At 48.0% G+C, this 67677-nt stretch overlaps 11 protein-coding genes across 11 annotated transcripts; 6 read left to right on the top strand and 5 right to left on the bottom strand.

The window, feature by feature from the left end:
- Positions 1 to 21487: 21487 nt before the first annotated feature.
- On the bottom strand, positions 21488 to 22003 carry LOC128707072 (probable trafficking protein particle complex subunit 2). Its single transcript, XM_053802018.1, has 2 exons — positions 21914 to 22003; positions 21488 to 21820 (listed from the first exon to the last, which is right to left on the bottom strand). Exons 1-2 carry the CDS (start codon positions 22001 to 22003, stop codon positions 21488 to 21490), a joined length of 423 nt encoding a protein of 140 aa, XP_053657993.1.
- Positions 22004 to 23499: 1496 nt separating this feature from the next.
- Positions 23500 to 29039, bottom strand: LOC128719140 (girdin). The gene is made up of 8 exons (XM_053812763.1): positions 28989 to 29039; positions 27079 to 28091; positions 26716 to 27013; positions 24876 to 26636; positions 24568 to 24806; positions 24425 to 24500; positions 24065 to 24348; positions 23500 to 23998 (listed from the first exon to the last, which is right to left on the bottom strand). The coding sequence occupies exons 1-8, from the start codon at positions 29037 to 29039 to the stop codon at positions 23500 to 23502; spliced, it is 4221 nt and encodes a 1406-aa protein (XP_053668738.1).
- Positions 29040 to 29801: 762 nt separating this feature from the next.
- Positions 29802 to 30131, top strand: LOC128707559 (small integral membrane protein 8). Its single transcript, XM_053802516.1, has 2 exons — positions 29802 to 29903; positions 29976 to 30131. The coding sequence occupies exons 1-2, from the start codon at positions 29802 to 29804 to the stop codon at positions 30129 to 30131; spliced, it is 258 nt and encodes an 85-aa protein (XP_053658491.1).
- A 364-nt stretch (positions 30132 to 30495) lies between these two features.
- On the bottom strand, positions 30496 to 32776 carry LOC128706892 (eukaryotic translation initiation factor 2A). Its single transcript, XM_053801834.1, has 2 exons — positions 32746 to 32776; positions 30496 to 32357 (listed from the first exon to the last, which is right to left on the bottom strand). The coding sequence occupies exons 1-2, from the start codon at positions 32774 to 32776 to the stop codon at positions 30496 to 30498; spliced, it is 1893 nt and encodes a 630-aa protein (XP_053657809.1).
- Positions 32777 to 33838: 1062 nt separating this feature from the next.
- LOC128708880 (UPF0687 protein C20orf27 homolog) lies at positions 33839 to 34375 on the top strand. The gene has a single exon (XM_053803860.1). It carries the CDS (start codon positions 33839 to 33841, stop codon positions 34373 to 34375), a length of 537 nt encoding a protein of 178 aa, XP_053659835.1.
- A 1180-nt stretch (positions 34376 to 35555) lies between these two features.
- Positions 35556 to 45442, top strand: LOC128719143 (mediator of RNA polymerase II transcription subunit 12). Its single transcript, XM_053812765.1, has 11 exons — positions 35556 to 37400; positions 37472 to 38163; positions 38243 to 39943; positions 40125 to 40205; positions 40942 to 41026; positions 41088 to 41810; positions 41879 to 42066; positions 42132 to 42414; positions 42494 to 43925; positions 43995 to 45215; positions 45282 to 45442. The coding sequence occupies exons 1-11, from the start codon at positions 35556 to 35558 to the stop codon at positions 45440 to 45442; spliced, it is 8412 nt and encodes a 2803-aa protein (XP_053668740.1).
- A 452-nt stretch (positions 45443 to 45894) lies between these two features.
- Positions 45895 to 46623, top strand: LOC128709147 (uncharacterized). The gene is made up of 4 exons (XM_053804133.1): positions 45895 to 45960; positions 46050 to 46212; positions 46285 to 46385; positions 46507 to 46623. Exons 1-4 carry the CDS (start codon positions 45895 to 45897, stop codon positions 46621 to 46623), a joined length of 447 nt encoding a protein of 148 aa, XP_053660108.1.
- Positions 46624 to 57137: 10514 nt separating this feature from the next.
- On the top strand, positions 57138 to 58659 carry LOC128708877 (protein starmaker-like). The gene is made up of 3 exons (XM_053803857.1): positions 57138 to 57216; positions 57304 to 57543; positions 57632 to 58659. Exons 1-3 carry the CDS (start codon positions 57138 to 57140, stop codon positions 58657 to 58659), a joined length of 1347 nt encoding a protein of 448 aa, XP_053659832.1.
- A 1093-nt stretch (positions 58660 to 59752) lies between these two features.
- Positions 59753 to 61505, bottom strand: LOC128708027 (cell cycle checkpoint control protein RAD9A). The gene is made up of 3 exons (XM_053802985.1): positions 61472 to 61505; positions 61157 to 61392; positions 59753 to 61093 (listed from the first exon to the last, which is right to left on the bottom strand). Exons 1-3 carry the CDS (start codon positions 61503 to 61505, stop codon positions 59753 to 59755), a joined length of 1611 nt encoding a protein of 536 aa, XP_053658960.1.
- A 344-nt stretch (positions 61506 to 61849) lies between these two features.
- On the top strand, positions 61850 to 62694 carry LOC128719313 (3-oxoacyl-[acyl-carrier-protein] reductase FabG-like). Its single transcript, XM_053812938.1, has 2 exons — positions 61850 to 62402; positions 62477 to 62694. Exons 1-2 carry the CDS (start codon positions 61850 to 61852, stop codon positions 62692 to 62694), a joined length of 771 nt encoding a protein of 256 aa, XP_053668913.1.
- A 151-nt stretch (positions 62695 to 62845) lies between these two features.
- Positions 62846 to 63631, bottom strand: LOC128719314 (3-oxoacyl-[acyl-carrier-protein] reductase FabG-like). The gene has a single exon (XM_053812939.1). It carries the CDS (start codon positions 63605 to 63607, stop codon positions 62846 to 62848), a length of 762 nt encoding a protein of 253 aa, XP_053668914.1. The 5' UTR covers positions 63608 to 63631.
- Between the last annotated feature and the right edge of the window lie 4046 nt (positions 63632 to 67677).

The following is a 67677-nucleotide window of genomic DNA, read 5'->3' as shown; positions in this document are numbered from 1 at the left end:
TAAGAAGCTTTTAGGAGTTTACTGAATATCGAGGAGATGACGTTTCACTGAATAACTCTTCTCTACTTTATTATTCATTTGTGGAGTTTCTAAGAGTCGACTCATTATTTGAAAAACTGTTCATTAACGACTGTTTATATGAATCATTCCTTTCAAAAGGTACTTCAAGTGAATTTCGGCATTCCCGGCTCATGCGTAGGTGAGATGTTTTCCTCGGAAAGCTGTAGCGTGGAAAGCAATTATCACGTACAATAGTACGGCATCGTATATACTCAAATGACCCTACAACCTTACAACGAACTGCCATAAATCTTGTGAGAAAGCTCTTAAAACGACACAGCGACTTATGGTAGTTCCGAAACGATAAGTTCCTCTATTTTCAAAATCTAAAGCAGCGAAACATTGTATTCATTGTTTGGTTTGCGAAAGTCAAACATTGTTCGTACACCATCACCATCTTTGGTCCAGGGTTCTCTTTCGAAGAAACAATGAAGCTTTGATCCACCGAACGGGTTCCGGCTTCTTCCTCTCCGAAGGGTTTGCTTGTACATTCCGTTCCAGCCATTGCAACAGTTGATGATGGAAATGTAGTTTCCACTCGTTATTATATCGCTTTGTTTTCCTTTCCATTTCCTATTCCTCTTCTCCTACCGGCAAGTCTTCAATCCCTTTTTGGTCAACTAATAACGATCTCAAGCCTATGATTTGCGCCTGATTGCTTTACAGCACGCCCGGCTGAGGCAAGCTGTTGCTCATGGTCAGCGTCTAGCTGGTGGAGCTGACCGACCCCGGGGGCCGCCCAGGCGCCCTCTTGTGCACGGGAGAACAAAAACCGACCCAGCGCTCAGCTCGTCGCTTTGGCGAAGCGTTTCCATATGCGAAAGCGAGTGACAGTGACAGGGAAACGGGCGCCGGCAAAGTGGTCCCAGTTTGTTATGCTTTCGTAGAAAATATGCTCTAGCCTTTTAGCAATGGCAATAAACGCGACCAGCGAGACCTGAGTCCACCGTTGGGGAGGGTTATGGTTTCGGTGGTTGGGTGGTGGTGGATTGATAAATGGTCTCCGGCATGACCGTGAGACAGCGCAAAAGTTCCGATTACGGTGCTACTCGACGGTGCTCGAGTATCGAACCGCCGGTCCCAAGTCCGAGACCGAATCAATGTCGGCCCACAGCGCGTATCGCAATTTTTCCACGAAACGACATCCATTCCATCCCCGACGGGGTGACACCCCTGTGTTTGGCCAACCTCTCTGCTCCCACCGGGCCGGTGTGGAGTATTTTGTTAAGCATATTGTAAAATAACGAACGCCCATTGAAAGCGATGAGGATGGTGTGGCGGAACCCATCCGTTGGGAGGATGAGGGAGAAAAAAATCGAGGGTGGCGTGGCTGGTTTTTTGCTCCCATCGCCTTCTTCCACCTTCGCTTCAATCTACATTTTCCAGGACCTAACAAATTCTTCGATAAAAAGAGCCCTTTTTTCCAAGCGTAGATATAGAGGGAAAGGGGCTGCAAGGGAAGGTTGGGGATTGGGAAGGATGGCTTGCATTATTCATGAGCAGCCTGTGCGCGACTTTACGGGCGTCTAATGGTTTAAGCTTTTTGATGTTTTCATTTTTTATGACGAATCCAATCGACAAACCACAGCCGCCCCATCGTCGCTTAGGGGCGTTTCGGTGGTCCACACCGTGTTCCGGTACCGGTGGCCCATTAAAGGAGGGGGAGGGGGGGGGGGGGAAGGGGAGTTAGACAAAAAATATGAGAATGACAAGCGACAAGCCTCCGGTGACCGGAGCGGAATGGATGGCGTTGACAAACTGTTGAAATATGTAGACCATCCTAAGCACGGGATGACTTTGGGGTATTTTTCACGCACACTACGAAAAGTGCACACCAAGAAGTGGGGAGAGGATGGAGGGTTGGGGAGGGGGGACAAAGAAGAAGGTGTGTAGCATCCTCATTTTGGCCCACAAATCTATCTCACCCGTTTAGGGGTGACGATAATAATATTCACTTTGTGTTCCGACCGATGGGAGAAGGAAAAAGCCCCAGTTCGGCAGAAGAAATGATCCATCCGCCACCCTGAGCGTAACTGTTCCGCGAAATAGCTTCTTAAGCAGCTCACTTAGTCTGTCGGGATCTGTTTCACTTCACGCGTTGATGAATGAATTGCAATCACAGCTCGCAATTATGGGGTTTTGCGGGCCGAGGGCCGACGGCCGGCGTATGAAACCGGAAGGGGAATTATTAATACCACCAATACTTACACCGTATCGGGCAGAAGCTTTTCCTGAGATGTGTTTTTTTCCGCTCCCGCTCTCTCTCTCTCTCTCTCTCTCTCTCCCGAGCGTGGAAAGTGGGCTAATTTTTCATTCTGCCTTGTCCCAGCTTGTCCCAGCGAGCGGACCATAATCGCGAAATCACTCTAGATGGGAATGGCTAAAATAAGCTTAACTACTTTTATTAGCCCAATGAGTTTTCTGTATGCCTGGCCATTTTTTTTTGCTTTCTTCTCGCTATTTTCCTCTAAAACTTCCTGCTTCCCATGACGAGGGGTCTTCAACTTTGGACCGAAACTTTCCCGGCTAAGGGCCATGCTGGGAGGAGAGAAGAACAAAAAACCATGCCAACAGGTGCAAATGGACGGGAAGAAGCCAAAAATCGATACTGGAGCTCACGAGTCGACGAAAGTCCACCGATCTCTGGCCAGAACGGAATGGAAACTTTGGCCTCAACTCAAATTGAAGAAGGTGGAGATGTGTATGGTTTTTTTTTCCTTGGGTTGGTGTTGCTTCTCCACGTTTTGTTTTATTTCATCCCGAAAAATTTAATGTAATGATTTCCGTTCCTTTTTTCTCCCTGTGCTCTTTCGGCGACAGCCAGCCAGTAATATGGCCGTCACATTGACGGTGTTTCATCTTCACGGGTAAAACTTTGCCCCACCGTGGTTGGCGCAAATGGTACGTGGAAAATGTAGCCAGTTTGTCGCAACTGTTACCACGAGCTAGGAAATGCTGGAGCGCTGCCTTTCGTTACCTGAGCTCCACTCACCTTTAGTGAACGATCATCATCATCATCATCGGGAAAATGTTTCATTTGTTTCGGAGGCAAATTGCTGAGCACATAGCACAAAAGGGTAACACCCATTTTAGAGTTTTATAGTTGACGTGTGTCAGTCCAGTCGATCCCTTCGGGGGAAAAACCGCTCCAGGTCGTTCGAATAGATTGTTATATTTTTTCCCCCCTTTTTGGCTTCGGTCCTTTACTTACGCCATAATGGACATATTATTTTGCTGGCTCAAGGTTAGTTCGGGGATGAAGCGATGGGGAGGAGGGGGGGGGGGGGGGGGTAGGGGGGAGGAGAGGTATGTTTCATCATCGCATGTGACCCTGCCGTCCATTTTCGCAGAAAATTTTCTCTCAAAACGCCACAGGGACCATGGCGACAGGGTGGACACGAGCCACTTAGCACACCGTGGAGAGCACATCGAGCAAAAGTGAACCCTTGAACTCGGCCGAACATAAACACATCCAAGTATAGTGGAGCAGTGCTAAGACGCATAACCCGAACCCGAAGGACACAAGTCAATGTTTGTTTGCTTCCTTTTACGTTATTTGTTTTATTTGGGGACGTCTTTCACTCAGAGTGCTGGATCGTGATTCGGGAACTGTCAAAGCATTGAAGTTGAACTCCAAACAAAACGAAAAGAAAAAACATCTCCACCAACCCCGTCAGGCCCGAAAGCTTTCCGAAAGGACGTTGGGCGAATCCACCACTCGAGTGCAGAAGAAAAGAAAATAAGAAGAGGAAGAAGAAGAAGAAGAAAACACATTAAGTTAAGGTTCAATTTTCCACCAATTCCAGCGGCGTAATATTGTCCAATGAAAAATGAACGCAGCCAAGTAGCCACTTTCCGTTTCGGGGTTTTTGGGGCGTGAAGCTCCAAGGCAGACCGCAAGTGTAAGAAGTAATTTTTCGTGACCACAGGAAAACGAAAAGGAAACCCGGGATGGAAGCGGACCTCTTTTCCTACTACTTCCCGCAAGGTGCCTGTGCGTGTGCGTCTCACTTGGAAGGTACCGATTAGGCACCGTTCGAATGGAATAATGGCGTTTCCTGCGAGGGGTGTTCTGTTTTGTTTGCCGGGAAAATGAAGGAGAAGGCTGTATGTGTGTGTGAGTGTGTGCCGGTGGTGAACTTACACACCCAGCTCCATTCCCTGTGGCGTGGCCCCTTCCCTCCCCCCGTGGTGTGAGGTGAAAATTAAATTTTCCCCATTTCTACACTCACGCTCTGCACTTGCAATTAAGCTGACAGTTTATGCCAAACACCAAACGCCCGTAAATGAAATGAATGAAAATTCTGAGGTCAGGTTGGTACGGTACGGTTGCAGGCAGTAATGTAAACACACGGACTCCCGCACGAACACAACGCTCCACAAAAGCAGGAGCTCCGAAAACCGCACCCGTGTTCGACAAATTTTGAATGTACTACAAATTTGCAAAACCAATTTATGATGCGCGTGGGACTGTTACCATAGCTGACCCGGTTAAATGGCAGGAAAAGTGGTATGAGTTTTTTCCTGCCCCCTGCTGCTGCTGCTGCTGCTGCCGTGTCCCCACGGGAGGAGTGGACTAGAGCAAGAAGCATTAGGTAAAACCACAAAACGAACGGAGAACTCTTAAACAACAACAACCAAACACGCACTCACACACACCCATAGATAGATATTATTTTTCCAAGTTTTCACATAGCACATCAGGGCCATTCGTGCAGCGGCACGGCTAGTGGGGGGTTGGTAGGATGGGTTTGAAGCGAAATATAAAACCAAAATATGGCACATAAAAACGAAGCGCATTTTTAGCGACCTCAACAGCGCCTTCGGTGTGGCGGCCATTTATCGTACCGCGCGCTGTACATCCGCTGGTTCTTTGCCAGCAGCAGGGGCGCTTAGGTGCGGCGAGGGTGGTGTATTGGATTGCATACATCCCACTCGAAAAGGTCCCAAGATTGGTATTCTAAGAAAGGAAACCAAAAGTGAAAAAAAAACCCGCGCGGAAACATTACCCGATCCTTTGCCATAAAATGTTCAATATTGTATATACCCTTTCCTGGCTGGCTTTGGCCGCCATTTGTTGTTCAGGGGGGGGGGGGGGGGCGCCCGATCATGTATCGTGGGTGAAGCATTAAACGCGGGCACCACCGTTGTCGGTCGTTTGCCGGCAATAAAATCGACCTTTCGTGTGGTCACAATTAACATGAACCGAACCTGACGGGTGTTCTTCGCCGGCATGGAAGCTCCCGGTCACGGCACTCGAGAGAAAGAAGAAACGTGAACAACGCGCCTAGCTAAAGGGGGGGAAAAAGACGACGGACGGAGATACATCAGGGAGATGCTGCACGGAAGTGTAACCGATTCGAGCAGGTCTTACCTTGAATCGAATTCTCAATTGGGTTTTTGTGGGTGTGTGTGTGTGTGTGTGTGTGTGTTTTTTCCTTCTTCAACGGTAGAGCTTTGATGTGCGAAGCTTCACCGATAAAACGCATCGGTGAAAGTCGCGCCTCTGCGGCCTAATGCAAAGCGACAGAGAGGAACGCAAATATTGATGCGATATTGATGTAATTTCCCACCGTTCCGGGGATGGGCAACACCGAACGAAAGCAAAAGCCAACCTATCGTCAGCCAATTCACCTGTCCGCGCCCGTCCTTCTTCCGTCTCCCGTCTCTGGCCCGGCACGGCTGACGGTCCCAAAGCTCTATCCGGTAGCTCTATCGGAATTGGAAGGGCCGTATCGGCCGTAGGCACACGCACGCACTCGTTTCCGCGTAATGGTAATAGGATGCGAAGCCGAGAATCGATTTTCTATCGAGCGGCTTTTTTTATTCGGGGCACAATTTTGCAAACACACGCGGTACTGTTGGTTTTTTTCACTTTTGCTTTTCTTTTACGGGTGTTCCCTCTCCTTTGGTGTGGTACGGATAGCCGTACCTAGTGGGTAGGCGACTTTTAATGATGGTTGAGCACTTTTCGCCCTAATGTTTCCCTAGCCCTGAATGCCTTGCTAATGCCATTTTGGCAGCTTGTTCGTCCCGAAAACTTCCCGGGGTACGAGCGTGTGGAGGTGGCACATAGGGGAGGCCAGGAAAAAGGTCTAGCGAAGAAAGTTTGAAGGCACTGCAAATGGAAGCACGTCGGATCCCGTGGGACAGAGGGTGTCTGCCTTGACAGCAAGTGAAGGAGCTGTTAGTAATAATGGTCGGAGGTATCGCGCATATCGCTTTCCCTTAAAAGGGGTTTTTGGTGTTGTTGTGATTTTTCACCTTCCGCAAACTTTTGCATTGTTTTACACGTTTTTTTTTCCTGTGTGATGGAATTGTCTAATTTGAATTTGCAACGGTGCGTGTCCCCCTTGCGAATGTCTTCATCACCGCAGAGCGGGCAAGGCGTCTCCATCGAAATTTAAAAACCACCAGGCGTCTCCATTGTTGAGGAAGAAAGGAATTTCTCTCCATTTTTGGGGGGGGGGGGGAAGGAGAGAAGGTTACTTTTTCCTCACCAGCATAGGATTCCTTGGCATTCAAGACATGTGCAAAAGGCTTCATCGCATCCCGGAACAGGTATGTGTTCATTCGAAACGGTATGAAAGCTCCGATCTAACAAACGACCAGGCGCCTCCATCGCACTCCGCTAGCGAAACGATTTGGGATTTTGACACAACAACAAAAAAAACCCAACAAAATCAGAATAGCTTCAGCGAATGGTATTTTTACACTCGTGTTTATATGAAGCAAAAAAAATTGTACGCGGAATCAAGAGAGAGAGAAAAAGTTCACATACCGTCCGAAAGAATGTAAAGATCAACCTTCACCCAAAGTACCAGTGCTAACTGGCAAAGCGGGATGCTATCAAAATCCGCTTACGGACGTTTTGCGCGCGTGTATGAATAATATTTGAATGTGGCAGTTCCTTTTTTTCCCTCCGGTGGAGTGGATATGCCACCCAAGCTCGACGTTCGCTGCCTCGCCAGCATAATCAGCAGTACATGCAATCTTGAACGAGCCGTCCTGCCGGGCTGAACGCCGAAACGGAAAGCACCGGAAAGTGGAAAACCCAGTTGTTGAAGTGCACACCTTCCAGCTTCCAGCTACCGTCGGTTTGGGTGCAAACAAAAAAAACTGACCCGAACACAATGCCAATGCGACCGGAGTCTCATCCATCGTGTTCATCGGGATTGCCGGCACGAGGGCCGAACGGTTGGGTGGAAAATCCTATCCTCGGGAGCTCTTCCAACACCCATGCCCCACGTGTGTGTGTGTGTGTGTGCGTTCGTGTTGAACCGACGAATATCTAGTGCAACCTGGGGAATCCTGAACAGAAACTGGTCCACCGTTCACACAGGGTGGATTCCGGGGAAAACGGGCAGCATATTGTACACCAGCACCGTGTACACCAGCAAATGAAAAGCACAAAAACGTGAGAAACGACCCAACATGTACGCCGAGTGTTCGGGCGCGTTTTCCGAGTCCGGCCCGTCCTGCAAGTCCTGCAGTCGAGGAATCTCGTGCCAGACCCTCGAGGCCCGTTTGTACTGGCATGACTTTTCATTCACCGTGTGCAACGGTGGAGAGGATGTAGTTTTGTAATGCAACGGAACAAGAGAAGCGAGAGAACAGGGGGAGGGTGTGTGGGGTGGGTGGGGGGTAGTAACGCGTTGGATGAACAAAAAAAAAACACAGACGAGGCATCCTCTTTCTCACGTTGCTTACGACGTTCTTTTTGTCTGTTCCTGCCCTCAACTAGTCCTCGCCGCCTTCCCGCCACTGCACCAACGCATTCAGTCTAGCAGGAATCGCGTTCGTTATCCTTTCTGGCCGTGCCGGGTCAGCAGCACCAAGCACTAGCACACACCATACGCCACACGCTGGATGGATGATTCGTTTCGATCGTTGTGGGAAATGGTTGTGTGCCTTCGTGCGCCACTCCGCTTCAATATACGGCGTGGGAAGCGTAGTAGCACGGCGGACACTCTTACATTATTTTGTACCCGGTTCAGTTTACTTCTCCCACTTCGCTTTCCCTTATTTTGTGTTCCTCATTGGCGTTCGCCCTTGTGTGAGCCTTGTGTACGGAACGCACGCTGCTATGTACATACGTGCATGGCCCATAGAGCCCTGGTGGTGTAGTGTGTGCGGCTAGAACTCGTGGGAAAACGGGACGGTGGGGGTAGAGGGATGAGATGCGGAACACGAATATGTTCCCTTTCGCCACCGGTACACCCGAAACACGGGCGAAGCTAAATACGTAAAATCGTGAAAAAAGGGAAAAACACACAATCGCTTCGCCTCGTGTATTTATGCACCCATGCTGGTGCTGCTGACTATCTGTCTGCCTCGAATCCTCACACTGGTGGCGGTTATTCTGAGTGTGTATGTGTGTGTGTGTTTGTATTTGTTTGGCAGAGCCTGTGTGTGTGTGTGTGGAAGTGTTCCGTCCTGGCCAAGTGTTATGGAAAAGGTAAACATCGGCACACCAGGGTGTAGTACTGGGAATATTTTAATGGATATTAACACTATTCCTGTCCATCCGTTCGGTTGTTCGCACCGTACCCGCCCAATTCGGCTGCTGAGGATATTTTAAGGGCCAGTTCTCTGCACACCTCCACCGCCTACCCTTTAGATAACCACTTTCAACACAAGCGAGCATGTATTTAGCGTCCATTCTCCACATTTTCCGGAGTGCCCAAATTGAAGTGGAACTCATATCGAGGGGAGCTTATGTTTACTCTCACACACACACACACACAGCTGATGGTTGTGTTGTGAAAGTTTGGATAATTGGCGAAAATACCCACTCCACCCCATCAGTGTGTGGGTCAAGCTTGGTGAAGCTTTGTCACAGTACCAGCCAGCTAACTCTCCAACAACAGTCCTACCTTTTGGGGTGCAACCGTCTTACGGACAATAAAGCAGGGAGTGTAAAGGGAACGCACCCTGAACAATAAAGGTGCCTCGCGGGGAGTACTTCCCCGGTTTTGCTTCTTTTTTTTTCTTCCCAAAACCCATCGTCACCCTTCGTGGATATCTCCAGACCCAGTTGGATTCTTGGGGACTTTTGGGTGCGTGTTTATAGCAACACGGCAGGACCGGGTCTATCAAAACCTCTGTGTGTCTCGTTTCCAATTCGGTTTTATTGTGCGTGTTCGGGCGTGTATGGTAATTTTTCTTTCTCCCCTTTATTCGATCGACCGTTGGACAGAGATGCGAGAGGGACAGTGTGTGTGTGTATGGGAGGTAAAGATATAAATTTTCCATCCAAAATAGACCGGTTGTCAGGTGTGATGGAGCACGTTTGGGGGGGGGGAGGATGAGGACAGTAACGGAAGAAGATGGGCTTGTGTCACACCTGGGGTGGAATTTTTATATCTTCCTCCTATTGAACGGGGAACCCATCAAACGACGTAAACGACGAGTTCACCGTGCCAAACATGTTCGATTAAGGAATGGAAAAAAATGACAGGAACGAAAACCGTGTCACCTGCAATCAAACAGTGAACCGTGTACTTTATTGCCTAAAATAAAGTATAGCAACAAATGTGGAATGTAGAGAAAAAAAACACCTCCCCGGCTTGATAAAGGATGTCTCCGTTTGGAAGGAGTTTCCTGTTTGCCAACATGCTAATATTTCCAAAACAATATTGTCAATCGTTTCCATACACTTTCCGCAAGGTTTGGAAGCACAATGTTTCATGCTGTGTAACAAAGTGTAATGTGTCTTTATTTTAAATACTTACAGAGCGTTTTTTTGTGTTGTACCCGTCAAATCTGCCCAAAACGCACCTCACTCGCGGCACTCTTCGCTCGTTTTCGGGACACTTAACGTTTTGAGTTACGTTTATTATTGTGGTACACTTAGCACGGTTTTTTTTTTGTTTGCTTACTGCGGAAACACACGGCGAAATAGTACAAAACCGAAACAATTCAAAACCGCACACACATACACTCACGCGCGCACACCTTTGCTGCTATCAGCCACACTGTCAAGGCACGAAGGAGAAGAGCGAAAAGAAATACGCATAAATACACATTAGCTCAGTGGGAAGGAAGGGTAAGGAAGGGAGGGATCAAGGGTGGAGAACCATTTGTGGCGGAAGTTTCCATGGCAGGACCTTGCTTGGTTTGTTTAAAAATAATTGTTGCATCCAAACAGACAGACAACCGGCCAGGTAAAACACAGACGACTACGGCGACGACGACGATAATAATGATAATAGAGTTGATAATTCAAATGCTAAAAGCGCACACGGCGCCATCGCGCTACAGGGATAAAAGGCTCGAGCACCGGTAGCGACCCCACCCTGGCGGGAAAAATGTCGGGAAATTCATCTCGTCCCCCTCTTTCCTCTTCCACCCCGCAAAGTAAACAAACAAAACAAAGCGGATTTTAATCATGAACAGGCAGAACAGTACAAGAAAGTTGATCGACCCACGAAAGCACAAGCCTCGTTTCGTGGTGGTTCTGTGGCACGCAACGAAGCGTGGTGGCTTACCGGGGGGAGAGCAAAAAAAAGACAGAACAGTTCGCTTTCACATGGCGGCACACTAATGCTGTGCATCTCAATTCATCAAAACTTTTACGTTTTATCGCTCGTCGGGCAGGTTTGCCCACAAAACGCCAAAGCAACCACAGCAAGCGCTTCATGTCATCATCTCTGTTTCGCTTGCGATCTCTCTGTCTCCCTTCCTCTTGTTGTCCGTTTTTCCCTTTTACACCAAGGGCTGCTCTGTTCTCCATTCAATCACTAACCAACGGAGATGGTTTACTTTTTGTTTCGTTTAAGCGACTGACTGTTTGTTGTGTAGTTGTAGTCAAGGATCATAGTTCGTAAGTAAACCTAGAGCTTTAGTACGTCAAAGTGTGTTATCATCACCTTCATAACTTCTTCGCACGCATGCTATGTGCACCCCTCGTGCTGGCAAGCAAAACTTTCTGAAACACCCAAAAACACAGCGCCACACACGAGCACACAACAACACAGAAACACCTACTGCGCCAACTACTGAAGGGTCGGGCATGGTGGAGCAATAGACACAGTAATGTGTTGTGCATGTCGACATGTGAGTGCGTGCGTGCATGTGTGATAGGAAGTGTAAAGGGTGGAAAGTGGATGGGGCGGAAGGGAAGGGAGGGGGGGGGGGAGTGAGTGCAATATAGTGAAATGGGTAGGACGGAACAAAAATGGGAGGGCAAGAAAAAATAAAAGACGTACAACAACTTTGCCATCTATTATGCATGCAGGTGTACTGGCTTCTGGTGATGAAAATTTAATTCTTCCCGTCTCATTCTCGCACCCAGCAGGAGATGGATGTAACACACGCAAATACACACACACACACACACAAGGATGGGTTGTGCACACAAACACACTCACACACAGCGACTGCGACTGATCGAACGTATAAAACACTTTCATCCCCTAACGTTGCCGTTTTCATCTCCCTTTCTCTCTCTCTCACTCTCTCCATTACAAAACAATGTGTGGTGTGTTCGTTGTTGTTGCTGCTTGTGCTTTTCAATAAACAAAACAGGCTGAGAGAAAGCTGTGTAAGTGGTGCAAAATGGCAAAATGGTTAAGAAGAAGATTGCAATTGCAAAACCAAAATGCGTTACGCGATGTAATTGAGAGGATGTTATGCTTCCCCCCCTTCCCCCACTTTCTTCAGTTTTCTCCCACATCCTCCTCACCTTTCCGACAATGGTAAGGAAATGCTATCACAAGATATCCGCACCTGGACAAGATGTTTTCTTTGCGCCGTTTATGTCCGAAGTTGGTTGCAAATACTTTCGCTCTATAAAAATAAAGCGAAACCCCGAGCATTTGGTTGGAAATACTTTCGCTCTTGGGGGGGGGGGTGTTTTTTTTTTGCTATCCTTCTTTCACTTCATTCCGTTTCTGTTAGAATGACCCAAACCCCCACCCAGCATCCCACCTGAATACTATTGTGCTAATCTGAACGCTCCATTTGACCACCTGCTGTGAAGCTGTAGGTGGTGGAAAATGATGGAAAAAGGAGAAGGAAGGCGAAGGGGAGCGGGATAGAAAAGTTTCGTTTGGAAATAGTTTTGGCAGGTGGAGGAAGATTGCCGTTCTTCCAACACTGCCTCCCACCCCTTCTCGCTCCCCCTTCCTCAGCCCTCTCATCGAGGAGCATGCAGCATGCAGGATGCACTTTTCTTTAATAATGGGAAATAGTTTTTCCTTCATCCCACCACTCCCAAAAAAAATCACCTGATTGGAAAAGCGTTAGAAGAGTTTTTCCCCCTTTTCCCCAACCAGATTTTCGTTCACTTTTCACCCACGTTTTCCTCGTATTTTGTTATTTTGTTGTTGTTGCTTTTTCCACATTCACTGTGCAAACGGTTCCATTGTTTCTGCTGATGATTGCAACTCCTATCCGGAGACACCTTTCCGTGCCTGCCAGCCCACAGAGCCAGCAGTTGTGGAGGGAGGGCACAAACGGTGACGACACACACAGAAACGCAACACGGCAAACACGCACCCGAACAGGCCGATTGCAAAGAAAGGACTGGTTGGACCCTGTGCACCCCGATGAAAATTCCATAAGTCCGTCCGTCGGTATCGGGGGATTTTTTTGGTGTGTGGAAATCGCACGAAGCGACGACTTTTTCTTTCATTTTCCATTTGAAAGAGACAGAGCGAGAGAGAGAGACGGGGAGTTCGGGTCATGTTCGGTTGGGCGAACGAACACAGCCAACCTCTCACCAACACCCCAAAACTCAACATCGGACAACGGCGACAACGACGATGGTGACGATTGTTGTTGGCACGAAACGAACTTCGTGACCGTTCCTTACACACTACATAAACCTTAGCGAATGGATCGGGTTGAATGTGGAGCCAGGATTAGGAAGGAATGGGGAGCCGGGTAGACAAGCACACCAGCTGGACGGAACAACCGAACGAGGAACTCGTGATCGTCGCTTTGAGCAGCACACCTATTTTTTATTAATGAGTGTACGCACACACACACACACAGATGGTGGAGCATGGTGGAGATTAAACCCACCCCCACACATACACTCACCACCAAACACATACAAACGACCACGGTTGAACACGGTTCTATTTCTTCCCAACGCATGCTACGGTGGAAAACTCTTTAAATGTATAAAAATGTTCTGCCGTAACATCCTGTGCTACTTTGATGGACACGCTGTCACCTTCTTACTTTGGGGCTGCGCAGTTTATTATCATGCTCCGCAAGGTTCTAACACTTGAACTCCACTAACGCCACTGATGCAATTACTAGATTTCACGTGTTTTTCGTTCACACCCTGCGTCCACCCTCGTAGCGAAGGGTTGTGGTGGAAACTAAAACGGTTGCTCTACCGGATGTGACGCGTGGCCCGTGCCGGAGTGTCTGTAGGATCCGTTGTCGCGATCCGTTCCGTCCGACGGACACGTGTGCAATGCGTCCGAGCCCGATGGTGTCGGACAGTTTTTCTACCCGAATTGCCATCCCTCGGCCGCTTCAAACATCCCCCGCCGACAAGGCCGACGCCTAACATTATCGCGTTCGTGCGGGTTCGCTTTTTTCGGCGGGTGGGGAAAATAGGCCAATTAAGGGAAAAAAACGGGTGGCCAAAATGTTTCCCACCGATGGTGAGCCCATAGTGCCGAGCATCTGATAAAACAAAGGTGGTTTCTTCGCCTGCACGGCCAAAGGAACGGGAAAACGGAATCATGCGGCGCATGTGCTTCCGAACGAACGGTTTTCCACCAACACCAACACCATCACACGGCTGGCTTCCCGAATGGAGAATATCGTTTGTATGTGTGTGCACACGGTTCGATGCTATCGAGAGCCGAACGCGCACCGCATACATATACGCACACCTGTTCCCGTGTGCGATGCGGTGTGTAGTAGTGTTGGTGCCGAATGGGGTTGGTATGGAGCGGAGTGGAGGAGCGCTTTTTTTGCGCTGTTAAACTCACCCCCTTCTGAAAAGAGTGAAAATCCAAGTAGGGGAGAAGTGTATACGTTCACGACCTAACCTTGTTGTTTCGCGCGAGTGTACGAGATTTTGTTCGAGAGTTCAATACCACACGCCGCTACTTATCGATGCCCGTTTTGTTTCGTTGGTTGTTTGGTGTTCCCTCTTTGATTATTTTGCAATTTGTTTTTCTTCTCTCTCACATTTTTTTCCCTTTTTGCCCCCGAACGATCTCACCGCTACCGATCGAATGTTGTCGAACCTGGTGAGCGAGTGTGGAATACAGACCGAGCTAGCCTTCCTCGAGGAAGAAAATGTTCCATTTCGCCGGAGGAAAAGATGTTTTTCGAACAACAGTTTTGTTTATTTATGTTTGCCTTAACCACCCCCGCGCGCCATTCCTTTGCCGATTTCGATTTATTTTTGTTTTCATTTCCTTGCCCTCCGCATCTTCCCCGTGGAAATGGTCTTTTACTCCGGTCGTTTGTACGGTTGTTGTTTGGCGCGGCGCGTACTTTCGCGTATCGGTCGCGCACTGTCACTCGTGTCGCTCGTTGTCGCCAGCGGATGGTTCGCAAATGTTCTCCCCGCCGGGCGCTTCGGGTTTCCGCCCGCTTGGTTCGAGCATTCACGCCTTGCGAGGAGTTTTCTTTTTCGCGGAAGCAACCCACGGAAATTGGTATGGTATGAATTTACAGCCCTCGGGGGTTTGTTCCCGTTCGAAGTACCGCGGAACAGAAGCGACGAGGTTAAAGATCGAATGGATCGAATAGGAGGGAAGAGGAAGTTTGTTTAATGCAAGCTCAATGTAAAGCATTCCTTGCGCCACCGTGGTCGTTGGTTTGCCGGGCAAAGGAGTCAATGTTGAAGGCCCAGCATTCCATGTCCTCCTCGCAGCTAGTATGATGCGCATTTCGTCATAAATCAATCACGACGAAGTGCTGGCTTTAATTCACAAATATGTCTGCTGTAACGAGTTCTGGCCTCGAGGGAGGTTGTTGGACATAGAAGAATGATATCGATGAAGAACTTGCTACATGCTAATCAGCACCATTTTGTTGGTCTAATGTAAATGGATGTACATAAAAGGTTAAGGATTTGTGACGAATGTTTTGGTGATACTGGACGACTGAACAATTTGGGTTCCGTCGATCTCGACTGGGGTGTAACAATATTGACCTCAATTAATTCGTCATGGGTGAAAACAGACCAATATTTGTGGATGTGTAAGGAAGAAATGGATGTGGAAGTGTGGATGTGTAAGGAAGAAATGGTTGTGGAAGTGTGGATGTGTGAAAGAGGATTGAAAAAGAAAGAGAAAAAACACTGAGCGCGAGCGAAGCAAGCTTAAACAGGAGAGAAGAGGTGTGGAAGAGAAAGAGAAGGAATAGAGAGAATATAATTAGCCACGTGCGGCTGGATGAGGAATTCGCGTATCGACGGTCAAAGAGGAAGCACACTAAATTTGTAATCGGTTATCTTTAAATAAATACTCCCCACCATTCCCTTTCAACTTTACATATTTAAAATAATGCCCAGGGATATGGGAGCTCTCATGGTATAGTACTTCGACGTTCATTCCGACACATCATCGGCGACAACCACATGTGGCTAGGATTTGAATGTCCGAGGATTCGTCTGTATTATAACATCTATTAAGACGACCCCAGAAACCTCTTACAGGAGTTTTAGTTGGAAAAATCTTTAGAAAAGATGGAACCATTGCTGGACTCCTTGCTGGATTGCTGGAGTTGGAATGTGTTTAGGTAGATCTGGAATCCTTCTTCCAATCTAGAGCTTCCTCGACCGATGACTATTGAAAGCTTTATAAATGTTGTGCATTAAGAATGCTTGGAATGGAATTGAATTGGATTTTGGCAAAAATTGAAGACAGTCGCTTAGATCCCAGATCTACCGGAACTTGAATTCAACTTGAAAACAATCCAACAAAGGCCCCAATTTCGCCTCACGGACTCGGAAGCATTATACTGTGGCAGAGGATTGGAATATACTCGGATTATACTCGGACATAATTCTTGTCATTGAAATGCCACTGGACGACCCAACCCGTTAAGTCCTTCTCGGTCGTCCACATGGACAGAGGAGATGTGGTAGACCAAAATTGAGTTGGAGTGATGGCATTGATGGTGGCGCGGTGGTGTATTGGTAGTGGCGCTGGTCTTCACATGACAGGACCGGCCTCAAGATCCCGTCCCGTCTCATACGTAGGAATGATCATCATGTTTTTCTTCTTTAAGGGCACGAAAGCCTCAAGACCTAGGCTCTACGCCTGCCATTTCGTAGCCGGATAGTCAATCCTGCGTTCGTAGGTTTCGGAGGTCCGGATGGGAATTTGGACCGGTCCTGGCGTGTGAAAACCGACACTGCTACCAATACACCACCCGGGCCGCCCCATTATGCTACGGGTAAATAAAGTTAAAGAAAGCCAGAAATGGCAGAGACCTCTGGAGGTTGTTGTGCCGATAAAGCCCGGGATGGGCAGTCGACGGCGCTCGTCCGCTTCTGCTAAGCGGTTAAGACGCCGAATGGGCAAGTTGGATAATTCAAGAGCACGTAACAAAACAAACAAAACCACGTTTCAGCTGACGTTTGTTTTTTTTGCAAACATTTAGCGCTATAAAATATCTCGAGGTTTCAGCACCCACTGCAATATCGTCAAACACCGTCGAAACCCAAAATAAAATTCCATGAAGGAAGATACCGTAAATGTCAGTATCGTGTGCTAAGAAGTACATGGTAATTGATGAACCCGAGTTCGAAAATTTCCATTCATGACAACCCTCAAAGCTAAAGCTGCAAGCAACGATTTTCTTCAAGAATCGTTCTATATTTTGCCAAGCGAAATGAATATTTCATAAAACCGCTCGGCAAAGAGCACGTTCCAAAACGTTCATCTCAATCATCTAATATATGTTCGCGAAATTCTTTGCACCGGTTTAAAGAACGTCGTTCGGAACATTGCAGAAACAATGCAAAAAATACGAAAAAGCGAGCAATAGGCAGGAAAAGGAAAATGTTATTATGAAAAATTAACTTTTCCAATAGAAAAACAGCGTCGCGTCGGGTTCGCTAACGTTGGCCCGCTGTTATCGGTGCCGTTTCTGTATCTATTTTCCTTCTTATGCTCCTGTTTGTGTTCGTGCAACATATTTAGATCAGAGACGAACGCGCTGGCCATTATTTCTGGTTACACACCACCGCAGATCACTCGTCCGCTTGTTGAGCGGACCGTCTATTATTAGTCGTCTTCCATAAAACTCTTTCCTTCCCATTACTACACCCAGCTGGTTTTAATGTCGATTGATCGATTAATCCGTTCGTTAATGGATCTATTTCGGAAGCAGTTTTAGAAAATTACGGAACAAAACGAAAATGATGCTTCGTCTAGCAACCTTTTCGCATATCTTAAACCAGTGCAAACAAAGCTACTTACAACCACTCGTAAACCGGGTATGTGTGAGGAAAATGACTACAAGTGCTCGTTGAAGGTTGCGTTCCGCACGCTCCACTCTCGTCCATCAATTAAATATTCATCTTCACGCCATCTTTTACCAGCGGTGGCTTCCGGTTTCGTATGCAAATTGAACATGCTTCTCCGTTTGTTGGATAAACATTCGCCTGCAAAACATCCGTGCAGCGCATCTAATCCGGTTCCGACGGATGAACGATGCATTTCGTTGGGAGGCCACTTTCGCGCGTCGGTTGCGAAAATTATGGCAGTGATTATGAGCGTTCGCCATCCCATCCCCGTACCTTCTTGTCAGCCAAATGAGTGTAGATGTGTGTGTGTGTGCTTTAACAGAAATTAGTCGTTTGCGTGTTGATCTCGATGAGCCCATTTGAAGAGCCCCATCGAACTAATTAAACACGAGTGGCATTGGGCCAATTCGAACAAGCTCTTAATTAGCTATTTTCGATCCGATCGCTAGCGAACTTACCGGTACGGCGTGTACCAGCGTGTGTATTTAAGGATGTAATATCAATCCGGGAATCTGGGAATCCGTACATCATATTCCGAACCCGTTGGAGGGGGGAGGGGACGGATACAAAGTAGCAACAAGCGCGTTAATAATCGGGACAGATAAATAATACATTATCCTTACGGTGGTGAGTGGAGTTACCATATTGCCACCCTCTGATGCTCGCCAGGCAGCGAACCGACCCAACAAGTGTACAATGTTATGCATGGATAAAAGGTGCGAAAATTCATACCCATGTTGTTGTTCTTTCCTGCTACTGCACCGTTTTATTATGGAGGAGGCTGGGAGGATCGATTTTACGGTCAGCTGAGCATATACAAGGTTGTCCACCCACCCACCGGACAGCCAACACACGTTGGGTGATAATTACTCAATAGCAGCTCAACTAGTTGTTGTGGTAATCGTAGGGAAACGTCCAGTGAACTGCACAGTGGACAGAAGGACCTCTTATTGCTAGGGTCCCTTAACAGGATGCATAGCGAAACTGTGCAGCTTCATATTAATAATTGCACTCCCTCTAGATAATCCGGCGAACCGAAACCAAATGACCCCTCCTCCCGCGTGCAGAAAGGCGTAGAAAAAAGGTCCACAAGACGCACCCTTTATCGTCTTAGTTAATGAAGTGCCGAGATGTATGCTTCACGCACCGACATTCACACGCCTGCCTGAATTGTTGCTTTGAACCTCGAAACAACCTCGTGTTCGGATCCCTCCGGTCTCCGGTATCCGTTTGCAAGATCAAAGCAAAGTACATTCGCAACACGTGGACCATGGAAAACCCTTACCACCGCTCATCCCATCTCGGTCTTGCTGGTCGATCTGCGTCCGATCTGCTGACGATTTCGGTTGAGTTGATGCGAGGGGAGCACGGCTATAAAAATTGCAAACTGCAGCCATGTTGCTGCTTGCGAGTGTTTCAAGTACCGATCAGCGGGGGGTCTTGTTTTATTATAGGTGCGCCAAATAGAACAAAAATAGGAACAATTTGTACAAGGAAAACAAGTAAGTGCTTGAGGGTGCATTGGAATTGCAAAAGTGGACGCTTTGTGTTAATGGACAATATTATCTTCCAGAACAGGATGAAGAATTTCGTGAATAAAATGCTGGGTTTTGCTTTTTTAACTCCAATTTTTTTCCTTTCAATGTCATCTGTGGACTCTTTGCTTTTATTTGTCAATAGCAGTGCTTATGCCAGAAGTTGGCTTGAATCCTTTGTTTATTATGCCTTCTAGAACAATGCCTTGAGACCCTATCGGATGGCCTTTCGTTAACTTGCCAAATCTTAACAGAGGTCACTCAATACATAAATCTTAACATTTGGTTCTGCTTTTTCGTGGTATCCGCTAACTGCTAACGTTATCAGAATATGCACAAACGGTTAGCTACACAAAAGGCAACACGATGCTTCATTCACGACTGTGTGGGAAGAAACTCGATTGAAAAATTGATTGAAAAAGCTACAAGAACAGCAAGTTGTGAATTGCTGGAAAAAATCTTCAATTAGTTACATCTAGTGGCGCCATCTGTTAGCCAGTAGTAGCACTATTGTAAAACCGGGGGTCTCTAACTTTCAGTTGATTTGTTGGTACATTTAATAAAGCAGATCAAGAACTACACAATTTGTGAAGCGAAAGATGGGAAGCTTTAACATTTATCACACATTTCCACCAGTTTTATAAGAAAAATTATCCATCTCGGTCACACAAAGCGACACTTCCAGCGGTGCCTGAGTTGGGTTTAATTACAAGCAAAATTATTCAATCGGATTACATGATTTATCTTTCCCACCAGCTATTTCTAACAGCGCGTAATGCAACCGGCACAAACGCATCGAAGCAAGATCCGCATCGAATAGCTTTATCCGATGCATTTTGCCATGTTTTCCACTCGAACGGCCAAATTGTGTAGCGCACCGTGAAGCGTTTTGATCAATCAGTTGAATAAGCATCTCGGCGGAAGGGTAACATCTAACGCATCCTTCGGGCCAATCGCAATCTGGGGACCAAACCAATCATCTGCACCCGCAAGAAGAAGGTGCAAAAGCGAGTTATTACCGCAAACCGGTTATTACTCAATGCAAACTGTCTCTTTTTACCTTCTGGAGGTCTGGAGCAAAGGGAGAGAACAAAAAAGGTACAGAGGTGTACGTGCTACACGCTGCTATTCCATATCCGGTCGGATGATGATGGCAGGGGGCTAGGCAGAGGGTGCAATAAAAAGGACGACTAGGCTCCACAGGTTGTTGGTGGGCGCGCACTGCGTATTTATGCACTTGAAAGGCCACCATCGGGTGATCACACTGGAAAGGACCCGGTTTTATCTCCGCACAACACACATTTTCCGTCGGCCGTCGCCTCTGGACGCAATTTTTCCGGCAATAAACGATCCCCATCTCCCACCAGCGCGCCATGACGGGCGTGGGCATTAGTAGACGAGTCTGACACTGCTGCCACCGACAGATACGAGCCAACCGCTAATGTCCTTACCACGGTGACAGGCGCGATGCAGCAACGTGCTGCCAGGTGGAACCCCCGTGTGTGTGTGTGTGTGTGTGTGTGTGTGTGTGTGGGTGAAGGGGTGACTATTGGAAAAACCAGAACCACCGCTCGTGTAGAAAACGGTAGAGACCGGGAACTGTGTGTTTCATCATAATAAAACCGATGTCTTGCCCTTGTTGGCCGCGTGCGATCCACACCCACACACCCGTAGCTTCATAATCGTTTGATGATTTTAATCGTAGCATAATGAAAATTTATCAAAGCGTTAACACAGCGGGTTACCTGTTGCCTGGCGTATATGAACGTAGCCCCCTCCGGACGCTTCGAACGGGGCAAATGAGTGTGAGTCCTCCGGACGATATATTAGATTCGTCCGTATCGAGATTTTTTTGTTTTTGTTTTGCTCAACCGTAACCGGATAAACCAAATTAGTGCGCTTCGCTTGGCAGGAGCAAAAGGGACACACACATCGCTAACCTTCGTGACCGCCACATATCACCTTCCGTCACGTGGCGCTTGCGAAGGGTTTATTTTTATCGTTCGTCCCCTTTAGGTTGCTTCGCAAAGTCGCATTCAACCATCACAGAAAAATCGGTAGCATCGGTAGAAAAGGACACTTTTTATCGTTGTTTTTTTTCTTTTGGCGAACAATATTAAACGGTACACAAGTACATGCACCCTTCCGTAACGGAAAAAACATCAATTGCGTACGCTTTTTGTCGCCTGTATGTGATTAGTTTCCACTGAATTATTCACTGGACTAGTTTGTTCAAAATTAATTAACTGTACTAATTGATAACTGCAATGGATAATTTAACATTTACAACTACGAGGATGTTTCATTTCGAATGCATTTAATATTGCAACTGAAGCTGCTTGTGAATAATTTAAATTAGATTTCTTTATAAGCTATTAATAATAATTGCGAATGTACCCGACAACAATCTTTCCATTCCCTACAGTGTGCAACATTACGTTCCAAGGAACTTTTTACCGTACAGTTGTGCTTTCTTCTCGAACGCCAGTGATTTTATCGGCGTGTTGGGCATGTAGAACGGATTCATCAGGTATTTAATGTACGTTTCGTACATCTCGTTGAAGAAGTTCTTGATACCGTCATCGTTCCGGTTGTCGTGTACCATCACAAAGCGTAGATGACTCGCGGTGACAAACCCGGACACGAACCACTGGTTGAATTTGTCGATCGACTTCAGGTACGTGTTATTTGTTTTCCATTTGTGCTCGTCGATCAGATCCAGGGCAGCATGTGCGATGAATTGGTTAAGGTGCCGATGATCCTCTTTCTGCAAGATAGGATGGAATGAGCAAGAAGTTTCGAACCACTTCACTATTCGCTGGTGATCCGATCCGCACACCGGGGAAGAACTACGTTTTACCTTGGCTTCCTTGTTTACTGTGACGAATTCCGTCTCAAATATGGGATTATCGTTGTGACCGACGATGGCAAAATAATAGCTGCTGCTCATTTTGCACAGAAATTTGTTATCAAAAAACGAGATAACTTTGCAGCCACGGCAGCCTGCTGTGGAATGAGATCGATTTGTTTGTTTACGTTTTGTGGAAAATCGAGAATAAGGTCGTGGCAGAAAACTGTGTCTGTTGGGAGAATAAAAGTACAGGAACGTCTCTTTTCTCGTTATAAGTTTGCCGTTGCTCAGGTACACTTTTATCATTGGTTGAGAAGCAAGCAAGAGCATATAAACGCATTTCTGACAATCAGGGATGCTTCTACTGAGCGCATTCGTTTCGAAGTGGTTTACTTTTTAAACATTTCCTCGAGTTTGTGAAGAAAATCGCCTCTACGCTTGCTTAAATTGTTTCTCGAATTTTGTGTTTTCATATGAAAATAAATTGACGTACGTGTATAATTATTTTACTTTTTTATTTCACTTAAAATCCTCTCACTCACATCTTTCCGGATGCTTTCATTAGTACCTAAAAAGGATTAAATACAAATGCTAATAACGGCATGATGGTGAATCTTCCTTTTTCCTTTCCTACTTTCGCCTTCAAACAAAACACGATCCATATTCTAATAAACGCGTCCTATTTTAAGTCCTCAATGTAAAAAAGGAAGCATGCTATCCTAGTGGTATAATTTTGATTTGTTTTGTCGGAACTCTGTATGAAAACATGATGATTGTTACACAACAAGACAATAAAATATGAGTATCCGATCCGTCTGGGGTTGTCATTCCGAGGGAACAAATTTCTACAAAAACTGGATGATAATGAGCAATATTAGCGGTTATGTGTTATCACAAGACAAAACGAAAATGTGTTAGTGGTATTCGTTGGTTGGTTGGTTGGTGCCCACTTTTCTATTCAATCGTCCCCAATAATAAGGCCGAGGGGCGGCAATCATATTAACGCGACACAAAACTTACATTCTAAGTTCATACATTAACCGAATATAGAGAGGGAATTAAGAAAGGAGTTAATCGCAATGTGTGTAAAAAAATAAACTTGGAGATACTTTTTAAGAGATTCCTTAAGTTTCGTAATACAGCAAAGGATTCGTTGTATGGGAGATTACGTTTAAGCACTTGGGATAAAGTGATGAGTCACGGTTGCTCATCCGGTCACGACGGTAATAAGACTTATTTAAAGTAAACTTTGTTCATTACTTCCTTCTTCTGTGCTGCCTATACCGCGCTATGCCAATAGTTTGTATGTGTGGTATTATGTTAAAGCACTTGTTAACTGGGTAAATATGCTAGCGCGAAATGAACGAACAAACGTTCTGCCGCTCAGCGTTAAGAAAGTATACATCCGCCCCCTCAAAGCGGAATTTTATCCAAATATCCTTCCTTCTTCATTGTCAGCAAAATGCGCCGTCAGTCGAAAATGCTAGGCCATCTTATCCTTTCCCATTCTGTCTCACTACAATACTGCTCGTGTTGCAATGCTTCGTTTTCAAATAAATGCTTGCATTGGGTCTGTTCACGGCCTGCACGCCTTCTCAAACACATCCATACTCGTACCATATCGCGCTATCTCTGTTCTTCGGTTCCGTTTTCTTCTTGCTGTTGTTTCCATTTGAATCCTTCTTGTTACTGTCCTCCATTCCACAAAGTGCCGTCGAACCGGCATTTGGTGCCCCGGACGGGTTGCCGCTCACCTCCATCTGTTGAGCGCCACCGGGCAACAAGTTCGACGTGGTCTCCGTCTTTAGCGTAGTCGTTGTGGTGGAAATTCTGTTCAGCAACACGAACGTAGGCTCTCCGGGCGAATTCGACTGGCTGGTGGCGTTGGTTGTACCATGATTCGGGCCACTATTTTGATCCGTACGGGGCGGAGGCGGAGGTGGTGGTGTAGAGATGGATGGTGGAGGAGACGGATTTACGGCCACGCCACCGGTCGGTGTGCTTGAGCCGGAGTTGACGATCTTATCATCCAGGTACACCGTACGACGAGTGCCAGCTGTGCCAAGGTTCAAAGCATCAGTTGCCGTATCAAACCTACAAAATGAAGTAACAGCATTAGTTAGAGATAATTGCTTCCCCAGTTCAGCTCATTATATCTACCCCTGGAAACTGTTTCGGTGAGCGGGATTCACTTCATCTCGTCGGGAAGCCTGTAGACTGCTGCGAATTCCTCCACGGAGCAGTGTCGCATTCAGCGCCTCATTGTTTGGCTTTCTCTGGAGACTTTGGCGCAGTTGGGAACCACGCTGCAGCAAGTTCGTATCGGATGCGACCGAATTGGGCTCTTCAATACTATTGTCCGATTCGTTGCCACCCGATTCGGAGCCCATCGAAAGACACTGGCTTTGGGTGAGACGTTGTTCCTCCACCCAGGAACGGCGATTCTAGTTTTGGGACAAATTATACCATTCCATTTAGCACGGAGATCATCTCAAGCGATTACTCCTCTCCATTACTCACCCTATTTGGGACACGATTCATCAGCTCCGATCCAGCACGACGCATTTTCTTTACCAGATTCAGTCCAAAAGGTTTCCTAGCAAATTGAAAACAGTTCATCAGTATTTTGCCAAAGAAATATAAAATTTGTAAGAAAGTCTTACTTTTTCGGTGAACAACTGTCCAGCTTGCGATAGTGTTCCATTATTTTCTCCTCCAGTTTTTCCTTCTGACGGTTCAGATTATTCAGCTTATCGGTGAAGTTCTTCTCCTCGTCATGGTAATGCTGCTTGTCTTCCAGAGAGTGAGCCAACAGCTCCTGATACTGGGCGAGAATCTGGGACACGTGGTCCATCAACGTGCGTCGATCGATGTCTAGGCTGGCGTTCATGTTAAGCAACATCTGCAGAGCAAGAAAACATTACACATTATACGTACCCCAACACAATGCATCCAATTCGTATGTACTTGCCTCGCATCTTTGGTTTATTTTGGTGTACTCAATCTCCAGATTGCTGATTTGCTCCTTTTTGTTCGTCAGCTCCCCAGACAGCTCGGTATTGCGCAGCTTCAGCCGACTGTTCTCCGTCCGGAACGCTCGATACTGATCGTGGCAGTTCTTGTAGTCTTGCTTGAGCCTCTCGCTCGTCGTGAACAGACACCGGAAATCATCCTTCAGTTTGGAGTGCTCCGCGCGCAGATTGTTCAAATTCGTCAACCCATCCTTCATCGAGTGCAATTCTGCCTGCAGTTCTTCGATCTTGCGCTCGAGCGCTACCGTCCGTTCTCGATAATCTCGATTTTCCGTCTTCAGGTCACGAATCGTGTTCTTCAGCAGTTCCTTTTCGCCGTTCAGCGCATCGTAGTCGCTGCTCAGCTGTTCGTGCAGACATTGGAGCGCCACATAATCGTGCTGCAACGATTCGTACTGCTGGCGCTTGGCTTCCACCTGCTTGACCAGCATATCCTTCTCGACGGCTAGCTGAGAGTTGGCTAGCTGCAACGCAACGTGCTGTGTGTTGAGTGACGCAATCTGTGACCCGAGAGTTGCTACTTTCACCTTTTGCCGAGCGTTCTCCTCCTGCAGCGATTCCTGGGCAGCGAGTAGCGAAGTGTGCTCTTGCTTTAACTGTTCCAACTTTTGCTCCAGCTCGGATACATTCGATGCGCTGTCGGGGACTGTTTCGTCACAGTTTGAAAACTCGATGTTCTTCTCAACAGTGTATATCTCCTGACGATGGCATAGAACACAGATGTCGGCGGATTTGGTGCCACCCGACGAGGATCCCTGATCCTTGCCCACCACATTCAGCACTATCTCACGCACCGTTTTGAAGGATTCCGGATTCTTGCAAAGCTTTTCTACGAACACCTCCACGTTCATGTCGTTCCGCTCAAGCTCGGTATCGTTCAGCCCGAGTCGCTCGAGGTTTTGTTTTACCTTCTTCGTTGCCATCGTTCCATCGTACAGATCTTTCTGTAGCGTGGCGATCGTATCGGAGTGCATTTTCTGCTGAGAGAGCAACTCTTGATTTTCCTTCTCGAGCTCCTGTAATTTTACCAGCACGCCCGAACTTTCGTCAACCTGTTTGGCAAGCTGTTCGATTTCTTTCTCCTTCGCATCTAGCTGACCACCGACTGTGTCGAGATCGTGTTCACACTTTTCCAACACTTCCTTGTACTTGACCAGTTCCTTGTTGAGGTTTACGTTTTCACGCTCCACGGTAGAGCACTTGCCTCGCAAATCGTACAGCTCCTTGCGCACATCTTCCAGCTCTTTCAACCGTTCGTTTAGCTGCACACTTTCCTTACTCTTGGTGTCGATGGAACGCTCCAAATCGATCGTGCGGCGCTGTATACTCTCGAACAGATTCTGGACCCGCTGTTTATCCTTTGTCAGCGATTCGATTTGCTTTTCCAGATCGATCTGCCGAATGCGATCGAGTTCACGATCGTGCGTCTGTCGGTCGATCATTTGCTGCTTCGAATCGATCGCGTCCTGCAGCTTCTTATTTTCTTCAAGCGCATTCTTAAACACGTTTTCCAGCTCGCTGTTTTGCTGCACCAGCCGGTTACAATTTTCCTGCGTTTGGTCCAGACGCAGCGACAGTTTTTTCTTATCCTTCTCTAGCTCCAGGATCTTGTTGGAGTTTTCGTGGAAGGATGATTCTTTCAGGCTATCCAACGCGGCCAGTAATCGACGATTTTCCAGCTCCAACTTTAGCGCCCGAGTCTGGTAGGAATAAGAAAACGGGAAAGAAAATAGGTTAAAATCTTCATCGTTGCCTTCCGGAGAAAGCACCGCCGCTTACTTGTGCGTTAGTGGTTAACTGTTCCGAGAGACTGTTGTCGTTTGATGGAAGATCATCTGTGTCTGTGTCGGATTGAGCCTGGTTCGCCACATTAGCATCCGGCCCGGCCATTAGATTCTTCGTGGCCAGCTGCAACTGTACGTTCTCCTCTAACAATTCCTGCAATTTGCTTTTGTCCACATCCCGCTCAAGCGTCATATCGTTCATCATTTGCTTAAACTTGATAATTTCTGCCTCGAGTGTCATCACTTGGTCGCTGCGCTTACGAGACCGTGCCAACTGTTCCTCCAGCATCTCTCTGGAAAATAGAACACAAATTAAAGTTTGCATTCATGTTCTCGCATGCCACAACACACTACTTACTTCGTTTCCAACAGCATCCGATTATCTTCGCGCAATTCTTCCACGCGCGTTTTGTAAAACTCTGCATCGGACAACTTTTCGCGCAATTTTTGTACTTCAATTTCGAGCCGATCGGCCCGCTCAGAACGTTCCCGGAGCACATCCACCTCATCGCGATACGCTGCAGCCCGCCGCGACTCGGAGTACCAGTCTTGGCTCTCCGTGCGTAGCTTCTCGTACTGGTTACACTTGTGGTCCAGTTCCTCCTTTACCTCCATGAGCAGTTCCGACTTTTCCTCCAACTCCTGGCGCAACTTTCGCAGTTTCGATTTGTAGTCGGCCAGCTCCACCGCCAGATGATTGTTCTCGGACGTGGTCGACGGTGTATTGGCCGTGCTGGTCGATGCGGATGATGCATTGTGGAGGCTGCTTTTGGAGCTGGAACTGTTTACGAGCGCTTGCTGCTCACTGTCGGTGATGAAGGAGGACATCCATTTCCCGTGGTACTGGTCGCGTTCCTTCGCTAATCGGACAATGTGTTTGCACATCAACTCGGGGGACAGCTGTTCCAGAGCTTCCTGCGTGAGGACCAATGTCTGGCTGTCCGTAACCTGTTTAATCACCTCCACGATTGCATGCTGCGTGTTTACGTCCAGCTCTTTAATGCGGGCGATAAATATCTCCTTGTTTGGACACTGGACTGCCGCCCCAAGCAGCAACGTAATGAGGAGTTTCATCTGTTCCAGCCCGGCCCGGGATTCGGGCGAATGTCCCAACACCGAACAGTCCGGCAGCGTCAGGATGGTTTGACCAAGCTCTTCATCGTACAGATTGCGCAGGTTCTTCACGATGGCGTCAAAATTTCGCGTTCGGGCTGCGGCAAGCGAGGTCAGCACTTCCGCGGTGCCGCGTATCTTTGCCGGATGATGCTGTGGCTCGGGGTCTATCTGGAGGTACACGCTGTGCAATATCGTGCCATCGAGCAGTGACACGTATCCGGCGATTATTTCATGCCGCGGTAAGCACGATTCAATCTACGGCAGAAGAGAAAAAAAACAATTGAGAAACCTATTGATAACAGAAAACAAACAGAGGATCGTCTTCTGTATCATCTTTTCTTTTTGAAAATTTAATTTATAGGTTTGTTGCGAAATGACGAATTCGCATTTATAATGTTTCGACCCAAAAGCGCGACAAACCACAAAATGTCTTTTGGTTGACTTGTGTTTTATCTCTTTTTTTTTTTTGTTTGTTTCTTCCATTCGACCCCCTCTTGTCTACCTTTCCATTTCGGCACAAGTGCATTTTGTTAGGAAAAGGGTCAAATACGAGAAATGAACGACCCATCGAGGCCGTTCACCACAAAAACGAAACCATGCTGCTGTTATGTTGCTGTGAAGTGCTTTTGAACGGCCAAGACATTACCCAGCTGCTGCTGCTGCTGGAGATTCGAATGGTATGTTTTTCCTCTTTTCTCTTTATTTATCATTCGAACGAATGGCTCTATTTTTAATGCGAGACGAGATCGTGTACAAAAACCCACGCAAGGGAAAGAATTGCGAAAAGAAAACGTTTCATCCGCCACGACCAACAGGATGGATGGAGTTCGGTGGGTGGTGGTATTATGCATTCACTGAAAGCTATGGGAATATTGGCAGATTTAGAGGAAACTAATTGCGTTCCAATGACGGGGTGATTTGCTAATGTGGAAGAAGTATCCCATACCCCAACAACCAAGACAATATGCAAAGGAGGAAATTTTGATTTGTCTCACGTATTGTGGAGCGCATTCCCGTGCGAAAACGGAAGGCAAAAAATGGATACCTGGGTAGGGGGGGGTGGGGATATGGCGAGAGCGCTTTTTGTGTTTTTTCCCCTCCATCACAGACCCTTCAAAACCACAGCACTGGGACGGGGCGTTCTTTACTTACCCACGAAACGAGTGTCCCGTTCACAAACTCTTCAATTTCACTGGACGACATGTTTCTCTTCACCGAACGGAACTAAACACAACACACAAATTCAATCGTTAAACAAAAAATCACACACGCACGGAAAAAAACACATTCAACACGACGGCAACGACGACGACGACCACACCAAATCTTTCTTTTCCCTTCGCGCTACATTTAGCAATTCCCTTCGTCGATCGATCTAGCGAAGGTAACTTGGTTGACCATATTTCCTCACTTTGTTCCGCTGATACCTGAACTCTCTGATTCACGAAGTCTCAAGTGTGCACCATTTTCCGTGCAGAACGCATGCTGTCGTGTTGTTTTTCCACTGCACTTTTTCGCTTGTTTGAACCGTTTTTGCCGTTTCCGCGAACACCAGCGAAGCTTTTTTTCTAGTGTCTCTGCGTTTGCGTCTCCGCACCTTTCGCTTTCTGGCACTGGTAAAAACCTGTTCCACAAAAGGTGCGACCACCAACTGTCAAATGGGCGCTTTGTGTTGTGACAGCGAACTGTCACACGCCGCTCTGGGTTTGGGAAGACGTTTTGTGGTGGAAATTGCTCTACAAATCAAAATAATCGAACAGGTGAGATTGAAAGTATGATTTTGTGAGTTGAAATTTCCACGTTAATCCATATCATTTTATTCCCCAGAAGACGGATTTTAAAAACGGTTAAGAAACCCATCCCTTTTTGGTCGGTTATTGCAGCAGAAACCAGATATACTGGGAGCTGTGGGTTTCGCTGAAATCCGCCGCGATTGAATAATCATACGGACAGGCTTCCAGCAGGATGAGCGAAAAACCCAAAGAACCCGCACCCGGAGACGGAATCCGGTCCATGCGTTCTACGAACGTTTTCCGAGCCATTAATTTCGAACTGTACGCTAAACCTGTACGTGGAAACTCAGATAGCTTGTGGAATGTATCGCTCTAATTGCCCTTTTTCTCAAACCCTTTCCTCCAGAATGTCGTTGTAATGGGAATCGGACTCGTTTGCCTTGGTATTACGTTCGGCTACATTGCCTACATGCGGTCAAAGTACGAAGGTTTAGGATACTACACAGCAGTGCAGGAAGATGGAAAGGAAGTGTTTGTAAAGCGGAAATCCAAATGGGAATAAATAATAGGGAACGATGTTAAGAATGTGTTACCAAAAATAAGCAGCTTGTCACAAAGGCGCCTTCACGTTTTCTTGCAAAGTTAGCTTTATTTCACCCATATAAGACTCCGTACTGGCCGGCCGAACCGTGCGCTTTGATGTTGTTAACAAAGGAAAAGTATTATCAAAAATATTTCTACACGTTCGACGAGGCCGATGCTGCTGCTGTAGAGACAGCAGGAGCCTGTCGTCGTCGTTTAGGTACCATGTGATGGCTGGGATGGCAGAGTGGAAAACTGTACACGAAAATGTTCGTAACGTTGCATCATCCTGTCCCGGCTGTTTGGATGATGGCTTCAAATTTGTGAATATGCATTCAAGCGCTTCACGCCACCTTCAGCGTTTCCAGCTCCTTTATCAGCTGGTTCTCGGAGTTCATCTTTACAATCTGCGTCTGCACGAGCGTTTCGCCACGCTCGTGCTTTTCCTTCAGCACCTTTATGTCCTTCAGCTTCTTTTGGATTGCTTTAATTTTTTTGTCCTTGTTCGGATCACCAGTCGGTGACACTTTGGGCACACTGTTGTTGCTGCTCTCGTTCGTCGCTGGGCCGGTCGACTTGGTGTTGGAGTTGCCATTGGCCAGATCACCGTCGGCGTTGTTTTTAGCGTTTTTCTTAGCCGTTTGCTTTTTGGGTGCGGCTGGCGGCGGTGCAGCAGTAGTGTCACCGCCCGTTTCACTCGTCTCCGCATTGGCAGCAGCGGCTTTGCTGGCAGCTTTCTTATTTTTCTTGCTGTTCTTCATCTGCACCGAAGAACGGTATCCGGGCGGAAGACCCGGAATCGGTGGTCTCATGTCGATGGTTTGGCCACTGGACGTGACAGTGACACTGTTCCGTGCACCGGGCGGAATGTATTTCTTGCTGCTGGCTATCGGCGTTGCGGACACAATGCCCACAATCTTCTCGTCCGAGATGGACACCTCCTTGAACGTGCCCGAAGGATACTTCTGCCAGATGACCTCCAGCAGCTCCCCGGTCCAATCGTACTCGCCGAGCAGAGCGCCCGTATAATGCCAAACTTTGAATCCGTTCGCCATGCGTAGTCGTGGTGCGGTTGTGGCCGTTAGGAACGTATCACCAGCCGGGTTCCACTCAAGGGACGTTGTATCGGGTGCTTTGAAACTTGCTAGCTTCTTGCGTTTGGGCAAATCCCACGTTTCGATGTAACCGGGCAAATTACCAAACCCGCCGAACAGGATCACATTGCCGAAATCGTTGTAGAAGATCGAGTTCCTGTTGCCCGGCTCGAAATCGTACACGACATCACACTTTAGGTTGAAGAGCGTTGCCCGGGCAGGCATAAAACCGTACACTACACAAAACTCCGCCGACTTCGGGCTCCAGGCCACGTCGTGGATGGGTCCTTCCGCTTTCAGCTGGATGCCACACGAGTCCCCCTTGGGAGACATGTAGTGTAGCGCTTGCTTGCCGTAGTAAGACACTCCCGTCGTATCAACATCAGTGCTGGTCATCAGAATCAAACCGGTGCCCTTCCGGTTCCACATCATGTCCACCTTGTCCGCCTGGAAGAAGCTTTTCGACGCCACCGGTTGGTTAATCTCCAGGTTTGGGTACTTGAACAACCGACACATCGAAGGGGCTCCCTTCGTACCGGGCATGTAGACACCGATGTGGGGTGGCGAGGGCCCTGGGGCTACCGAGAGACCTCCGTTCCGGAGGCTGCCGAAGCGCCGTGCCACCTGCTTAAAGCCGGGCCCGGATGGACCATGTTCATAGAAGAGTGCCTCTCCGCCGACCAACAGAGCGGCAATGGTTTCGTCGCAGCTCCAGTGCATCTGCCATTCTTGGTGACGCTTCTGGATGATGGAGAATACCTCCTCGCCCGTTTCCGCCCGATAGATGAACAGATTCGGTTTCTCCTTCGGGGTCTCCTGCGGGTTCTCGGTGTACACTTCCCACGTCATAAGGTAGTTGCTGAGCGGGGAAAACCGCAGATAGCATGCCTTCGGTCGGGGCAGGGACGCAATCGTTGTGATCGCGGCCGCCGACACCCGACATAGCTGCACCGTCGAACCATTGGCCCAGGCCAGAAATCGTCCGTCGGGGCTATAAACAATAGCGCGGCAAGATTTACTCTGGTCGGGAGTAAATCTCGCGTCCGGAAGAAATGTGAGCTGTTGTGTCTGTTGTTCGAGCTTCCACACTTCGACTCCTCGCGCGGATCGCACTGTTGGGATGAGAGATGGAAAGACACGTACTCGTTAGTGTGTGATGTTTTGTAGGTTAAAGCAAGGTCAGTCAAATTGCACAGGATGAAAATCCACAATCTGGATCAATGGAAAGGCCGAGTGGACCATTCACGATCTTCAATCCAAGCTACTAGACAAACGATCATCTGTGACGTCAACGAGAGAATGTGAAACACCCGCAGTTGTAACCCCCCCGGCTGCTGCTCTGCTACTGCTATATGAACGTGTTTCAATGTGGTGTGCTCCCGGCAAACCGTGCTGCTCCCGCAAATCCGGCCATACGCCAACATCCACCATCGACCCAGCCCATCGAATTCTGCTTAAGCAAGTGTTGGACATGATGGAACCCACCGCTACATTACTTACACGCTAATGTAGGAGTATTTCCGCTCGCCATTGTTCACGTAGCCCTTTGGTGACGATTTCGATTTTTCGACTGAAGTTTCTTCTTCTTGTTCTTCTTCATTCGATGAGAATGACATGAAACGATCGGGATGTTGAGTTTGCGGCAATTTCTCTTCTCGATGAAGTGTCCACATGCGCGAAAGTGATTGTGTATTGTGTAATTGGAGTGATATGGGTGTACACAATTATGGGTACGAAATATTTTGTGGGAATTAATGAGATTTTTCTGCAAACACGATTTGTTTTGCCAAACCGTCATTTTGTATCGTCATCCTGCCGCCAGCAACCGCGTGACAGCTTCATGTCTACAGACCATGGTTAAAAAGTCGGAACGGTTCTGAACGCTACAGGGTGGTAGGGAAGAGCAGCCGTAATATCAAATTTAAATTATTTTTAAAAGATTTTAACACCAAAAACCTCTCACGTTTTTAGTTTTTATTCAGTTTTTTTTAAATAAATTGTAAATATAAGGTCTGAGATCTCTTCTCCGGATGATAACGTCTCGCAGCTGTTCCCGACTTGTTCCAGTTTCCGACTCGTTCCGCGTTTGTTGATGCACGTTAAAACATGGCTTAATTAACTTTGGGTAAAATATGTACGATATCAGTTCAATTCCGCGTCGGTTGATATGGTAGAGATTTGTTCAAAACATCTCGCACACTGCCTTTCGTGATCGGTGTTCGTCGATAATTTTCTCTCTTTTCAAAAGTCAACAATGTCCCCGGCAGGCCGCTTACCATCACAAACCAGTGGCGCGTCGGCGAGGACAGTGCAATGAGATTGCGTGTTCTTAAAATAACCAAATACACGCCGCAAGAAAAGAAGTCCGGCAAAGAGGTCATCAACAGCAAGCAGCAGAACAACGTGTTAACGATAGGTTCTTCACATCGAATCGTCCCTCCAACTTGACCGCACAGCACAGGACAGAGATTGAAGGTACGGTAATGGATAGCATCAATCAGCGTTTGGCCTCAATTTTTGGGCAGCCTTTGCGTTGCCCATCACGTGTTGCGCGTTTGTGTTAACATCGATATCATATTTGCAGCTGACAAGAATGGTTGACTCGCCCCATCACGTCCATTTCGACCAGGCGGTGATAAACGACGGGCTGCACGATAACAGCATTATCTATCAAGTTGCCCCAGATGGAACGTCCCTGACCGTACACCTGGGATTTCTGCAGATAAATCATCGCTACCGCATAGAGTTGAGTGTGCCGGCACAGGCAGTAAGAGATGCGGGTTTCACGGCCGAGGGCAATAGCGCTTTTGTTGCACAGGATGTAGTCGTACCGAACGTGCATTGCAGGCTGCTGGACTTTCCTTCCCGTACCGTAGATGTGAAAGGCGTGGAACACTTTGCTGTAACTATCGAGTTTTTCGCCCACAAGGAGAAGCTGTTGAAGGAACATTTGCATTTATGCGGTAAAGAAGAGTCTAATCGGCGGTTGGAATTGATCCTGGTCGCCCGAGTGTTGGGCAAGGGCAAAGGAACGCCAATGCTCCGCAATGGGATCCATTGCATTGGGGTGGAGAAAACGGACGAAGAATCGGAAATGTCCGATTGGCAGGGATTTTCTAAAGAAAAGTAGTTAATCTGTATCAAAGCGTTTGACTTTCGTGTATTCCTACTGCCTATCGCCTAGCATAATAAATTTCACAAGCTGTTCAAACAAATCGCTATCAAGTTTTTTTCTTCCAAACAGAATGATTGCGAAGTGCTTTTTGATTGACGTGTAAATAAAAAATACTTCGAGTAGGAATTGCGAAAAAAGAGCAAAGAATAGGGGGTTTGACCTTGTTTATGCGAGGGGGGAATGCGCGGTGCGTGCGATTTGTTTACAAAACGGAACTCACGGCAAACGCAGCATCTCACTCAGCTGTTCGTTTTATTCGGGCTCAATGTCCGATTGCTCTCCGATTACTCGGGCGCTCTGCTAAAGTAAACAATCCCGTAGAGGTAAAAGCAAAGTGTATCAAGACCAGGTGGTCTCATCCCATGTATTGCCAACTAAACCCAGGAAAAAATAGATTTCGTCAGTACGGGTGAAATCAAAACTGGTTCTAAGTGTGTTAACGAATTATCAGCTTATAAGTTCTCCAAAAATCGTTTATCTGTGCATTATGCAAAATGCAAAGCACGATTCGTAGAAAACATTTTGCGTTACAAACAAGAAAATGGATATTTCAACATCTTCAAACAAGCATTCACTACCTTATTGTATGTTAATTGAATGTTTTAGTTGTATATTTTACCTTCATGTCAAGTTAGGATGCGTGTGCGTGTCAATGTTTTCACCCGTTCCTCCAAATGTGGCATTCAACTTTGGATAAAAAACAGACTGTGAGATCACCTGGTCTTCATATACTTTGGGTAAAAGCGACCGAATGGTCGAGCCTGGATTTTTACATACTGTTGCAACTGTCATTATCCGGCAGCCATATTTTGTTTTCCTCGATCGCCTTCTGGCACAAATCTGGCTTTTAATTTCACGTTTTCTTATGTGATCCATCGAATTCCATCGAAATGTGGTGATTAGTTCGGAAGCATTGTGTATTCGTAAGTGTGATTCGCGTAAAGTACACACGGGCCAAAGGTGCAGAAGCGTACAAATGCGAATGGGGTTTCCCTTGGGAACTAGCGCATCCAATGCTAGTTTTTGTCCAACGCCTGTGTGAAGAACAAACTTCCTGCTGTACCCCAAAGCGCGAAGTTTTCTTTTTCGCTACTAACCTGAGTATTTGAGCCGTATCGGTACTGAACGCTTCAAAATGAATATGCGACCGTTGAAACGGCCCCGTCTTGGGCCACCGGATGTGTACCCGCAGGAAGCAAAACAACGGGAAGATGAGCTAACGTCCACGCACGTCAAACATGGTTTCGCGACGGAACATAAACTGTCCGAGGAGTTCGGCACCGCACGGAACTGCAATGTGTCGGCGAGTAAGGTCGGTGCGTACTTTAATGCGATTCTAGCCAAAAAGGAGGAGCTGATGACACTGCCCGATTCGGGACGAAAGAAGCAGCAAATCAACCCGAAGGATAACTTCTGGCCTGTCACGGCTCGCAACAAGACCACCCTGGATACGTGGTTTAAAGATCTGGCCGGAACGAAACCATTAAGCAGCTTGGCGAAGAAGGCACCGTCGTTTAACAAGAAGGAGGAAATATTCGCAATGTTGTGTGAAAATCAAGTCACGATGCAGCGAGCAGCTTGGTTTATTAAGCTGAGTTCCGCTTACACCGTGGCTGTTTCGGAGGCCAAAATAAAGAAGCGCCAAATGCCCGATCCGGCAACGGAATGGACGGGAACGATGATAAAGTTCATGAAGGATCTTATACCGAAACTGCACGAACATTATCACCAGGGTCCGCTGCAGGAGAAACCGTCCACCGGTAGTGCGGCAAGTTCCGGTGGAATGAGCAGTACAAATAGCGCCCTTGGGTTGGGCTCTGGAGCGGGAGGAACCAATCCTTCAACAATTCCGCCACCCCTATCCAGCCCGGCCGGAAGTATGCATAGTCCGGCCAGTGGTAACCCAGTCGGAGGGTCGATGCATGGCCAACAGCAGCAACAACAGCAGCCTCCGATTTCTCCCCAGGAGGAGCAACGAATAGCCCAGCGGCAGTGGAATTACAGTACCCAGCTGTGCAAGTACATGTACGAGGAGGGTTTGCTGGACAAGCAAGAGTTCCTGAACTGGATTATAGATTTGTTGGAAAAGATGAAATCTTCCCCGAACGCGGACGATGGGTTGCTGAGAATTTATCTACCATTGGCAATGCAGTACCTGCACGATTTTGTTCAATCGGAACGCTTCTGTCGTCGGTTGGCGTATGCGGTGTCGAAAAAGTTAGCCCAACTGATAAATCAGATGGCGGAGAGTCATAACATCAATTTGAACGCACCCGATCCGGATGGTAAACAATCGTCCAACGAAATGACCGATAGCAAACAGGACAAGCAACAGGACAAACCGGTGAAAGAGGGTACGAACGGGTCCATGACACAATCGACGGATACAGGCCCTCCGAAGGTGAATCCGTACGAGATGATTTTCGCCGAATATTTGCACTGTTCCCATCATCGAGATGTTGTGTTGCAGCTGTCGTCCATACTGCAGGTCATCACACTTGAATGTCCGACCGCGCTCGTTTGGTGTGGAGTTGGAGAAACTCGTTCCTCGTCGGTGCTCTCAGGTAGTCCGCTGGACCACTTACTAGTGGCACCATCGGCACTACCGATGCCGACTCGTTACGAAAATTCCAATGAGGACATTCGCCGACAGCTGTTTGAAGCTGAAGAAAGCATCAAAGTGCGCTCCAGGCATGCCGAATCGCGTTGGTGCATCGACAAGTGGCAGACCGCTGCCGGAAACGCAAGCCTAAAGATACTGGCCACACTGGACGCGCTCGATGGACATTGTTTCGATCGGATGGATTCGAATAACTCGCTCGATTCGTTGTATACGAAGATATTCCCACTGTTCCAAGTGCAACTGATCAAAGTGTCTGAAAGCACTCCTACAGGAGGAGGCGGCAACGGGCAAGGCAATGTCGTCGGTGGAGTGAACGCTGCAGATGGGAAAGATGCCGCCACAAAGCAGTTTGAATACGTACGTTGATTAAGAACAGGACTGGATATGGTCCGTAGTTGGGATCTTCAACATTATTTTTCTTTTTTCAGAACGTTGAACAAGATTCGTCGATTGTGAAGATTCTCTGCGAATGGGCCGTTTCGTGGCAGCGATGGGGCGAACATCGAGCGATGGTAGTAGCCTGGCTGCTTGATAAACGGCAGAACGAAGTGTTGACGGCGCTGGAAAACGATAGCTACAACAATACGCTCAACAACTCGGATGACAAAGACTCGGTACTGTCGGGCAGCGGGTTAAACGGAGGCCAACCCGTCTTTCAACATATCTTGATGAACTTCCTCGACCATCACGCGCCGGTCCTGGAGGAAGGAGGCAGCACGCAGAACAAGTCCCAGTTTACGAACCTCGTTCATTTGTTTAGCGAACTAATTCGCCATGATGTGTTTTCACATGACGCGTACATGTGCTGCTTAATCTCGCGTGGCGATCTACTCACAGGCGCCGGTGGTATGCTGTCACTCGATAGCCATGGGATGTGTAACGCTGGGCTGGGTACTGGCCCAATTTCGAACAAACCAGCCACCAGCTCGTCCCCGAACAATGGTGGCGGAATGGAGGATGATGTGTTGCAAACGGATTTTAAGGCTAAACTGGAAGATTTGGATGATTCGAATGTGGATGACGATCTGGACAAGCTGTTGCAACACATTAAAGAGGATCAGCAGAACTCGATGGATGCACCGGACAGCCCGAAAGATCCAGAACATGCAGCTCCATCAGTGTAAGAATTTTTGTCTTTCTTTTTGAATTATTCCACTCGTCGAGAAGAATGAATTAACGTTTGTTTTCCATTCGAATAGAACCGGTCTCGGTAAAGCTGAATCGTCTAGCCGCCATTTTCTGTACACCGAACACTTCCCGCTCTGCCAAGACGATCCCATTTCTCAGCATGATTGCAACCAGCGATACATCCTGCTGTACGGAGTGGGCAAAGAACGGGACGAAAAGAAGCACGCAGTAAAGAAAATGTCAAAAGAAATCTGTAAACTGTTCTCGAAGAAGTTCAGCATCGATGTGGCCGAAGGTGGCAAAGTGAAGAAACATTCGCGCAGTGAATTTAACTTCGAGTCCACCTCGAACAAGTGTCAAGCAATGTCGTACTTTGACCAACACGTCGTCACATGGCAGTGTGCGGTGCAGGTGCAGGAAATGCTGAACGCATTTGCAGTCGGCAATAGCAACTATCTGCCGGTCCAAGAGCACGTGGCGTTCCTGTTCGATTTGATGGAGTCTGCCTTCAACATTTACGGGCTGATCGATACTTGCATCCAGATCTTGCGTGAGTTGCCCGAGGTGGAGCTACAGTTGATTGGCAAAAGTTCAATGGCACTGGTGCGCAGCTACACGACGTCGCTTAGCCTGTATGTGGTGGGTGTCCTGCGACGGTACCATTGCTGTTTGTTGCTTTCCCAGGAACAAACGACAGCGATCTTCGAAGGACTGTGTCGAATAGTGAAGCACGTGAGCAATCCGAGTGATTGCAGTTCGGCAGAGCGTTGCATTCTCGCCTACCTGTACGATCTGTACTCGGCATGTTCGTCCTTAAAATCACGGCCCCAGCAGGAACCCTTCCACAATGCGTACCCGAAGATCAAGCAAGCGCTATACACACCGCTCCAACCGACTCCGTCGGCGCATACGTACAATCCGCAGTTCATGATTGAGATCATCACCAATCCACGGCGCGGTGGAAAGATCGAAAGTGCCTGGGCCCGGCAGCTGAACGAATCTGCCTCCAACCGCTACAGCTTCGTGTGCAACGCCGTTGTGGCGGTTACGCGTGACATTGACAACGATTGTCTGAACGACATCGCAGCAATGTGTGCGGAACTGACGGCGTGCTGCAATTCGCTCAGCACCGAATGGTTGGGTGTGTTGATCGCACTGTGCGGTTCGAACCGTGATGCCGGTTACTACGTGGATGTGCTTACGCAGGTGGATGTCCAGAATACCAACATCCACAACGCACTGTCCGTGTTCACGAGCATCCTGGTGGCGCGACACTGTTTCTCGCTGGAGAACTTTGTGGCACACGTGGCCTTACCCTCGCTGGTGCAGGCTTGCAAAGGGCGCGGTGAAACAACGCCGGAAATAGAAGCAGGCGCCAGGCTGTCCTGCCATCTACTGTTGCGGCTTTTCAAAACTATCGAATGTCCACAACCGGGTCTGTACTCGGTCAGCACGTCACCCAACCCGATAACGGTCGGGAACGCGCACAACATTAAGCTGAGCTGCGATCGACATCTGCTAGCTGCGGCACACAAAAACATTGGTGTGGCACCGGTGCTGGCCGTGCTGAAGGGCATTCTGGTCGTGGGTGATGCAACGGCGCACAAGGTATCGTCGATATTTGGCACTGGCAAGCGTAGTGGGCTCAATACGCCGGTACACCCAGGCAGCACGCCCAAGAGTATGGCCGGTTCGGGTGATTTGAGTCACATTCTAGGCACGAGCGATCTTTCCATCCTGGGAAATCCGGACGAATCGATGCTGGATGTTTCGTAAGTACTGCACTGCTGGGCCAGTGGAATATAATGCCTGCGATGAGATTAGGATCCATTGAATCGAAGATTGTCCGTAGAAGAGAGAAGGCTGTTGGTTCCCCTTACTTGTGTTCCGTTTTGACTTAGTTGATGTTTTCAAACAATATTTTTTTCTTATTTTTCTTGGTTCCTGATTTAGGATGATCGAACTGGGGGAACTCTCTCCAACCGCCTCCGCTCGATTATACTCTAGCAGGTGTGCGAATGGTTTGCCGTATGAGTTCGTTTGTTTGTTTTACGTTATTGGTTTTGTTGCATATTATATTATACCCCTTTCTGTTTCTGATTTGTGTATGTCCCGGCCCATGCTACCACACGAGTTGTATCGCTTATTGATATCATTTAATCGTTTGTGTGCACTTCATTTAGTCAAGAGAAACGCTAGAGCAAATAGAGAATGGATGCTCCCTGCAAAAGCACGTCGCTTTGTCATGAGGTTTGCGCACTGCACCCATCGGTGGTTTGTTTATTCCCTGGTGTTGCCAATAATTCGTGATGAAAACTTTCACTCCCATCTTCTTCATTATACTCATATGTTGTCATTACTGTAGAATTTGTCAATGGTTTCATTTTTGCTGTTTTGTCTGTACAAACAATTAAAATGGACTGTGAAGTCCGTTTGTCTCATTTCATTTTCAAGGTTCTTTCAAAAGCAAGACATTCCATTCTCTTGGAAACAAATCAACTGTCTCGTATCAATTGTTCAACCATTTAGATCTCACTACGTGCCCGATTATCGGTTCCAGTCGACCATGTGTTCGCATTGTGGTATACGCCATGTGTATTGTATGCATTTCATTTGTTGGACTTTTTTCCCTGTTTGTTGTTCGTTTAGCATCCCTTACCTTCCGATTTTCCATCCACCACCATCACCATTTTCCGTTTTGTGCTAGAATGTAATGTAACATTCTTCATGATGTTGTGTCTAATCGTTTGTGTATGTGATTTTCCTTTAGGCAACAAAATTCTCATCTAAACCAGGAGAACGCGACAAGTCTGTCCGATTTCGCGCAACATGTGCTGCGGCAAATTTGCTCACAGGTAAACGATTACACTCGCGCGTTACGGTTCCTTTTTATAACGTTTACTCTCTTTGCCCTAGGAATGGGTGCTGGAACGCTGCCTTCAACATGCGGAAGAACTATGCCAGCATGGTATGCTGATCGATAATCTGCTGACGGCAAAGCAAGCGCAACGATTACTCCACATGATCTGCTATCCAGAGCACGAATCCAACCTGATTGCGGAACTCGATCAAAAGGCGATCATCGTGCGCATATTGGAAAATCTGGAACAATGGTCACTGCGCATTTCTTGGCTAGATTTGCAGCTCATGTTTAAGCAGACCAACTGCAGCTCACCGGATCTGTCCAACTGGTTGGATATGGTAGCAAGGGCAGCTATCGACGTGTTTCGCGTCAACGAGTTCGTCATGAGCAATCCGGAAGCGAAACAGGAGAAGGTAAAACCGTCGACATGGTTGGTGGCACCATTGGTTTCGAAACTGCCGAGCGCGGTTCAGGGAAGGATATTGAAAGTGTCGGGACAAGTGCTGGAGAGTACGAGCATGTTTAGCAAGCACAAGGACGGCAATGGGGGTAATAATAGCAGCAACAATAACAGCCACAACCACGGAGCTAATAGCAACAGTTCGGTCAGCTCGAATGGTAGCACCTTCGGCAGCAAACAGTCGTCGCAGCTAAATCATCAACCATTCCTTGGTTTGGTACTGACCTGCCTTAAGGGGCAGGACGAACAGAAGGAAGGTTTGCTTCAATCGCTTTACTCTCAGTTGTCGCAATTCCTACAGAACCGGGATCAAAGTGTAAGTATCTAAGGCACTTTAATGATTGAACCGTATGTTTTATGTTGGTGTTTTGCCCGTTTCTTCAGCTCGAAACCATTGGCGGTATTGAAGATCCTTGTGGATTTGAGAAAATGCTTGACGCGCTACAATTGCGTTACTCGCTTGTTGGAGGACTATTTGATGCAATTATGAAAAATGCCACCTCTACAACAGACTGGGCGATTCTGTTTGCCCAGCTAATCAGCCAGGGGGTGATTGATTTAAGCAACAATTCGTAAGTTCACGTTCATTTGCTAGGGAAGGTCAGAAACTAACAAAGTAATTTGTTTTTTCGCACAGGGAATTGTTTACTACGACTCTCGATATGTTGGCCACACTGATACATTCAACGCTTGTCAGCGACAGCCAGACGGAGCGCGATGAAAACAAGAAATTGTACACAAATCTCATGAAGAAGCTACGCAAGGAGCTGGGGGACAAGAATGGTCCCTCGATCAAATACGTTCGACAGTTGCTACCGCTAGCGAAGCAAACATGCGAAGTTCTTACCTGCGACTCGGCAGGATCATCAACGGATGCGAAAGGCAATAAAATCGCGATTGACAGTATTGAAAAGAAGAATGTAAGTACCGTGTGTTTCAGATCTGATGTGTAAAAGAGAAGAACTGTTTTTAAGGATTATTTGCTTTTCTCTCCCCTAGGGTCTTCGGTTAGGAGATAAACAACGTGTGAGCGTTTGGGATCTCTTGGAAGGTCACAAAAATCCCGCTCCCTTGTCATGGGCATGGTTTGGTGCGGTGAAAATCGAACGCAAACCTTTAGCATATGAAGAAACGCATCGTTTGTTGAAGTATCACACGCACAGCCTTTTCAAACCGAGCAGCTACTATTACGAGCCGCTTCCATTGCCTCCCGAAGAAGTGGACCCAATACCCGACAAGCTTAAGGACGATATGAAAGCTGATACACCTTCATCCGATCAATCGCCGGCACCGAGTACGGGCTCAAAGAAGAGCAAAACAACACGCAAAAGGAAACCGAAAGCCACACCAGCTGCACAGGTTCAACAAAGCCAACCGCAACAACCAATCATGCCCGCGATTGTACCACAAACCGCTGCAGGACCTCAGCAATTGCAGCAAATGCAACAACAGCAGCAGCAGCAACAGCAACAACAGCAACAACAGCAACAGATGCAACAACAACAATCGCTACAACAGCAGCAACACTTGCAGCAGCAGCAGCAGCAACTACATCTGCAGCAGCAACAGGCCCAGCAACAGCAGCATTTGCAGCAACAACAGCAGCAACTTCAACAATTGCAACAACAACAGCAACAGCAGCTGCAGCAGCAGCAACAGCAGAATCAAATGATGATGCAGCAACAGCAGCAAGGCAACATTCCGCAGCAGCAGCAATCTGCGCTGCAGCAACAGCAACAACAGCTTGGATCGCAACAACCACAACAGCAACAGGTCGCTATGACACCGCAGCAAACACTACAGCAGATGCAAAACAGCAGCATGGGCTCCATGCAAATGGGTGGTCCAATGACCTCTATGAACCAGCAGCATATGCAACAACAGTATGGTCAAGCCAACCCGGCCCAGCTGGTCGCACAAGGAAACATCGGTGGAATGCAGACGGGAATGGGCGGACTCGGCACCGGAATGGGTGGTGGAATGATGAATCAGCAGCAACAGCAGCAGCAGGCTCCACAGCAACAGCAGCCTCAGCAAGCCCAACAAGCGCAGCAAGCACAACAAGCCCAACAGCAGCAGCAACAACAACAACAACAGCAGGCTCAAGGCAATCCAAATATGGGCTTCGTCGGCAACGTGAATCCCATGGCACAGTTGGCTCAACAGCAAGGAGGTAACCAACAGTGGGGTGGTTACGGGTCCATGCAGCAACAGCATCAACAACAGCAGCAACAACAGCAGCAGCAGCAGCAGCAGCAACCACAGGCACAAGCACAACAGCAGCAGCAAACTCCACAGCAAGCTCAGCAAGCATCACAGCAGCAAGGATCCCAGCAAGGACCCCAGCAAGGATCTCAGCAAGGACCGCAGTCCCAGCAGCAGCTGCAACAGCAGCAGCAAATGTTCTATTCCGGAATGGGTCAAGCAACGAGTAAGTATGCGAGTGCGCGTTGTTTGTGATGATCTTGTAATACATTATGTTTACTCCTGTTCATTGTAGTGACACGCTTCGATCGGCCACAGTTGAACACAAACTCAAAGCAGGCTCTCTCGAACATGTTGCGTTCAAAGCTGCCAATCAATGCTGGCCATCCGGCTGGTTTTATGCAACCCCAGCAGCAGCAGCAGCAGCAGCAGCAACAGCAACAGCAGCAGCAACAACAACAGCAGCAACAACAACAGCAACAGCAGCAACAACCTCAGCGAAACCCTCAGCAACAGTTTATGCGTGGTCCGTTGCGGGCTGGTATGCCGGGCAATCCGATTGTCGGTGCACAGGCCGGTATGGGTCCGATGAACCCGACCATGGCTGGTGGCAATGTGGGCCTTGTTGCTACGGCAACCGGTGCAGTGATGGGCCCTCAGGGTATGGCTGCTGGTGGTATATTGGGATCAGGGCAAGGTGCTCAAGGCCAGCAAACTACCGCAGGAATAATGAATCAAAATGCACCGGCCATGATGGGCAACGCCGGGGGCTCGATTATGGGTCAATCGGGTGGCAGTATGATACAGACAAGCATGATGAATCCTCAGCAAAATCCAGCCCTGGTTGGACAGGGAATGGGTAGTGGCGGCGGAATCGGAGGTGCAGGCGGCATGACTGGTAACAGTGGTATGGGTGGAAACGCCGGAGGAATGGGAGCCAGTGGCGGTGGTATGGTAACCTCTGGAGGAATGGTTAGTGCCGGAATGGGTAATGCAGGGATCGGCAATGCAGCTCCTATGGGCGGTGGACAGGGCGGTATGGGCGGTACCAGCGGAATGCCGAACACGGGTGGAATGGGAAATCCGTCCATGAGCAACGCTGGCATGGGCATGCAAAATATGCAGCAGTCGGGCAACATGCAGGGTAGCATGTTCCAGGGACAAAACGTTCCTTACCAAAATGTCAATCAGAATTATCCCAACTACGGCAACCAGGGCATGGGACAGCAAGGTGGACAGGGTGGCGCTATGATGGGTAACTTCAACCAGATGGCCCAACAACAGCGCACTACTCAGGCAGAGTTCCTGGCTCAACAGCGCGCAGCAATGGCCGCCGGCCGGGGTCAGTATGCGCAACATGCACCGAATGTGACGATGGGCAATATGGGTGTAAATCAAGGTGCAGTACCACCATACCCGCGACAAGGTGGTAAACCGGGCGTTGGAGGTAATATTCCACAGAATCAGCAACAGTTCCAGCAGCAACGGATGCGTTTGATAATGCAGCAGCATTCAGGTAAGAATATTAAGTTGCTCGGAGTAAGTTGATGCGTATGGTTGAATTTGCTCATACTTTTTACAGGTATGGGACAAGGAGGTAATGCGCAAGGTATGATGCAGAATCAAGGGCAAGGTATGAACACACAGCAAACGCCCAATCTGGTGGCTCAGTTGCAGCGCCAGATGCCCAACCAGAACAACATGATGGGACAGCAGTACCCTCATCAGCCTCCGCAGTATTAAGCAAGAACATAAAAAATGCTTCCAGTGCATTACCGTGCTCGGGAACAAACGGGCTGGTGAGATAGACAGAACAGATTCTTCTTACTAGCACCTATATATTTATTACCACTGTGACTTTGAGCAGACGCATATATTTCTTAGCAATGAAATAGAAGCATCGCAATAAATGGAGTATAAGTAAAATCGTGCATCGTTTCTCAGTTGGTTATGCAGGAAAGAAATGTATTGCACGAGAACAGCGGTAAGAAGCAACAGCGTAACGTTCGATTTAAAATAATCACCCAGAACGCGCTTTGACAGCGTTCTATGACAGCTGCAAACGCTGCAGAACGGGTGTCAACAAACAATCTAAATTGTAAACAGATCGTGGTAGTCGCGTATTCGTTAGGCATTACTATTCACTTCCCAAAACAGGTGGTAAATCTGACCTTCTTTTACTTGCCCTCCTTGAAATGGAGTGCAAATCACCCAACATTGTTGCTGGAGAAGCTTCCGAAACGGATGACGATGAGACAGAGGTAATTCCAATCGCATTCCATGCCCTTCGCGGAGAGTGAAAGTGGTGGCGGGAGTAAAATGTCCACTTCGTCTCGTTACCCTCCGACAGGTAATATCGATCGAAAAAGGAATTCCCCATTTAGCATCATCCGGTACAGCGCCCCCATCGTACACATTCGCTAGAGAAGCGGTTGAATCATCGACATCAACACCACCGTCCATCGTGGTCTCGGATGAGGAGATGCAACGATTGCACGTGCGGCGTACGATGAGTAAGGCAGATCCGTGAAAAACAGAGCGCCCCCGAAGCAATCTTCTAATTGGCTTGCTTGTTTCGATTCCAGATGAAAGATGCATATCGCTGTTGAACGAATTCATCCACAACACGGTGATATCCGTCTCGAAGCAGCTCAATGAGACGGACAACTTTCTCATGAAATCACAGGTAACGTGTGTTAATTGTTTCGTATCTTTCGACCAAGAGCGAGAGAGAGAGAGAGAGAGAGAGAGAGAGTGTGTGTGTGAGAAAGATTGTAATTAGCGGCTGTTCAATTTGTCCATTTCAGATGGTGCTCCAGAATACGACCACCTCGGTGAAAAAGATGAACGACAACACACACCAGATGCAGAGGAAACTGCAGGACATTATCACGTTTAATTTTGTACCAAACATTAACATTTGAATTAGGCATAACATACACCAAAACTGCATAATAGAAGCAGACGGAGCAACAACCCCGCTAGTGTAAGTACAGACCTGAAAGAAAGTAAATCGATAACGGCTTCTTGAAGGTTTTGCAAAGGATTAGTCTTTCGAAGAAGAAGGAAAAATAGAAGTGCCGCTTCGCAAAAGGAAGCAACGCAAAAAAACGGCACAGTACGATCCAAGCCGTGGTATGAAAAATACAAAACTGTACTGCGTGCAATCAGCACGCCGTATATATCTTCCCCTCCACCCACACACGAGGCTGTGATGCGTGGTTGCGGGGGGAGAGAAAAAGAAATCCGTCGACAGAGAAATTGACCATGCATCACGCCTCGCTCATTGAAGCAGGTCAGCAGCAGCAAAAGCAACAGGTGGAAACAACGATGATGTTTTGCTTGCGTGGAATTTACTGGCTGTGTTTATGTTTTCTTCATTTTCACGCCACTCGTTACGCCGTGCATAGGGTGTGCTTTTGCTGCAAAATATGTTTCTGCCAGCCACCCATCCACCCTCCCACCTAGGGTAACGATTAGGTTAGGTGGAGGAGGGACAACAAAAAAAAACAAACAAACGAAACGCAGAAAACCAAATCACAAGCGTGGAATACCACACCCATTCCCATGACACTTGGTATGCTTTCCGCACGGATCAATGTACAATGGCGGGTGAAAATAGACACAGGCAGCGACAAGATTTTCACGTCGTTGCCCGGTTACCGATGGGAGTGCGGGAGGCGTATTATTCGCAAACGCACCACGTATCAGCGGGGATTCCGGTCGGTGTAGCAGATGGAACGCGAGTCAACGTACTTTCGTACCAGCTGATGAGTTGGTCGAAATGCTATCGCACCCCGATGGGGCCACACACACATGCGCATGCACCAACGAGAAGCGCGGATTAACTATTGGGATCGTCGTTTTCGGGTTCGTCCCTCCCATTCCTTGGGGTCGCTCTAATCGGTGTGTGCAATGTGTCGAAAGTGGGTGGCGGGCGCGCGCGCGCACGCGGTCTGGCGAAGTGAAACACAATTTATGACTTTCTAATGAAACTTCCTGTGCTGCGCGTATCGAAATTGGAGTTGTTGTATCAGTTTCTTCGGGCTATGTGGGCTGTGCGATGGAATTTCTAGTGATAACAGAAAGCGAACCAGCAGTGTCACGTATTGAAGCACCGCAGAGCACACATTCAACTATCCAAGACAGAACATAACACTTAATTTTAGTTGTTCGTTTTGATTCAATTCAAATTCAGGTTCAGTTCGTCAATTCAGGCTCTTCCTTCACTTCTTCAGATCTGTCCCAGAATTCTGAACGTCCGACACCTTAGACACAACTTACGTCACGCCGGTTTGCGTAACGCCATATCCGCCCCAACCACCGCGTAGAACAAAACGGCACACCCTAGCATCTCTCTTAGCAACATTGAACATTGATGCGATGGGTCGGTGCATCGTTGGATAATAGTTTTCGGTAGCTTGCATAAATTCATCTCTCGCGCAATGGCGCAAGTCGAAAGTCGAAGGCGAAGTCGGGACGAACCTGCCCTTCACCAGATCACGACACGGAGAGGAAAGTGAAACTTTTCACACATTACTTTCTGTCCGCACACAGGCAAACAAAAGCAAAGCGTACGGACCCGTCCAACAACGAACCGGGCAACACGCAGTTTGACGCCAAACTCTTCGAAACCGGAACTTGCGTTGCAGGGTTTTTGGTTTCGCTTGATTTCTTCTTTCGATAGCGGACAATGTTTAAGAGGAAGTCGTGGAACAAGTATCGATCTTGGCGATTTGAATAGAGATATCACGGCGACCTGATGTTACAATGTTAGACCTCTCCAATGAGATGCATTATCAGACAGTAGACATCTCCATGGCTCAGAAATCCAGAGGCGATGAAGAAATGAGAGAATAGTGTGAACTTCTTGCGTGGCCATTAGCATCATTATTGGGTTAAAGTTCCCAGCGAGTTTCCCGAGAGTTGGGATCGAAACAATAGGTAAGCTTTCTGGACCGGTTTGAATGGCAGCGCGCATTGAAAAGGCCAACGCCGTGGAGGTCACGGTGAAAAGGAGCGAGACAGACATAAAAGTTGCCTACGAGAGCGAGCAGGGCTGACACACAAATTTCGGCACGATAAAGATCCTCTGCTACACATCGATCCACGCATCGATCGACGACAGCAAACACAGCGATGCCGGAGGATGGAAGGAATTTCGTGGGTTTTGGTGTGTTGTGGAATTCACTCCACCCTTCGATCGAAAATGGAGGATGAGGTTGTGCTTTTTTTTCTTCTTTTGAATGTAAATATGCAACACTTTCTCTGCGTTGTTCGAGCAGCGTAAGTGACGACCTCCGATTAATCCGCTCGTCGTGTGTAGCTTGGGAGACACTTGGTGGCCCCATCGGCTGGCTTCCATGGGGTGAAAAGTGTGTCCGAGCACGTGTCAAGCATGTTGATGATTGGTAATGGGGAGGCCATTTTCACGTATGCACACTCCATCCGGAACCGATGGCGTAAATTATGACCCGAGCCCAGGTGGACCTCGGGCAGGCCACGGATATCTTTAACGCCGCACAAGACGCGTGACGCGGACAGGTGACGGGGAAAACACTTTTATTTTCATGTACCTTTCCACTGGTGAATCGTGCCGATTTGGCGTGTCCATTTTGGGTTATGGAACTCAACTTTCTGTGCCGCGGTGTCAGTGACCACCGGTGGATGGGTTGAACTTTCGGTGTATGTTGCCTTGACAGCATGGGGAAGGCGCAGTTGGTGAAATTGTTGTTGAAAATTCGAGATAAGGCTTAAAAGATGTTCGTCCATTCCGACCGACCTACAGTAAATTTTGTTGGCGGAGAAGCAGGAATTGGGAGGCCGAAGCTCTTTGGGTGAAGTGGAAACTTTAATTATTCATCCGAACCAAAGTGTGTTAATGTTATCTGTAGCACCTTGGGTGGATCCGGTTCGCGGGCTGTTCGTGAGACCACTGCCCGAGAGGAAAACCGGAGTAGTCAACTGGATCCCGAACCGGCAACGGTATCGTCCGCGAACCCGTCCCACTGCAGGCCACCACACCGCCCCGCTCCCAGGGGTGGGACCTTGATAAGAGACGTAGGGAAATTAAGATACAATTATGTGGTGAAGCCTGACGTAGTTGAATAATCGTCGACCGATTATCGACCTTATCCAGTTCCGCACGTGGCAGCGATCGGGACGCTGACCCCCGGGAGCGACGTTTGCTTCCCAGACCAGGATATGGGGTTATCCGCGTACCGTTGCAGCCTTGGGGATTAACCTAGTGGCCACCGCCACCGGCCGAACCTAGCGGAACGCGTGCGTGGATGAGTAATATCCGTGGACGCTCGGGGAGCAGCAAAACCCACCGTCGGTGACCTGGTGATCGTCCCGCGTCGTGTGGCGGATGTGTGAGTTGGAAAGTAACGGCATCGGAATCTCGGAATCGAATTATGGTAATGAGTTGTTTGCGGACGGACGACGCACGCGGACGAGGCGCGAGAGAAGCGCGAGGGCCAGAGCGCGTGAGTGTGGAGACCATTCGGGTCCAGCCCCGAACTGTCCTAGCGCGACGGAACGAAGCTGTCGGGATGATTGTCACCGAAATTGGTTAGCTTTAAATATTTACATGCCGCGGACGGCCCTCCAAAAGAAGGAACAGCTTGTCTTGTGTTCGGAATTCGCATTCCATTGAGCGAAAAGGTAGGACACGAAATGACAAACACGCACAACAAACCATTCACTGATAATTGAGATCTTCCAAATCCGGGAACCATACTCTGCGGATTCCAGTGCGGAGTTGTCTATCGCTACTCCATAAATCTTCCACATCTTCCATTTTTTTTTGTTTGCTCTTCTCTTCTCAATCGGAAACCTTCCGCTCGGTGATTGCAGTTTTCCGCACTGATTATTTTTCGCTCCGACGACAATCGGGCTCGAGTGCACGTGGAAAGCCATGGAGGAGAGGGAAAAACCTCTGCAACTGCATGAGCGGATTTTGCCCCTTTTTTGCAGACTGCCATCATGTTAATTGGCAGCGGTGGAATCGTGTCGGCCGTTAATGAAATTTGGAAGGTGATAATTTGTAAGATCAAGCCCGAGAACAAGCCGAAGCAAGACTATTGCGATTATCGTCATTAAAAGATGGATGGTGCTTTTTTTTCGTATACAACATGGATGTGGATTTTATTTCAGTAATATTCACTTGTTGAACGGTTAATAATATAATAAGGATCTTAAGGAGCTACTATTTGTAATTAGTCTAATTAGTCTTCTCCAGGACTTGCGACAGTACGATTAGTGCAAACGACGACACGATGAACAGTGAACCGGGAATGGAGTTGCAAATTGCGACATCTTCCGAATCGTAGCTGCTGTATGAAAGATGAGTAGAATACGTCTCCCAGTGTGGTTCAAACTTGGCCATTTTGGATATTTACGCGCAATTTAGCTTGCTGATGTGTTCCGCTTCGGGCGGATAAGGCTTTCACACTGACGAACTCACACCGCCGATCGGTTCTTTATAAAGTCGTGTGTATCGTTTCAATTCTTTACCTGTTTGTTATAATGTGAGACAGGATTTGGGTGTTAATTTCATAGGTTTACTCTAGTAGAAAGGGATTCTTTGGCGCACCAGGTATACTTTAATCCTGGAAGGTTGTTACGGTCCGGGTAGTTCAGTGTCTCTATCATAGGTAATTGGCATTTTTAATAACCATTAAAGGGTAGTCTTTTGGGTGATGATTAAAAGATAACGATAAAGCTGGTTCGTCTGTTGCCAATGACGGTATTTCAGGACCTGCAGTGCACACTTCTAGAGCTCACCATTCGATCAACTACCGTTTGGCACGTGGATACTGCGTGCTGCCGATGCCGTGTCCTATCGCTCACCCATATGTCTGTGGCCATCTGTGGTGAAAATAACAAAAAAAAGATGCTTCCAACAGCTATCACGACACCTTGACCCATCGATGTGACGATTGCTGGAAGGTTAGCTTTTAAAGAAATTATGACCGCTCGACCAACCGCCGGGAATGAGTCGCTTATTAAGAAATCTCAAGTGGCTGCCAAGAAAAGCCCATCGTGTACCACGGCATGCAAGGCGCAGCCGATGGAAACAGCGGCCGCACAGTGTGCGCACCTAGGCGTGTGGATGAGAGGTGCGTGTGTTTGGTGCCTCCACATCTCGATCGAGGTTCGATGATCGGCTCGATGGGGTTGGGTGGAAGAAACCCCACGGAGAAGCGGGTGAAATGTGCCAGTTCCTTTCGGGCTGCTGTGCTGTGTGTGTGTGTGTGTGTGTGTGCACACCCCCGGAGGGACCGGCTGTATGTGTGACCGTACGCACTGATAATAACGAGAGCGACTCCAAAAACGAAGATAGGAAAATTGTTAGACGGCAAAACCGTGCGAGCCTTTGGGGCGCAAGAAACGAAACGGTCAAGAGAGAGAGAGAGAAAGAGAGAGCGAGAAAAGGGAAGCTAACGAAGAAACAAAAATGGAGGATGAAAGAAAATGGTGGAAAGGGGGGGGTGGAGAAAGAGTGAAAGAACGAAGAGGAAGTCAGACACCGCACACGGGCAGAAGCGAAAGAGCGAATCGACGAATCAACGGCACATTGGATACATATTTGTAACACTTTTTTTCTCTCTTCTTCAGCTTTCCTCGCTTCCTACAACCCCACCCTACACCGACCCGGTTCCAAATCGCTCCCCCCCCCCTCCCCTTTTCATACCGCTCCTCGAACGGGACGAGTAACATCGTTTCGGCATCGCTGAGCAGGCCCCTGGCAAGACGCTCGATCGTACGGCTACAAAAGAAAAAGGAAAGAACCATCCCCCATTCGCTTCGTCACCCATCATCTGCCCCTTTGCTGGCCACACTGGGTGAAGCGATCGCGTGAAAGCGCCTTACTCCCCTTATGGGCCCGGGAATGAAAGTACGAGGGGTGATCGCGGTGGCGCGGTGGCGCAGTGGTGGTGCGCGATCTCTCTCGCAGAAGATCGGTTCGCGGCGAGGGCCCGGTTCGGTTCGGCAGTACCCGGGGCTCGAGACTGGCCCTGGAACAAAGTTTTCATTAAGAGTTTGAGAAGTAGAAACAGTTCAGTCAGTATCGAGGTGTACACGGTGGAAGAAAGTAGTGTGTCTACGCCCCTGGTTTGCCGTTCAATCTGGTGTGTAGTGTGCAGTTAGAAGCGTAGTTCCTTGCGGGCTTGTTTTTTTTTTTGTGTGCTTTAGTTTGTATTGGCCTCTGTCCTGTCCTGGCAGTTGGTTTTATCAGCCACTGGTATTATCCGCACTTAGTTAGTTTTGTTCCCCAAAAAGCCTCTCCCCACCCGAAGTGAGTAATAGTCAGGAGCGCTGTCAAAAACACAAAAAAGCTGCTACTGTTTGCTACTGCTGCTGTTGCGTGTTGCGGAACGGAAGAACTGCGGTATTGCTAAGCCAAGTGGTATAGAACGCTGTCGGAAGCACGGCAGATGATCGACTCGGACGGATGATCATCTCCAAGGTCTCCAACAACTCCTACAGCCACAGCCTCTGCATTATCAGAGCGGAAACGTCCACGCTGGTTTGATGGTTCTACTCACGGTGCGCAAAGTGTGGAATGTTCTGGCAACACTGCCACTGGCTGGAACGAGTTGGTTTAATTAGGGCGTGCGAAGTATTGCGTGCAACCAACTCCCAAGATCGCTCGCCTCGGGACCGTTGCTCGTTGCCAACTCTGTGCAAAACAAGAAACCAAGAGTCAGGACTAATGCATGACGTACGCGAGACAACAGTGACAAGATTACGGTGGAGAACCACACACACACACCCATACACACACCGCACAGCGCAGCATCCGGGGTTGAAAAAGTGCACTACCCCCTGTCGAATCGGACCGTTGGAGAAGAGTTCCAAACTTCCAATCGAATCTCCAATCCCGAAATTCGTAGAAAGGAACCAAAAAACCAAAAAACCAACCACCCCCCCCCGGATTGGAAGGTGATGAAGTGAGTGTGGGTCCCACTTCTTTTATGACCTGTTTTCCGGATTTCACTCCACACCGAGAGGCCCTTCCCGCCACTATAATTTTCGGTTTTGGTTGTGTTGTGATGCTTGTGCGGTTTTTTGGTTGCCTCTTGAAAGTTCGGCTGCTGTACCTTTCTTATTGATTATTTCCTTCCATTTTCGGGCGATGGTGGCGCTGGTCCCTTCTGCCACCCACCCCTCCCCGCTTGGAACATACACACATGATGCGCCGGTTTTGGTGGGGAGATTACAGGGAGTAATGCTCAGAGTTCGGATTCAAGCTCCGTGGACCTCCGCGTGTTCTGTTGTGTACAGCTGTGTATTTGTGAGTATGTGTGTGTGTGTGTGCGTGCGCCAGTGTGTGTTTGTGCGCGTGTGTGTGCATGGGGAGGAACGCAAGGGAGGAGAGTTTGATCGAATGCAAATTCATGCTCCCCACAGACCCACTTCCTGGTGGCGGCTTGCGGCTTGCGTATATCGAACAGATAACGGTTCCAAATTGAGGAAAGAATCAATATTAATTATTATGCTGCTTTTGACCTAGAAATTCCTATCCGGTTGGACCCCGCGCTGGCTATCTTGGCCGTCGGGGCAAGCTGGCGGAAATCGTTTGATTGGTTGTCGACTGGAGCGAACCTGCCGACCATTTTCGAATGGTCCGAAGTGATAAATTTCTACCCGAATATCAATGGGGTTTCATTAAAAGGGATTAAACTGCAGTTTTCTGGTTTCGGAAAGAGAATCAAGCAGAGAATCCTCTTAATGACTTAATGGCATTAGCAAAAATACGCTCTGGATCAGCTCATTCTTGTCATACTGATGATTGTCGATCGTTTTCGTTGAGGTCATAACTGATTGCGCTGATATCCCTCCCCAAACACATCCATTTTAATCATTCGATGCTGTTTGGCATTGTAAGGATCACGACGATCATTTAAATTATGCTCATTCCTGCTGGAATTCACCGTGAAGTGTTTGTTTTGAAACACGGCGGACACATTCCACGATCCCCTTTCCCGCCAAACCCTTCTCCATTGTGTGTCTCCGCTCAATGACGAGGCTGGCAAGGGAAACTTTCTCTTTTCTTTTATCACTTTCATTTCGAACGGATGGCACGGCGAGCCTTTTCAATGAGCTCATCTCCCTCCGAAAGAGAAACCGCGCCTACGTGCGTGTGTGATTTTTTTAAGAAAATACACGCACACACACACAGCCAATGGCCACACTTGTCTTGTCTGGTCGTCCGGACACTTGGTTACCAACCCCCATTGGGCACGGGATTGGTAAAAAGTGAAAATCCCGAGCCATCGTTGATAAGACACCGGGTTCGTCGCTTTTCCGCGACGTTGAAGTCTTTCGTTCGTTTCATTGTGAAATTTGTCTATTTACATGGTTTCGTTCCTTGCTTTCCGGAAATAAATTAAGATACTGTAAATCTCCTAATATTAATTCATCCCTTCCGCAGCATAAACAGGTGCCCAAGGTTATTTGTTACTGTTGGCGAATGGTATTAACCTCGATAAATGGAGAGAGAGTGAGAGAGCGCCACACATGGCACAACAGGCAAATGGGATCAAATGGTGGCATTCGCCCCATTGACCGGCCGCGGACTTTCCGCCACTAATCAGCGAGGCAATTGAAGCGATTAGCATACTTTCCACCGTGATCGGACCGCGAGAGCTGGTCCAATTAGACGGGGAGCGCACAGGGCGCATTTAAATATGGAGATGAGGCCCCCGCGGAATCTCTTTATAGATTGATACCGAGGCCTCTTGGTCCAATCCCGCGTTCAAAGTAGGCCATACACACTTTGGGGCAGCAGCAGGAGTTTCAGGAGCATGAGGAGCCCGCAAACAGAGCCTCGAATTTCTTATCGCCCTGTTGTGTATGTTTGTAGCTCTATTTGCACGATCAATTCAAGATCAGCTGCATGAGGAGATCGGGGGATGTTTTCGAATCTCCCGATCGAAATTGCTCGATTGTCGCCGTTTGCGTGCGAGAGGAAGGGAGAGAGAGAGAGAGAGAGAGCCTTAAAAAGAAGAGAAGAAAAGACCGGCGAAAGTTGCTCAAAATTAGTGTATAGATGAGTTGAAGTTTTTGGAAGCGACCACGGGACGGGTACGCCGGTTGGATTAGCTTGCCTCTATTTCGATAATCTTGTTTGATGCTTTCGGATGATTTTGAATGACCACACGCACAAGGTCTCAGGAACGTTTCGATTCGGTGTTGCTTGTTTGGTCGGTGGAGAAAGTTGATTGAACCATAATCCAGGGTAACCTGTTTGAACTTTCCATTTCTTCAAATGTGGACTACCACGCAGCACTCATTCGGATGCGATGTCCGAGTTGAACAAACTTATAAACCAAAGCGCATTAACGCGTTGCTCTAATGCGAGACCCATTCGATGGTCGGGTAGGACTCTTGAGGCAGTGAGCGAACGCCCAATCAATGTGGGATACATTATCGAAGGTGCCTTTTTTCGGTCCACTGCCAATGGGCAGTATTTTATTCAAAGATTTCCTTTCCAAAACGCCGCTTCGATTGTAAAGCGCAAGGGGGAAGCAGAACGAATGCGCATTTATGGACGCAGCAATCAGCGCGGAAACAGGTTTTATTCCCGCTTTCGGGATTCTCACCCACATTCCACAGGCAGGGGGAAGAGAGAAAGGAACCCGAAATTAAGAGAAGAAAAAACACCTTGCCCTGGGTGGGCCTCAAGACTTTGGTTGATCAATAGCGCAAGAAAACATTCTTTTTGGCCGAATAAAAAACAACAAACCGATCGGTGAAGTGTTGCCAGCCATCAGCTCCACTTCCAAACGGTGAAAAAGAAAGTTCACTTTCAGCGTAACGCCGCTGGAAGAGAAAATCCCGTCCAGCCACAGAGCAACAGCAGCAACATAAAAAAGCAACACGGTCGGTCGATTAATGATGACGCTCTGGACTTGACGGTCGTTGACCCACACCCTCTAGTGAGGCTTGACTCTTGGACAGTTGCTCGGCCACGGTCACGAGCTGTCCACGCGTCATTGGAGAGAGGGATCGCTTCACGCAATCAATTCTCCCCACCGAAACGGGCCGTAGGTGATGGTTGCGGGAGGCAAGGACAGGAGGGGGGGGGGGGGGGGAGGAGGGGGAGGGAGGTTTATGATGAATGAATAATTAGCATACCCAGCTCTCCACGGGTGCTCTTGGGTTGCGGTGCGCATTCACCCAGAAACACCGTTTGTGGTTTTCACGCAAAAGAAAGTTTGCGGAATCGAGTTCAGCTGTGTTCACGCAAGTCACCACCGGTGGTAATAGTAGTATTAGCAACAACAACAACAGCAACATCAACCGTAGTAGGCTTTGAAGTAGTTGACATTTCAAGTATCGCTGTGGCTATCGCTGAAGAGGGTTTTAAGCTAATCGTCACTAATATCGATGTGATATACTTTATCTTCTTGCAGAACATATAAAAATGAAAGTCACATTCCTGTTGGAGCTATTACTAATTCTGATCATTATCGCATTTGCCGCCTCCAAACCGGTCAATGATGGTGAGTTGGGTAAACAGCTGGGAAATGGCCGAGACGTTGTGGATCTTTCTCACATATTCGTCTGTTTTGTCTTCTTTTGCTCTGCAGAGGGACGAAATGCACACAAAGGAACGCTCATCTCTCGGCAGGCGGCAGAAGATCTAGCTGCAGCAGCAGCACCGGTAGATGGCGCCCCAGTCGCTCCCGTTGTTCCGGCTGCCGGTGGTGACGACGACGACGACGACGATGATGATTCCGACGAGTTCGATCTCGGCGACGACGATGATTCGGCCGAAGATGATGATGACGATGCGGACGATGATGATGACGATGAGGAGGACATCATCGGTAAGGAGGGGAAGAGGGAGGGGGGGGGGGGGGGGGGATGAGAGGACGTTGATAAGAGTGTGTTGTAACTGAGCGTCTCTGTCTTCAGGATCGGTCGAGGATGAGATCGACGATGATGACGATGATGATGATGATGATGATGACGATGAGGTAGCGGCACCGGTGGCCCCGGCGGCGGTTGTTGACCAGCAGAAGCAGACGGCTAACCAAGTGGCACCGGCGGCTGCGGCGGCCGCTGCTGAGGATGACGATGACGATGATGATGATGATGAGGAGGACGATGCACTGTCTTTTTTTGGTGATGACCTCCTAGGCGCGTTCGATGATGATGATGATGACGACGACGATGACGATGATGATGATGATGACGATGAGGATACCGTCGCAGCCGTCCAGCCCGCCGTCCAGGCCGCTGCCGCCGTCGCCCAGCCAGTTGCCCAGGCCGCCGCCGAACCGGTGGCACAGGTCGCCGCTGCCGCCCCGGCCGCCGCCAAGAAGACGAAGAAGAAGGTCGCAGCCCAGAACACGCAGGCCCTGCTCGACCTGGCCGATGCGGCCGCAGCCCAGAACGAGGTGGACAGCAGCGCGGTGAAGAAGCCGGCGGCGGAGGAGCTGGACGTGAACAGCGAGGTGAACAAGATTGCCGAAACGCTGGCCAACCAGGGCGCGGCCGAGAGCGCAACCGAGACCGTCGCGGAGGAGGACGAGGAGGAGGAGGAGTACGACGAGGGCTCGCCAGAAAAGGTACAAAATCAAAACACGAATAACAATAAAGTTGACGTTGTTGCGAACGCTCCAGCTCAGCCCGTAACCGTGACGAAGCCGGAGAAGAAACCGGCGACCGGCGGCGACGATGACGACTACCTGTCCGCCCTGGTCGGTGACGATGACGATGACGACGACGATGACGATGACGACGATGACAGCGATGAGACGCCTGCCGGTGCCGTGGCAGCCGCGACCGGCCAGAAGGAGGACCAGCAGACGGTGAGCGGTGTCGCCGGGACGGAAGCGGACGATGACGCGGAAGATGATGATGACGACGATGACGATGACGATAGCGATGAGCTGATCGACGAGAGCGCCGTGGAGGACATTGCCGAGTCGGACGTGTGAGTGGGGAGCCGGTGGTTGTCCCACCAGCATCACCTCCACCTCCCACCACCTGACGACGCAAGCCGTCAATCAAGCCAAGGAAGAAGGACACACACACACACGTACACGTACACACATACACATACACACACAAACACAAAGATGACTGAGATCGATCGTGGATGAGGTGAGCGGGGTTCCAATCACTGTGGGGTGGGGTGGGGTGGAACGGGAAGGGTCACTCAAGAGAAGCAGGGTGTATAGGACGAGAGAAAGAGAAGACAACCAAACTGTAAAGAAGATCCTCCGACCGCTATCACACCGTTATGATCGGATGCGATCATCTTCCCAGCCACAACTACCTCCCACCCCCTACACCTCCCCACCCAAATCACCCCTTTCAGCCAGTCGTACGACTCTGTGTTCCCACCAAATGCTCCAAAGCGCTGCTCAATCGACGGAGGATCGGATTCGCATGCGCGTCCCTGCCTCCCACTTCCCTCACCCACCCACTGACCATCAGAGAGACCTACCCCAGGAAGACACCCAGCAAAACCGACCGAACTCCAATGCCGAACCTATATGTCCGTGCACACCTCGTTGAAGGAGGTGGTAGAATGAGTGAGAGATAGGAGCGCAGAGAAGAAGCGGATGCAAAGATCAATCAACAAAGCTGGGAGCAACCGATTCGGGGCAGTTGCGGCAAACGGCACTGGCACTATCGCGACTGGCGTCGATTGCCCGGCCTGCTGCAGCAGCCACCCTCTGTGCACACAATCAGGAATCACAACAACAGACGGACGGAGAACCCGAAAACTGACTAGGAGTTTTAAGATAATTTATTTATTTATTTAAATTATTTATTTATTTAATTTATTCGTACGTTGTGTACAACCAAGGACAACCGACTACTTTACTGATACTGCAACTACTACAACTGGATCTTTTGTTTTGTGAGCAAAAAGACAGTGATAGCCGCGCGACATCGCTCAATGTAAAACAGTACGAAAAAGGACAATAAAGAAGAAACAAACGGACGAGATTGTAAAAAATCATAATCATCCCTTGTGTGAGTGTGTGTGTTCTGAGAGCGAGTATGCAATCCACGATCGTTTTACGTCCCCATTTCATCTTCCGAATCCGAATTCGGAGCATAGATTTGGCTGCATCCTGGTTGGAAGGCTGGATTAAACGTTGGTTCGAAGCACCGTCGAAAGATGTGTCTTAGTTTGGCCTGTTTTCGCTTCCGCTCCTCGATCACGTTCGGTGACTCTGGTACGCTATCCTCCTTGGGGTTTTCTGGCTCCCGCCCGTCTGGATCTACCCGTTCATTGGGTGGGGTTTCGTTGTGGTGCCGTTTTCTGGAAAACAGTGAATCACTATTCTGTACAGCGGAAAGGCTGTTGGCGGAGCTTATTGCTTGTTGTGACACAGGTTGCCGTTCATTGAGGCCAAACGAGTCATCCGACATTGAGGGAATTGAGTCGAGCTGCCTGTTGGCGTTCATGGTGCGAAAGTCAAGTCCCTCGAGGAAGGGATGATTTGCCATATTGTTTTCACCAAATATTTCCTCCGAAGATTGTGCTCCACTGATGGCGCTAGGAGCCGGCGTGGTGCTCAATCGTTGTCGCACGGAGTTCGCTTCCCCTGGAAGGTGCGTCCTTTCGTTACGTGCTGCATTGCAATCGGTTTCGTTGCGTAAGGCTTGTAAACTTGCATTCATTACATCACGGACAGTTTGCCGAGGAGCAGCTGCAGGGCGGGGTGTGTTCTGTGAGCTGTTCTTGTCCGACATTTCCGTGTTGGCGTTGTTCGCAATGTCTTCGGTGAAGTATGTGTTAATCGCTTCGCTGTCCTCCATAGCGACGGAACGGTTGGAAACGTTTCGATCAATCGCTTTGCGACGGTGCGCTCGTCTACTGTTCAACTGGGCGGAAGGTTTCATAGTGCCCATAATGAACTTGGCATGCACAATTTGCCCTTTGTTCATCTCCAGCATCAACGGTGAACCGGGTCCGGAGAAACTCATCCGCATGGTAAGCTTGTTAAATGATGCAAACATGGTGATGGCTTTAAACTCTTTGTAGCAGAAGATCAGGTTCGCTTTGGCGGACAGCCGGTACGTTTGGAAGGCGGACGAATCGATCGAAAGCGTCGATCGCAACGTGGAGCGATCGTTTTGATCGTTGTCTACATAGTTGGAAACGACCGTTTTGTCGTCGTTCAGATCGAACGAAATTTCATCGACCGAGTGGTAGAGGTGCAATAGAATATTGGTGAACACTTTGTGATTGGCTACGATTTCGCTGGGAAACGTTTGGGACATATTGAGCGAATTGATGTGTTCGCTTTCGAGGAGATATATTTTATGCGTCTTCAGGATGTCCGATTTGCAACGGAATTGGAATATGATCTTCGATTGGCTAACTTCTAGCCAGATTTTGCAAATTTGTATCTAAAAGAAGGAAATGCAATGTGAGAGGTAATACTATTAAGCAAAAGTGCGGCAAACACTTACTGTGGCAAGGCTTTTGAATATCTTCAGGATAGGTTTCACCGATATCTTGCAGCAATTTTCATCGGGTGTGTCCGAGTTGCCCTGCTGGAAGCTGATGAAAAAATCGCGCCTAAACTGAACGACCGCGTATGCCGTGTTGGTTGAGTTGATGGATTTTAAATCCAGCCCATCTGGCGTGGCCTCGAAATACAGCTCGTTGCCGATTTTGGAAAAACAGTTCACGGTACGGGCCAGCACTGAAATGAGAGCATTACTCTGTACTATGATGGTGAAGGTGTAAAAAAACAAAACTTCCGTCTGTATTTTCCCACTTACGTTTTACGTTGGCCCCTGGTAGAACGAAATTCATCGTTATTTGTTATATTTTTTGACTTCACGAACGAGAAAGAACCGCCATCGGTCTACAAAACCAAAACAAAACATCACTACTCGCTTTGACAGCCAACAGGTGCCGGCAGCTCTCAGCTGGAGACAGTTTATAGTGCTGGGTTGAATGTCGTCTCGCTGCGGGCCTGTCGATAGACAACTGGAAGAACATTCCATCAACAATCGGCAGAAAAGAAGCCGCAAATATTGGCCGTAGATAAAAAATCAATTGTTCCAAGGTAATAGGCTAATTATCGCGTGACAAACAGAACAGTAAACTGTTCCGGCTCGTTGCAGACGCAAAGCAAAGTTCCAGTGCCTTCCACGATGGATTTTACCGGCAAAGTGGTGTTGATTACGGGCGCATCTTCCGGCATCGGCGAAGGTACGGCCATCTATTTCGCCAAGTTTGGAGCATCACTCGCGCTCACCGGACGCAATGAGGCCAACTTGAAGAAGGTGGGCGATGCATGCGAAGCGGCTTCGAAGAATAAGCCCCTGCTGATTGCGGCCGACGTTACGAAGGAGGAGGACAACAAGCGAGTGCTGGAGGAAATTGTCGCCAAGTACGGAAAGCTGGACGTATTGGTTAACAACGCCGGCATCTTGGGCAATGGATCGATCGAAAATACGAGCCTGCAGCAATACGATGAGCTAATGAACACGAACGTTCGGGGTGTATATCACCTGACCATGCTGGCCGTACCGTTGCTGATAAAAACGAAGGGCAACATCGTGAATCTATCGAGCGTGGCTGGAAATCGATCGTTTCCTGGTATTTTGGCGTACAGCATGTCGAAGGCGGCCATCGATCAGTTCACGCGCTGCACCGCCCTGGAGCTGGCTCCCAAGCAGGTGCGCGTGAATGCCGTCAATCCAGGTAAGTGTGTCTGTGGTTGGAAGATGGCACAACCCGTGAGATTTTTAATTCTCAACTTATCCACTTCTCTTCAGGTGTTATCATTACGGACATCCACAAGCGTGGCGGAATGGACGAGGAATCTTATGCCGCTTTTCTGAAGAAATGTGAACAAACGCACGCACTGGGACGTCCGGGCGTGGCCGAAGAAGTCGCATCAACCATTGCCTTCCTAGCGTCCGATGGGGCAAGCTTCATTACCGGTGTAACGCTGAACGTAGATGGAGGAAGACACGCCATGTGTCCCCGGTAAAGCGGATGGACAATCACAACACCTCACAAAAAGCCAACTACACATTTATCGTTCGAACGGTTTATTCGAAGTAAAACCATTTTTCAATCACTGTAACAAATATTGAGATGAGAATGCATATTTTTCTTACAAAGTAACGAAGGTTGACCCTTTAACGAGGGCACATCGCATGACGTCCACCGTCGACCGGCAAGCTAGCGCCAGTGATGAACGACGAAGCGTCACTCGCCAGAAAGACGATAGCGTCGGCCACCTCCGACGCTTGTCCCGGCCGGCCCATCGCGTGTGTGTTTTTGGAATGCTCCAAAAACTTGGCATACGTCTGCTCGTCCATTCCGCCACGCTTGTGCAGATTGGTGACCGTTACACCCGGATTAACACAGTTCACGCGCACTCCCTTGGCCGCCAGTTCGAGCGCAACGCAGCGCGTAAACTGATCGACGGAAATCTTCGAAATGTTGTACGCCAACACGCCCGGGAACGAGCGGATACCGTTCACGCTGGACACGTTCACGACATTTCCCTGCGATTTGATCAGATGCGGCACGGCCAACATCGTGAGATGGTACACCGACCGGATGTTGGTGTTCATCACACGATCGAACTGCTCCAGGCTGGTCGTCTCGATGGTACCGGTTTCAATAATGCCCGCATTGTTGACCAGCACGTCCAGCTTGCCATACTTCTCGATGGTCGCCTTCAGTATACGCTCCGTATCGGCTTCCTTCGTGATGTCCCCAGCCACAACAAACGGTGCCAATCCGGTACACTGCTTAGCGACCTCGTTCAGATTGTCCACCTTACGTCCGCTCAGCGCAAGGGAGGCACCGAGCTGGGAGAACTTGAGGGCGGCCGCCGCACCGATCCCACTGCTAGCGCCAGTTATGAGCACCACTTTACCGGCCAGATTCATAATGGACACAATGGTTATTTTGATTGTTATGTAATCTCAACGCGACTATGTTGTTATTCCGGCTGCTCTGTTTAGTTGCACTTGGTAACGGGTATTAAAACCACCAAAGCAGGCGGACAGTGCAGCTGGTTCAGCGCGATAAGATTTGATGAAGGCGTGTGTACACGAGTGCAATTTGTCAAATGCTATGGTGATCTTATTTTTTTTTTCAAACCAATGGCGTTTTTCAAGAAGATTTATGCAAGAATTAAAAAGAAAAGTAATTAACCTAAAACAAGGTCTATCTACAGTGCTTCAAATAGCACAAAAAAACTTGACCTACCCACAAATTTGAATAATCGCTATCAGAAGTGTCGTTTGCACTGGTTTTAAAAAAGTTAAACGAACTGTTGCTCATTATTCATACGCCATTTCCGAGGCTTCCACTTCCGTTTTTACGTTTTTCACTGCAATTTGATGACCATTTTGTCGTTTAATGGCCGTTAGCTGGCAATGAAAAATATCCTTCACGTGCATAGTCAACTCCATGAACGGGAACAAACTTGCCACCTAATGAGCGAACACATTTACCCTTGAAATTGGGGCTTGCTTTCCGTTCTAAAGAGGAATTATCGCAGTTCGGTTGAGAGATTTCTCTAAACCGTTTTGTGTTTCCTTTACTATAAACGGGTAATTGGGCGTCTCCATCAGGCGTAGGGATAAAAGCTGATACTCGTGATAACACGCGTGACGAATAAAGATCACTTTTTACCATCGGCAAGAACTTTTCACTTAAACTCCTACCTCTGGGCAGACTTAATCGTACATCGGTCCTTACTTGATTGCAAGAAAGGGAAGGCCCAATCAAGTCGATGTTACAACCCCTGGTGGATATTGGACAACTGACAACTTCAATGGCCTGGCCAGCTTTACCATTCACTCGTGTCGAAGGAGGGCATCATGATTTGCACGAATTCACAAAGTTTTATGTACGCGAACCTGCTTTGCCCAAAAACCTGGCCCCATTCGCCGAGTGTAACACTGTTTGCAGAAGTTTTTATTGCATTTCCTTTCCCAATTGAGAAACCAAATCTCCCTTTGGATAAAAAAGATAAGGGTGTTGAGCCTTCGGATTAGGACTTGTTAAAAAGGGGCCTTCGGTAGAAACTGTAGGTTAATGCTTAAAGTAAATAAAACAGATTGTTTGACCTTGTTTTGGGCGATTTGTTTGCGGCGGGTCCGTGGTGTACCTTTACGTTTGACCGCCTACCGTATGGCGAAGAATTGAAAGTTTTGATAAAGTTTGTTCAAACAACAATACTGTAAACAACTGTTTTTAATTGGCCAATTATCGAATTAAGAGGAACTTCATCCGATTTAAATGTGTGTAGTTTCAAATGTTAGATACATGTGTTTGTAAAGGTAGCACATAATTAACCAATCCCAATGCTGCAACACGTTGTCCCGAGTAAACGATTCGCCAAAACACAAAAGGGTGATACTAGATGGCCGGTGCAAATTTAAAGGATGAGACAAACCAGGGGGAGAATAACTTTACTGATAAAAAATATTGATTATGACCTTCTCCCGTTTTAGGGGCAAAGTTTCGCCATAAATACGGTACCCAATTACCGTCATCGCTGCCTTTCAACGCCGTACTTTTAACTGTGGGAAACTTGTATCCGGCAAACACTCTCGTTTGTTCAGGGCCGGCACGGGTGGGCTATGGTTGATGCCGTTTGTTTGTTTGTCGGAGATTCGCACTTGCTTCTTGGCCCATTCGTCGGAAGCGTTTTTCCAACATTTCCGCAATTCAACGGAACGGAAGAGAGATTCATTTCTTTGCCAATGTTGAGTAATGTGGGCGCCGTTTCAGTGCGTGGGTATGTTTATTAGTATGATCTTTCTTAAATTAAAGAAGCGAAAAGAATAATTTATTAAACTTATGCTTAAAATAAGTTGATTTAGCACATAAATAAAATTAAAATAAAAAGTCAGGACTCAGTAGATAAAAGAATCAATGAAACATGCCATACGCTTTGTATATATTTAGGCGTAATAAGTTTAGCATTTTGCATACTTTTAGGGGTTTGGCTACACTGAGTGCTTTTCTAATAGGGCAAAATCTAAATAATCTTTCAGTAAACTTCACACTAACTTTCAAACTCAGTTTTCAGTTCCACTTCCAGTTCAGTTCCAAACAGTTGCACCATCCGCTTAAAATAGTGCCCCTTAATCAAATTACAACAACTTTTACAGCGCATAGGGCGAACGATTTGGGTTATCGCAGATTTGACACGTTCCGGAATTGGGAGGCCCGTATCAGTCAAACAGGTGTATGAATAGGAAAAAGCATTCTCATCCGCGTCCTGAAACGATCCACCGGGACACATCCACACATTCCTGGTTGTATGGTTTAGGTCAGGCGCAGCTAATTCCTAACAGAATTAGCATTACCGGACGCCATATTTCGAAACTTCCGAACCTGTCGATTCGGGCCCGTCGCCCCCAGAAAAACAAACCGGTTTAGGCAGCGGTCCACACAATCCGGTGTGGAGTCGTGTCGATAACCTTATTTTCCTGTGCTTAATCCGTAAACGGGCTAGAACGGTGCAACGGGGGATGATATAATTCACGCATCATCAATTTTGTCCATGTTTCGGTGCAAATTATGTTGGTGGCCCTCGGGTTTGCTGATGTAGAGAGCCGCCGAATGTATGGGCGGGCGAATAACATAAAGGTCCGGTAACATCTGGCCATCCGCAGTTTCGTTGAAAATGCGGGGCGGCGTTGCTGGATCAAAGCAGGCAGGGAAACATAAGGATTTATCCAGCAGCGTGGGAATCCCACCGACGTTGGATCATTTGGCGACTGACAGAGCAAAACGTTCGTGGCCATCGACGATAGAGTGTAACGATAGAACGGCCACGGACGCTTTATTCTCGGTGGCTGCCGAACGGTTCGAGGTTCTCAAATTTATTTCACACTAAACCGTGATGAGTGTGGGTGAGTGCGGGTGGGAGTCCCACCGTTAGGAATTTAGTAGGCTTTCAGCCAATATTTGCAACTCATCAACAATACACACTCTGGGAGGCGTGTGGGATGGTTAGCTTTTTGACACAATTTTCTTTAAAGATAAATCACTTTTTTGCCGTACGATGATAGGCTAATATTGCGAGAAACAAGCAAGAGTGTCCGTTTGGCTTACGAGAAAAAAAACCCCCCGGTGAAAATTAATACAAATCGATACACCATAACCGACAGGAGCCTTCTGTTTTTTGGGATTTTGGATACAAAAGAAAATTGGATAACATTCTGGTGATTGGGGAATTTTCTCCGGTACAGACCTCGCCCTTTTTTTGTTGAGTAATTTATGTGTGCTTTAGAATCTCCCTGCCGACATTCAGCGTGTATCCAATAGCAACCGTGCCAGAATGCAGTGCAGAGCATCATTATCGTGTTACTTTATGTAGCACAAAGGTTCAAATTCTTCCCATCACCGTAGGTCCGAGCAAGGCCGAGTTTCGCATTGTACCAGCGGACCATAAATTAACCGATGCGTCCGGAATGAAAATTTAATCACCTTTTTCTGATCCACTTTTTTGCACTCCACCTGTGGGGATGGTTCGAATAGCTAAAGGGGAAAACACGCAAAAGAAGCTCGATACACACAAAAAAAAAAGCGAAAACAGCAACCATTTGCCTGTTTTTCCTCTTCCCGTAACACACCTGATGTTCCGGTGTGATTCATGCACACATTTAAAGCGCAAAGCATCATGCAAATTTAAGCAGGCGATGGAGAAAAGCTCATGTTTTTCCCTGGGAGGGAACGTAAACTAAAAGGGCCCGTTTACTAGGATGGCGTTTAAAAGGAGCATAATTTGCCGCATCGAATGAATTATGACTTAATTTTGGCTCTTGAGCAAACAAATTCTACGTCATTGATTTCTCATTTTCTTTATACGACAATTCATTCATTTTTAGATTTAAAATTCAAACTAGAGTTGGGCAACCATGGAGTTGTTTTCCGGCAAATGGACTCGTACGGAACCGTCGGAATTGCGAGGAGCTTTAGGAATCATTCGGAACGG

Source organism: Anopheles marshallii, chromosome 2 (assembly GCF_943734725.1).
Source record: "Anopheles marshallii chromosome 2, idAnoMarsDA_429_01, whole genome shotgun sequence".
NCBI lineage: Eukaryota > Metazoa > Arthropoda > Insecta > Diptera > Culicidae > Anopheles > Anopheles marshallii.
Note: the sequence above shows the minus strand (reverse complement) of the source record. Positions and strands in the feature narration are given on the sequence as shown.

What these genes read in the sequence shown, in the direction of transcription:
- LOC128719313 (XM_053812938.1), top strand. Translation starts at nt 61,850, where the DNA reads ATGGATTTTACCGGCAAAGTGGTGTTGATTACGGGCGCATCTTCCGGC. An exon ending in CGTGAATGCCGTCAATCCAG is followed by an intron (nt 62,403 to 62,476) that starts GTAAGTGTGTCT and finishes ACTTCTCTTCAG; the next exon opens with GTGTTATCATTACGGACATC.
- LOC128708880 (XM_053803860.1), top strand. Translation starts at nt 33,839, where the DNA reads ATGGTTGACTCGCCCCATCACGTCCATTTCGACCAGGCGGTGATAAAC.
- LOC128707072 (XM_053802018.1), bottom strand. Translation starts at nt 22,003, where the DNA reads ATGAGCAGCAGCTATTATTTTGCCATCGTCGGTCACAACGATAATCCC. An exon ending in CAGTAAACAAGGAAGCCAAG is followed by an intron (nt 21,821 to 21,913) that starts GTAAAACGTAGT and finishes CCTATCTTGCAG; the next exon opens with AAAGAGGATCATCGGCACCT.
- LOC128719314 (XM_053812939.1), bottom strand. Translation starts at nt 63,607, where the DNA reads ATGAATCTGGCCGGTAAAGTGGTGCTCATAACTGGCGCTAGCAGTGGG.
- LOC128706892 (XM_053801834.1), bottom strand. Translation starts at nt 32,776, where the DNA reads ATGGCGAGCGGAAATACTCCTACATTAGCGT. An exon ending in AAATACTCCTACATTAGCGT is followed by an intron (nt 32,358 to 32,745) that starts GTAAGTAATGTA and finishes TCATCCCAACAG; the next exon opens with TGCGATCCGCGCGAGGAGTC.
- LOC128709147 (XM_053804133.1), top strand. Translation starts at nt 45,895, where the DNA reads ATGGAGTGCAAATCACCCAACATTGTTGCTGGAGAAGCTTCCGAAACG. An exon ending in CGGATGACGATGAGACAGAG is followed by an intron (nt 45,961 to 46,049) that starts GTAATTCCAATC and finishes ACCCTCCGACAG; the next exon opens with GTAATATCGATCGAAAAAGG. An exon ending in ACTTTCTCATGAAATCACAG is followed by an intron (nt 46,386 to 46,506) that starts GTAACGTGTGTT and finishes TGTCCATTTCAG; the next exon opens with ATGGTGCTCCAGAATACGAC.
- LOC128719143 (XM_053812765.1), top strand. Translation starts at nt 35,556, where the DNA reads ATGAATATGCGACCGTTGAAACGGCCCCGTCTTGGGCCACCGGATGTG. An exon ending in GCGAATGGTTTGCCGTATGA is followed by an intron (nt 40,206 to 40,941) that starts GTTCGTTTGTTT and finishes ATTTTCCTTTAG; the next exon opens with GCAACAAAATTCTCATCTAA. An exon ending in GATAATGCAGCAGCATTCAG is followed by an intron (nt 45,216 to 45,281) that starts GTAAGAATATTA and finishes TACTTTTTACAG; the next exon opens with GTATGGGACAAGGAGGTAAT.
- LOC128708027 (XM_053802985.1), bottom strand. Translation starts at nt 61,505, where the DNA reads ATGAATTTCGTTCTACCAGGGGCCAACGTAAAAC. An exon ending in ACCAGGGGCCAACGTAAAAC is followed by an intron (nt 61,393 to 61,471) that starts GTAAGTGGGAAA and finishes CTCTCATTTCAG; the next exon opens with TGCTGGCCCGTACCGTGAAC. An exon ending in TATTCAAAAGCCTTGCCACA is followed by an intron (nt 61,094 to 61,156) that starts GTAAGTGTTTGC and finishes TCCTTCTTTTAG; the next exon opens with ATACAAATTTGCAAAATCTG.
- LOC128707559 (XM_053802516.1), top strand. Translation starts at nt 29,802, where the DNA reads ATGAGCGAAAAACCCAAAGAACCCGCACCCGGAGACGGAATCCGGTCC. An exon ending in TCGAACTGTACGCTAAACCT is followed by an intron (nt 29,904 to 29,975) that starts GTACGTGGAAAC and finishes CCTTTCCTCCAG; the next exon opens with AATGTCGTTGTAATGGGAAT.
- LOC128719140 (XM_053812763.1), bottom strand. Translation starts at nt 29,039, where the DNA reads ATGTCGTCCAGTGAAATTGAAGAGTTTGTGAACGGGACACTCGTTTCG. An exon ending in AGTTAACCACTAACGCACAA is followed by an intron (nt 26,637 to 26,715) that starts GTAAGCGGCGGT and finishes TATTCCTACCAG; the next exon opens with ACTCGGGCGCTAAAGTTGGA. An exon ending in AAATAAACCAAAGATGCGAG is followed by an intron (nt 24,807 to 24,875) that starts GCAAGTACATAC and finishes CTTGCTCTGCAG; the next exon opens with ATGTTGCTTAACATGAACGC.
- LOC128708877 (XM_053803857.1), top strand. Translation starts at nt 57,138, where the DNA reads ATGAAAGTCACATTCCTGTTGGAGCTATTACTAATTCTGATCATTATC. An exon ending in CTCCAAACCGGTCAATGATG is followed by an intron (nt 57,217 to 57,303) that starts GTGAGTTGGGTA and finishes TTTGCTCTGCAG; the next exon opens with AGGGACGAAATGCACACAAA. An exon ending in CGATGAGGAGGACATCATCG is followed by an intron (nt 57,544 to 57,631) that starts GTAAGGAGGGGA and finishes CTCTGTCTTCAG; the next exon opens with GATCGGTCGAGGATGAGATC.